The sequence below is a fragment of the Notamacropus eugenii genome, chromosome 4 (assembly GCF_028372415.1).
Source record: "Notamacropus eugenii isolate mMacEug1 chromosome 4, mMacEug1.pri_v2, whole genome shotgun sequence".
Classification (NCBI taxonomy): domain Eukaryota; kingdom Metazoa; phylum Chordata; class Mammalia; order Diprotodontia; family Macropodidae; genus Notamacropus; species Notamacropus eugenii.
The window spans coordinates 16254104-16323578 of record NC_092875.1 but is presented as its reverse complement, the minus strand read 5'-3'; the positions used below and the strand labels follow the sequence as shown (position 1 = coordinate 16323578).

Below are 69475 nucleotides of genomic sequence, written 5' to 3'. Positions count from 1 at the left end.
TAACTGGGTCCATTGGACCCATCAGCCTTCCGCTCCCTGAGTCCAGGGACCAATGTCAGGGAAAGACAGGGGCGGAGACTGGCTGACTTGTTAAGTTTATGGTTTTCGGGATTGGGGGAGGCAGGTGGTCTGGGTTGTCCCCCCATCCCTCCCCTGTACTGTATAAGTGGGCATAGCAGATCTATTTAAATCTAATATATTGAGAGAGTGTGTGTGTATGTGTGTGTGAGAAGAGAGCGAGTGAGCGAGCCCGAGGCCAGGCCCCAGCCCTGCTGAAGACCCCCGCCCCCTCCCCCTGGCCCTGAGAGATTCTGAGCTGAAAAGAGTAAACTAATGTCCATTGCCCTCAGTGTGTTTATTGGGGGGGGGGGGTCACCTGGAGTTCTTCCCCTACCCTGGGAGGGGCTGACTGGGGCTAGGCGGGGGAGGGTCCGAGGCATGCTAGGGATGGCATGCTAGGGCAGCAGCAGCTTCCAGTTGGGGGCCTGCTTTTCAACTGACCAGATCCCCCGGGGGTCCCATGCTGCCCACTTGTCCTTGCCAGGCTCTGTCCAGAAGGAGAGGACCCCCAGGTTGGGCGAGGCCACCTCTAAAGGGTCATATTTTAAGCTAGAAGAAACCTCCTTTGTTTTGCAGCTGAGGAAACTGAGGCTCAGAGAGGGGAACATGGGACATTGTTTGGTTCTCATTGGGAAGGACCGTTGAGGAGGGCCACCAGCAAGGTGAAGTGCCTAGAGTGCATGTCATCTGGAATGGCAGCTAGGTGGCGCCACAGTTGATAGAGCATTGGCCCTGGAGTCAGGAAGACCTGAGTTCAAACACTAACTAGCTGTGTGACCTGGGGCAAGTCACTTAATCCCAACTGCCTCAAAAAAAAAACCAAATTCAAATCCATGAGGGGACTATCTGAAGGAACTGGGCCTGTTTGGTGCTGTGTAGAGGGGGCCGGATGTGAGAGCCGTGGGGAGCAGAACTGGGAATTGCCTTGCAGGAAGAACGTTCTAATAAAGCCATCCCAAAGCTGAACAGACTGCCCAGAAAGGGGCTGGGTCTTTCCCCTGGAGGTCTTCAAGCAAAGGCTGTGTGACTATGGGTTTGGGGATGCCCCACTGCTGCCTCCTTTCTCAGGATTCTCTCAGATATGGCTTGGGTTAGGTGACCCCTAGCTCTGGGACTTGGCCAATGTCATAGAGCGAGAAGTGGCAGGGGAGGGACTGAAGCTTGCGGTCATCCCTCCTGGCCTGAGCCACAGCCCCCAGTCCATCCCCCCCAGAGATGGAGCTGGGCCTTTCTTCTCCTCTTTATTCTGTCAGCTTTGGCCCTGAGCAGGATAGACTAGCCCTTGGGGGACACATGCGGGGTCACCCTCCCGAGCCCTGGCATCAGGGTCCTTGGTGTTGAGCAGGGGCCCTCCTGCCCTAGCGGTGGCCTTGCCTGGCCTGGGGCCTGTCCCTTGGCCCTTGCTGTCCCATCTCAGGAGGGCCTGGAGTCTGGGTTTCTGTTCCCCAGCCTCGCCCTCCTCAACTCCAATAAAGTATGTGGCCTAGAGTGAGTCTCGGATCTCCCAGCAGAAAGTGCATCCAGATGGGGCTTCCAGTACCAGGAAAGTCTTTGGGCACCAGCACGGGGGAGTCCAGCGGCTGGCGTCAGTCACATGAGGCTGCAGCGGTTGGGGTGCAGTGCTCCCTGCAGACGGATGGCAGGGTGGCTGTGCTTGCAGCCCCGAGCAAGGACGCTGCTCAGCAGCTCCTTGAAGAGCAGGACCACGTGCCAGTTGTACTTCGCTGAGCACTCCATATAGCCACACTTCCAGCTTCTCTTCACCAGCACAGCCAGGGCCCTGCGAGGGCTGAAGCGCTGTCGCTGCTGGTCTCGCTTGTTACCCACCACAATGATGGGCGCCTCTGGTGCTCCTGCTGGCCTGCAGCGGGGACAAGATTGGGAGAGAAGGTAGGTGGGAGCCTGTGATGATGTCCTTCCCATCAATGCTTAGAACAGACTGGGGGAGAGAAACCCTGTTTGGGTATCTCCAAGAATCGTAGGATCCCAAACCTAAATCTGGAAAAGACCTGGGCATCTATGTAGCACAGTGCATAGATACCTGGGCCTGGAGTCAGCAAAGATCTGAGTCCAAATCTGGTCCCCAGCACCTAGGAGCTATGTGTCCTTGGGCAAGTCACTTAAACCTGTCTCGGTCTCAATTTTCTCAACTGTAAAATGGGGATAATATAGCACTTACCTTGCAGTGTTGTTATGAGGATCAAATGAGATAATTTTTGTAGAGTCCTCAGCACAGTGCCTGGCACTGTGTAGCCACTATAAAATGCTAGCGATTATTATTATCTCAGAAACCATCTGGTGCAGCCCACTCATTTTCTAGAGGAGGAAAACTGAAATCCAGAGAGATGAATAGATTGTTCAAGATCACAGCTATTTTTATCACAGTAAGGATCTGAACTGCTGGGAAGGAGTGTGGTATGATGGGTCAAGAACTGGCCTCAGACAGGAAGACCAAGGTTTAAATTCCATTGAACATATTCTGGCTGTGTGACCCTGGGAGAATTACCCAAATTCTCAGTGCTCTGGGTTGTAGAGAAGGTCTTCATGTGCATCAGCGGAGGGAGTTTACACACTTGGGAGCCTCCTGGTCCTCACCTCTAGCCTCCCTAAGCTCTTTCCATTAGACTAGGGTTCCCTAGCTCCTGGCCTTGTCACTGTCCTGAGGAGAGGATTGGAATAACTGATTCGCATCTGGAAAGAGTCTTAGAGTCCATCCCCTTAACTTTGCAGGAGAGGAAACTGAGACTCGGGTTCATAAGTACCAAAAATTACAAAGCGGGTGAAGTGGATAGCGTGCTGGGTCTAGAGTGAGGAAGACTCATCTTCCTCAGTTCAAATCTGGTCTCAAACACTGGCTATGTGACTCTGGGCAAGTCTCTTAACCTTGTCTGCCTCAGTTTCCTCATCTATGAAATGAGCTGGAGAAGGAAATGGCAAATCACTCCATTATCTTTGCCAAGAAAACCCCAAATGGAATTACAGAGAGCTGGACTTGACCGAACAGCTGGGATTCTCAGCAGCACCCCCTTGTGACAGTGATCATGAACTGTACCTGGGAGGAAGCACTGACCTTCACGCTCCATCCAAGGGTTCCCACTAGCCTCCACCCAAGCGCCCTTGAATGAGGGTGCACTAAATTGAAATAACCAGCGACATTCTTCCACCATCTATGGTCGATAGGGATTGGTGCTAGAGGGTCTGGAGAGGAGGATAAAATGGTGACAAAGCCACCTGGTATAATGGAAACTAAGCTGTACCTGCCCTCAGTCAGAGGGCCTGAGTTTGAATCTTGGCACTGTCATGTGCTTTCTGTTTGACTTTGGGCAAACAACTTCAATTTTCTGGGCCTCAGTTTCCTCCTCTGAAAAATGAGAAGGTTGGATGGCTGCTCCTTACAGCTTTAAGATTGAACGAGCCAAAGAAGGATCCCAGTGCAAAACTGACTCCCTAGAGACCTCATTGGCCTGTGGAATATTGGAAAGAGACTGAAACTCTGCGGTCAGAAGAGCTAGGTTGAAATCCTGACGCTTTCACTTCTGGAATATTACATTCCAATCTCTCCTCTCCTTTATAGTGATGGTCGTTAGATCTTTTGTGAACCTGTGGTTCCTCAGTAGAATTCCTTCTTTCTAACTGCTATTAGTACATTTTCTTTGATCTGGGAGCTCCAAATTTTGACTATAATATTCCTAGGAGTTTTTATTTTGGGATTTCTTTCAGGAGGTGATCAGTGGATTCTTTCAATTTTCACTTTGCCCTCTAATTCTAAGAGTACCAGGCAGTTTCCTTTTATGATTTCTAGAAACATAATGTCTAGGCTCTTTTTTATTTTTTTGGTCATGGCTTCCAGGTAGTCTGATGATCCTTAAATTATCTCTCCTCAATCTGTTTTCCAGGTCAGTTGTTTTTGCTTTGAGATACCTCACAGTTTCTTTTATTTTTTTTCAGTCTTTTGACTATCTTTTTAATATTTCTGATGTCTCATGGAGTCATTAGCTTCCATTTGGTCAATTCTAATTTTCAGGTAGTTATTCTTTTGGTTAAGATTTTCTATATCTTTGTTCCAAGCTGCTTAATTCTCTTTACATACATTTCTTCCATAGGAAGAAATTTCTTTCCCCATTTTTCCTCTAAATCTCTCATTTGTTTTTTAAAGAAGTCATTTTTTAGCTCTCTTTTTTTAAACTCTTGCTTTGACTTTTCCAGGAATTCTAGTTGAATTTGTGACCAAGCTGTAGTTTTCTTTACAGATGTTTTTGGATTTCTTCTTCTGGATTTGTTTCTTCAGTTTCACTGTTTCCATAATAGCTTTTTATGATGAGATTCTTATTTTGAACTTGAACTTAATGTTGGGCTCTATGCACTTCTGGGGAGGGAAGGGATTTCTGGCCTTAGCTGGTGTTCTCTTATGTTCTTCTGCTTTCATAGCTCAGGTTGGGGGCCTACAAGCTTCCCCCAACATGATCCAAGGTGAGGTATACTTACTGCCCTTCTGACATGAGCTCTGCATGATCCCTTATTAGTTCCCTTGGAGGTTCTACAGGTCAGTGTCAGGCCTGCCAACTCCCCATTGGTCTGAGATTCCTGCTCTGGGCATTCCAGTGCAGTCTGGGTTGGAGGTTAGACTGAGTCTCCTCCATGCTCCGGGGATGAGCCCAGAGTGATGCTTCTGTTGGCTTCTGAACCTTTTCCTTGCTCAGTAAACAACCACCACCTGTAGGTGTAGATGCCCTTTTCCCCCAAACCCAGCTGACTCAGACCTTGGGAGTGGTGATGGAGCTGCGCAATGGCATCCATTCGTCCACCTTGCCCCAGTTCAGGGATCCTCTGGGATCTCTTCCTGTTCCTCTGATTCCTGCCCAGCTGCTGGTCTCAGGTCTCTGTCAGTCCCCAGACTGGAATGTGCAATGCATGGCCCACTCCTGACCAGACCCTGGCCCCAGTGTCTGAAGACCTCTTTGTCTCTCTCAGCCCTGCTGGGCTGGAAAAATGACTTGCTGTGACTTTTCCCCAGACTGGATTCAGTCTGATGCATTTTCTAGATCTTTGTGGAGGAGGCTGGGTGGGAGAGCCAGACTGTCCTTCCCTGTACTTTCTATCTTGACTATGCCCCCACTTGTTTCCTGTGTGACCTTGAGGTGGGGGCATGATGGAGAAAGTGCTGGGTCCAGAACTCGAGGTTCAAACCTGAACTCTGACACTTGTTACCTAGCCCCCTAGGCCTCATTTTCCCCAGCTATAAAATAAAGGGAGTAGATGGCTTCTGAAGTCCCTTCCGACTCTGAATCTATGATTCTAAGTCACTAAACCTCCATTGGCCTCAGTTTTCTCAGCTGTAGAATGACAAGGTCAGAGTAGATGGTCCCTGAAGTCTGTTCAACCAAGGTACCCAGCACATCCCCACTATTCTAGCTCCCAGGAACACACCCAGACCTGGGGAAGAGTAGTAACTGATAATTCTAATAGCTGACCTTTATCTAGATCCTTGAGTTTTGCAAAGTCTCTGGAGTGAGATGGGTAGGCTCTGGGGTGTCAGGTCCAGGCTGGGTGACCTGGCTCATTCTTGACTAGTCCCCTCACTGATCCTCCCCATGCTCTTACCCCACCCCAGCCTCTCACCTGTTCTCTGCAATCTGCTGCCTCAACACCTTGACATAGTCGAAGCTGTCTGGATTGCAGATGTCATAAACCAGGACGAAGGCGTCCATGTCCTGCAGGCTCCAGTCCTTCAGGTCTGGCAGCTCCTGAGAGGAGGAGAGGGAGGGTCAGTCTCACCCTGTGGGAAAGGAAGGGTCCATCTCTGGGCCAGGTGCCCAAGGAGCAGGGAGGGAGTGTCTGTCCCTCAGTGACCACTAGAGGGCACCCACAGCTGGCCTGTTTGGAGACCAGGGAGGCTGCTTCTAGAGTCAGAACTCGTTTCTAGATTTAGGGTCAGTCCTCAGAAGTCATAGCTATCTCCCATATCACAGAAGAGAAACCTGAGATCCTGAAAAGAGGAAATGACTTACCTGAGGTCACACAGCAAGTGGCATTGTAAGATCTGAATTCAGGGCTTTGGACTAATCTAGTTCACTACTAACAAGTTATGAGCAGAGAAAGAATAGCTGGCATCTACTATGATTGACCTGAACCTAGGCAAAGAAGAGTCTGGGACTAGAGGAAGGCCACTGGCCCTGGCACCCCTAAGGAACCGTTCCTCTCCCTGTCTGCAGGGGCTCTGGGAGCTGGAGATCAAGTGAACAAGTCCTTGTTGATTCTACACTCTGATGCTTGGAGCCCCCTCCCCAGCTTCTAAGTGCATTTTGAGAAAGACCATCAGCTGCCCACAGGGAAGACCCAGAGGATGCCTCACTCTGGCATGGGCTGGGCTTTAAGCCCAGTCCCAAAGTGATCCCCAAGGCTGCCCAGAGACTAAACCCTGAACCTGTCCACAGACTGAGCCCTTAGCCATGTCATAGACTGAACTCTGACCTTGTCTATAGACTGACCCCAGGTCTAGTGCCAGGCTGAACTGTGACCCTGGCTTCAAGTTGACCGATGATTCTGTCCATAGACTGAGCCCCACACCCTGGTCCAGACCTACCTCTTAGCTGCACCCAGAACCTGGACTGTCAAGGGCCTCCACTGGTAGGGCCCCAATAGCCCCCAGTGGACACAGGAACGCTCCAGATCACAACACCTCACATTTCTCTGGGCACAGACACAAACATGCACAGACATTCAGTCATGCAGCAAATATTTATTGCCTCGCTACTCTTGGCTGGGTGCCTATAGGGAAGGGGTGGGGAGAAATGGGGGCCAACCAGGACACCCAAAAGGAAACCTAGGCCTGCTCCAGCCATCAGAAAGGCCTGCAAAGAAACAGAGCAGCTCGACTGGTGACTTCCTCTCTGCTGGGAACAGTCCCTAGGCCTGGAGACTGATTTAGCTTTTTCAAAGGGGGCCTGAAGTCGGAGGCCCTGGTCTCAAATCCCAGCTCTGATCCTCATTCTCTGAGTCATTCTATCTGGGCCTCACTTTCCTTCTCTGTAAAATGGGGGTATTGAGTGGGATGAGCTCAGAGTTCCTTTATCAATTTAAATCTATGACCCTATGATGAGTTCAAATTGTTTTCCACATATTTGATCTTGGGGCAAGTCACTTCATGTAACTGGGTCTCAGTTTCTAGGTCTTTGTGTGTAGTCTTTCGACTAAGTCCAAGTTTTACAGAACAAATTCTTTTACTAAGGGGATTTGTTCTATGAAGTTTGAATTCAGTCAAAAGGGTGCACTTGAGGACCTAAAGAGCCACATGTGGCCTGGAGGCCGAAGGTTCCCCATCCTTGCTAAACCCTCCCTACCTCCTATATTCCCTATCACTGTAGAAGGCAACACCATCCTCCCAGTCCCTCAGGTTCCCAATCTAGGGAGTGATTCTGGATTCTTCATTATCTCTCCCACATCCAACACAATGCCAAGGCCCAAGCATTTCACCTCTGTAACATCTCTCATCAGTTTCACCTTTGTGGTATCTCTCATCAATTTCGCTTCTATAACATCTCATCAATTTCACTTCCACAGCATATCTCACCAGTTGCACATCTGCATTATCTCTCATCAATTTCACCTCTTCAGTATCTCTCATCAGTTTCACCTCTGTAGCATCTCTCTCTGTCCAATATGTCCCTGCCCCATGCAGGCCCTCATCACCTCGAGTCTGGACTATTGCAATAACCTGTTGGTGGGTCTGCTGGCCTCAGGTCTCTCCCCACTCCAATCTGTCCTTCATTCAATCGCTAAAGTGATCTTCCTAAAACACAGATGTCAACAAATTTCAGTGGCTCCCTATTTCCTCCAGCATAAAACACAAAACACAAATACAAAAATACAAAATCCTCGGTTTGTCAGCCATCTCCTACCTTTCCAGTCTTCTCACACCTTACTCCTCTACATGCCCTCTTTTCGGAGACCCTGGTCTCTTGGATGTTCCCCAGCAAGGCCCATCTCTTGGCTCTGGGCATTCTTTCTAGCTGTCCCCCATGTCTGGACCTCTCTCCTCCACTCTGACCACCGACCTCCCTGGCTTCTTATAAATCCCTAATAAAGTCCTACTTTTTACAGGAAACCTTCTCCAAACCCTCTTAATTCTGCTCCATTCTGCTAATTATTCCCTATTCATCCTGTATAAAGCTTGTTTGAATGTTTTGTCGCCTTGTCTTCTCCTCTGTTAGGTTTTGAGCTCCTCAAGAATCAGGGACTCTCTTTTGCCTTTTCAGTGCTTACACAGTGCCTGGCACATAGTAGGTACTTAATAAATGCTGACTGACTCTGGGCCCCCAACCAAGAAATGAATAAAACAATAAACAAGCTGTTATTAAGCACCTTCTGTGTACCACCTCCTGAGCTAGGCAATGGGGATACAGAGATGGGGATCAATCAATCAACAGGCATTTATTAAGCATCTATGGTGTAAAAGGCACTATTCTAAGCCCTGAAGATATAAAAATAAAAGTGAAATAGTCCCAGTTTTCAGGTCACTTTCAGTCTGCTGAAAACCAAGAGAAAGGAAGCCAAGGAATCTTTTCTGTTTCTGAAATATCTGCAGAAACCCAACAAGGGCTGATGGAGGAAATTCCGAGAATGTGGCCCTTGCAATTTCCTTGAGTGCAGCAACCTTTTCTTGACTAAATTTCCTATTGCCCTGAGTGCTTGGGACAGGGCTCTGCATATAGCAAGTACTTAATAAGTGAATCTCTAGCTCTGTTCTCCTCTCATTCACTCTACCTACTCAGTGGCCCTCCTTCCTGGTCCTGGCTCCTCCCCCTTTCCCCCCTCCCCAGGGATGGCTCTACAAAGTGAACAGGTGGGATCTTAGGCATGTTGAGGAGTCCTTCCTGTCCCGGAGTATCCCGACTTTCTGTGAGAGTGCCTGAAATCCCACCATTAGGGGTTCATGCCTTTGAGCTTTTCCTGGGGCTGCATGAAAAACCCTGGACCCTGGGGAGCAGAAAGGCAGTTACGAGCAGATAGTGGCCATCTCTTCCAACTTTTCCAATCTGTGTTCTAAGATAGGGACCCCTTGCCTTTGGTGAGTCATGGACCCCTTGGGCAGTCAGTCCTGGTGAAGCCTTTGGGCCCCTTCTCAGACTCACGTTTGCAAATGCATAAAATGCAATACAGCAGATTGCAAAGGAAACCAAATATATTGGAATAAAACTAATTTGTTTTCCAAGTTCACAGATTTTGGGGACTCCAGGTTAAGAAGTCCTATTTTAAGTGTTTTTCCAAGAGCTGACATTCTCTGACAGTCCTTTCAGGCTCCACATTCTCTGTTCTAAATTCTAAGGTCTCTTCCAACTCTGACATTTTGAGGTCCCTCTCACCTCCAGTATTCTCTTTTCCAAGAATTCTCCTCGCTATGTTCTAAACACTACCCTTCACCCCACCCCACATATTCCTCGGGGGAGCAGAGAGTGATGGGAACTTCAGTTAATCCTCTCTCTCCACCCCAAAGCCAGACCTCTGAAATGACCCATAATAACAAAAGTGGAAAAGGCATTCTGTGTTCTATGTAATTGGCAGGTGTGTGTGTGAAAGGGGTGGGGAGGGAAGGTAGGTGAAGGAGATGGAAGTCTGGGCCTGGAGTCAGGAAGACTTCAGTTCAAATCTGGCTTCAGTCCTTAGTCGCTGTGCGGTACTTGTCAAGTTATTTTACTTCTGTCTGCCTCAGTTTTTCCTCACCTATAGATAGGGATTATAACAGCACCTACATCCCAGGACTGTTGTGGGGTCAGATGAGATAATGTTTGTAAGAAGCCCTTTACCCCATTCCTGGCACAAGGAAGGCAATGTACATATCTGCTTATTCTCTCTCTAGGAGCCTGCAACCTGCTGGGTCCAGTCCTCAGAGAGTGCCTTACTGTGATCTGTCCTTCCAGAGAGGAGTGGAGAGAGCTCAGGATGACAGTACAGACACCACAGGCTCTCCAGGACCAAGAGTTCTGGGTTTCCAGACACAAGGTGCCCACAGAGGGCACGCACTCTAACAGACCACACGTTGTCTGGACCCAGAATCATGTGCAGAGGTAGGGTCCAGGCAGCCCGCAGACCGCACAAAGGATGCTGACACACAGGCCACGTGCTCCTACCTGAGACTTAGATAGATATGCCCTCCTAGGGGATAGACAGGGCCTTTCCAAAGCCCCCTGGCACCCCTCCCACCCCAGCCTCGGCTCTCCCGGGAATGGGCTCCGAAGCATCCTCTGCCCGTCCATCCCCCAGCCTGGACACACGCATGCTCCCTGACCCTCATGCCAGACACACAAAGCCCCCCAGCCCCTGCACGCGCGTGCCCAGCCCCCAGCGTGCCCAGTTCTTTCCGCCCCGCTCCTCGCCCCCCAGTCGGGCAGGGCTGGCTCACCTGGAGGCCCGCGTCCCCAGCCGAGGAGGCTGCGCTGGTGGCGGCCGAGGCCGCGGCCGAGGAGGCGGAGGCGCTGCTGCTGCTGGCGGCCGAGGCTGCTGCGGCCGCGGGGGCGGCCGCGGAACCGGCGGCGGGGGCCGGGGCCGGGCCGGGCCCGCCGTCGCTGATGCTCAGGTCGTACACCGCGCCGTTGAGCAGCACGGCCGGCCGATAGAGGCGGCGGGCGGCCGTGGGCCGGTGCCGCTCGGGGAAGTCCCCGTACAGGAACTGCCGGATGATGGCCGTCTTGCCCACGCCGGGGGCTCCCAGCACTGCCACCCGCAGGGTGCCCCCCATACCCCGCCCGCGCCCGGGCCCTGGGCCCCGGCGGCCCCGACCCCGGGGCCCCGCATGGGCCGCTCAGGGCCCCCCCGGGCTGGCCCGCTCCGGCTGCCCGCCCCCGGGCTCATGGCCCCCCCGCCGCCGCATCCGGGGCTCCGGCCGCCGGCCCCCGCCCTCGAGACGGGCAGGCGGACAGACCACCCCTCTGCGCGGATAGATGGTCAGACCCCCTCCCCTCGCACGGACTGATGGACAGATGACCTCCCTTGCGGATAGATGACAGACCCCCCTCTCCCCAACTCCTGCACCCTGACGGACAGGCGGACCTCCCCCCCCACCCCCAAGGATGGATCTCCCTCACCGACAGGTGGACAGATAAGCCCCCTCCACTGACAGATAGGCAGACCCTCCCTCCCTCAGGGACAGGCTGACAGACACCCGCCTCCCGAAAAGGGTGGATTGTCAGACCCTCTCCCCGGCCCCGACAGGCGAGCAGACAACCTCTCCAAAGGCCAGATAGGCAGAGCCTCCCCCCGGCCAGCACGGACAAACGGATAGACACGGAGATGCCTCCACACAGACAGATGACCCCTCCAAGTCACAGACAGGCAGACAGGTCTCCCCCCATCCCCAGAGTGCGTACAGACGCTCCCCCACCGCAACCACCCTTAAGATCCCAGACAGACAGCAGCCCCAACACCCCCACCCAGATGCCAGCGCCCCTTCTGATTACAAGCAGCCCCCCATCCTGAGCACTCCGCAGCCCGGGCAGCGGGCACAGTCAGGCGGAGCCGGCCGGAGCACCCCCACGCCGCCCCCGTAGACCCACCGGAACCCAGACAGATAGACGCGCGGACGGACGGGCGGACAGACTGAACGACCCCCTGGGCGGCGCGGAGGGCTCAGCCCTTGGCGGCTCTGGTTGCCGAGCTCGGGCGGAGTGGAGCCACCACCGCTGGCGGCTGCCACCGCCTCCTCCCTCCCGCCTTCCCTCGGTGGAGCTCCCAGACTCGCGGCCCTTTAGCTGATGAGGTAACTGCAGGCCGCCCCCTCCTCCCCGACAGCCCAGGGGTCACCCAAAGGTGGCTCCTCCTTTGAACCCAGGCACCCGGGTTCCAGCAGTTGTCCCTCTGGTCCCAAACCCGACCGCTTTCTCACTCCGCCCCTCCCATGTCCCCCTCCTCCTCGTGCTCGGGTGGCCCAGCCCCTGGCCCTCCTCAGTTCAGCAGGAGCACCCCAGTCCCGCCTCGCCAGGTGTCCCTCCCATCTCAGTCTCAGGCCCTTCTCATTCCTTTGCTGGCTCTCCCCTTCCCCTCCTCCAGCTGTCAGAACCCCGACCCCTCCCACGTCCCCCTACCCAGCCCCCCAGCTCACAGCCTCCTCCCACTGCCCGAGTGAAAGCTGAGCTCGGAGAATCCTCCTGGTTTCACTGGAAACTCAGGCCTGAGGGAGTTCGTAAGCCAAAGGACCCCCCAGCCTCTCCTCCCCTGCGCCAGTCCCTTGGATGAGTAACTCAAAGGATCTGGCTCTATGGGGCCCTGTGCTGGTCGGCCGAGGAAGGCCTGAGGAAGTCAGGGGGTGCAGGGCAGCTGAGTGAGAGGGAAGCCTTCTCCCATGTCAGTGCTGGTCCCTCTCCCAGTAGGCCCTCCCCAACAAGCTCCCCTTTCCCTTGGCCCCCCCGGTGCTCCTGCGAACCAACCACTGGCACATTCATCCTCTACCTTCCAGCTGTGACTGTTGTGTCTCCTCCCTCTGCCAGCCTGGTCCCCACTCCCTGGTCACAGAACATCAGAGGATGCTAGACTTGTAACTGGAAGTTATCTTAGAAGTCACCTGCACCGACCACCCTCATTTTACAAAGGAGGAAAATGAGACCTAGAGAGTGGGAAATGATTTGTCCAAGGTCACAGGTAAGGATGTAGCCAGGATTCCAACTTGGATCAACGCCTTAAAGCTGGAAGGAACCTCAATTCTCATTTTACATAAAAGGAAATTGAGGTCCAGAGGTAACTCCTGGGATCACACAGCTAGGAAGAGTCAAAGACAGACTGCAAAGGGAGGTCTTCCTAGTCCAAACTGGACTGAAAAATTGGGAGAAACAATTCAGGTATCTGGAGATCCCTCCAGAAGGGACCTTGGAGAGCTCATGCTCCCACTCCCTCATTTTACTGACTAGGAAAGTGAGGCCTGATGAGGAAGGGGGCGTGCCTTCCCCAGGTCACCCCAACAAAGCAGGCTCTTTTTTTCTAAGCCTGGTGACTCCCCACCCCCATCTCGAGGTGGAGGTCTCTTCTCCCTCTGGGATTTTAGGGCCAGGACTTTGCACTCTTGTCTCTGCCATCCTCCCAGGACTCTGGCACTAAGAACAAATTGACTTCTGGGGGAAACTGGAGAAAGTGACGGTCCCTTGAGTCTGCAGGTCTAAACTCTTCTGGAAAGGCAGCCCTCACAATGTCATCTGGACTACCCCATCCCTTCCCCCTAATGTTCCAAAAAGTTTTCGCTTGTGCATCCCAGAAAAGGTCAGGCCTAGGAAGTCGACCCTTTCCTCTTGTTTAACCTAAGGCCTTATGGGGGGGTAGGGGGGGAGAGAGGAGGAAGTTTTGTGAGAACCACTGGGTTCTGGGGACAGGGGGAGTGAGCACCCACTGGATTCCATAATGGGAAATGGAAGGGACCTTTGAGAGAGAAAATGGTAGATTGGTACGAAGCCTGGCATTCAACCATCCTACCTAGCTTCTAGGCACCTCCAGCCAGCCTGCCCCAGCTGCCACCTGCTGCTTCCCTGAACCTGGGCTGCTAGGAAACCAACAAGAATTGCTTGGGCCACGTGTTTTCCTACCAGGCCTGTCTTGGATAGCAGTGGAGCCAGCCTCCCTCCCTGCTTTGGAGACAGACAGACAGACAGACCGGAGCCACCCTCTACTTTCCCATAGAACCAAAGGCTCAGGGGATCTGGAGACCTAAGGGGTCATCCCATTCACACCAGCCCCAATCCTAAGCAAAAAGCCCTGATCCTTCCCTCCCACCGCTCTTGCTTGCAGTTGGGGACTTGGGAATCAGGACTTCCCATTGTGATGGGACATCTCTCAAATAGACCCCAGACTGCTGAGCTGCTTCTACCATTGGTCTTGAGCCAGAATAAGCATCTAGATGAGGGTCAACAAAGAGTAACAAATCCTCCCCCATGCCTAATTTTCCTGCCTTCTTTCTTTGGTGAGGAAGTTAGGGAGCCAAGCCTGGCTCTTGACCCAGTCTCAGTACAGGAAGGCCTAGGGAACATTCTAACTCCACACCACCAATCCGAAGGATCTCAAACGTTACACCATGAATGGGCCAAAAGTCCTATCTTTGGGTCCCAAAATTCAGTGTTGCAGATACAACGTAGGGATCCAGACAATTTGTGTGAAAAGGACCCCGGGAGTCTTAGGGGACTGTATTGGGACTTCCCCATTATTAAACATCTGGGAATGGAGAGAGGTGGCCAGCACCCAGGATGCCTCACCTCTGAGGCCCTTGTTGGCTGGAAGAGATGCATATTTTCTGTCATGGCCAAAGGAAGGGTCCAGTGTTTTGGACTATGCTGTTCCTTACAAGGGAAGGTGTTTATTTTGTTTGTTTGAGAAGACAGAATAATAATGTTGTCCCCAAAGAAAAAAAGAAAAAAAGGGCATTAATGAAATAAAATATCGACAGAAGCTCAGAGGCACAAACAGAACTGAGCTGGAATAAATTTATTGCCTACTTAAAAAAACCTTCGAGTTTTACATAATTGAAATTCATGGTTTCATATGCGCTTCTCTTTCTCACTTCCTCTTTATATATGGAAGTACTCGGGTTTGTTGAAGTCTGTCAAGTTCATTATTTTTAAAAAGGGGAAAAAACCAAACCTTGCTGGGCCCTGGGTAGAAGTCCAAACTTCTGCTTCTCCTGCCTTCTCTGCCAGGGCTGCGGTCAAACCGGTTCTACTGGCTGCTCCTCTGTCCTCTGGGCTCTGTCTCAGCCCAGGCCTTCTGATCCCTCCCCCAGAAGGCCCCTTCCCTCAGCCCTGCTCTTCCAGCTTTCATCCACCCTCTCAAGGCTTCAAGCAGATACCACCCCCTGACAGAGGCCCTAGCCAGGAGCATGCTTTCCCTCCCATGACTTCCAGCTTGCACAGTATCCATTTGATTTTTTTGTTTTCCCCAGCCCTTAGCACAGTGCCAGGCACCTGGGGGGATGATTAATTATTGCTGCATCCTAAAGTTGTGCCGTACCTCCCTAGAAGCTCGAAGGGGGCAGGGACCGTGTTTTAGATGTGTTTGCTTGCATCATGATGTCCCATGGAATAGTCTGAGGGAGGGTGATGCAAAGAGAGTGCAGAACACTAGCTTGGAGCCAGGAAGACCTCAGTTCAAATCTCACCAGTTATTTACCACTTGTGGGACCTTGGGCAAGTCAGAATCAGTAGATAGTTGGAAGGGCCATCCAGTCCAGCCCATTTTCCAAAGGAGTCCCCAGGATATACTTGACAAAAAGACAGTCATTCAGACTCTCCCTCTCTTCCTCCTTTAGTGAGGAAGTTTTCTCTCAACATGGAGCCTCAACTGGCAGAATCTCAGTTTTGCCTCTGTAAAATGGGGATTTGCAAAGGAGCATTTACTTCACAGGGCTATTGGCAAGTCCAAGGGCATGGCTAATTGGCCAACTTGAAAGTTTCACTTAAATGAAATCTGCATCTGCTGTGGCTCTTGGGTCTACCCTCTGAGACCCAACAGGACAAGGCCAGACTTTCCTCCATAGGACAGCCTTGACCTGTTTGAAGACAGCGACCTCAGCATCGGACACCCTCAATTTACAGAGGACAAAAGTGGGTTGAGCTGACTTGCTCAGTTCTTGTGACTTCAGTTGCAGTTAGATCAACAAGCATTTATGAAGTCCCTACTATGTTCCAGGCAGTAAGCTAAGCAGGGGGTGGGGTACTAAAAAAAAGCAGAATTTAGTGTTTTTCTACTGCCCTTTTCCTCCTTCTGCCTGAGCTGGGATTTGGAAAGGCAGGAATGAGTGGTGAGTTGGGGCATTCAAGTTCAAGGAAAGTCCTGGAGGAAGGACCAGGAGGGCAGCCGTTGTGTGGACACTGGGAAAACCAATGAGGCTGAATAGGAGGGTTTGTCTCCATTGGGCAGGCGTGAGACAGGAGGCTGAAGGGGTGAGGCAAGGACACTCTGGGGAGGGCCGCCTGCTAGACCCAGGACTTGGGACTTGATTTGAGGCCAGTGTCCTAGTCTGGCCCAATTAACGTCGGACTAATAACCTTGGCTGTTTCCACTGGGCCAAGAACGTCTCTTTGCTGTCGGGAAGGCCAGGAGGAGGAGGAGAAGGGACACTCAGTCAGCAAGCATTTATTAAGCTCCTACTATGTGGCAGACCTGTGCTAAGCAATGAAAATACGATGGAGGAGACGGTGGAATCAGCACCTCCCAGGGTGCTGTAAGGATCAAAGGAGGTTAACAAAAAGTGCTTTGCAAACCTCAAAGCGCTCCATAAATGTCACTGATCATCGTTATCGGCACCCCAGGGCTGCACCAATCTACTCCCTAACAGCCTCATTCAGCATCTCTGCAACTTTGGGGCCAATGGCGCCTCTCTAGCTACTACTGCCCCTCTGAGTACACGGTCTCCTCTTATTAGAATGGAAACTCCTTGAGGGCAGGAGTTGAATTTGCTTTTGGGTCTATCTGTCCGGACCTTAGCAGGGTGCCTGGCCCCCAGTAAGAACTTAACAACTTATTCATCATCACTAATAAGTACATAATCATTGACATTAAAATTAAGAACACAGTAACTATATTGACAATCAGTCATGGCACGGTTGGAGTAAGGAAGCTCTGTGTTCAAATCCTAACTCAGTCACTTCCTGACTGTGGCCCTGGACAAAGCAGTTAACTTCCCTGGGCCTTGGACTCATCTCCTATGTCTTGAAAGGGTGATCATTTGTATTGGTGGAGGAAGTTCTCACACTGGGAATTTCCCAGACCAAAAACATAATAATAGCTTACATTGATACACCATTTTAACGTTTGCAGAGTGAGCTCATTTGATTATCCCAAAAACTTTGAGAGGGAGCTGATACTCTTATCCTAATTGTACAGAAGTGTGTGGCACAGTGGACAGAGGGGTGGGCCTGTAGTCCAGAAGACCTGAGTTCAAATTTAGCCTCCGACACTTATTAGTTTTGTGACCTTGGGCAAGTCACTTCACCCTCTTTGCCTCAGTTTCCTCATCTGTAAAATGGGTTGGCTAAGGGTGTGGCAAATCACTCCAGTATCTTTGCCAAGAACACCCCAAAATGCAGTTAAGGAGAATCAGACACACCTGAAAAATGACTGAACAGTACAATACCACAGAAGCTGAGACTGAGGTAAGCAGAGGTTAAGCGCTGGCCTAGAGGCACACAGCTAACCAGTGTCTGAGACTAGATTTGAATCCAGGATTTCCTGACTCCAGGTCCAGCACTCAGTGCCATAGGCCACCTGAGAACCCACTGTGTGCAAAGACCTACTGTGGGAGGCATTGTGTCTGTATCTCTGAAGAACTTTTATTTCACTGGGGGTGTCAAGTGTACACAGAAGAGTTTGCTTAAGAATGATAGAACTGACTGTCTGTACTTGCAAGAAAGCCCAGTGACTGTGGGCAGGAGGGGTCTGGGTGCAGCCCAGGCTTCCCAGAGGGTTCAAGCCTGAATTTTGTTTGTAGGAGGGGGATGCCCATGGATTGGCCCAAGGGGAAAGGACTGACCAAGTGGGATGACTAGAAGGTATGAGAGATAGCAATGAGCCAGTCCTGATATGAGATGGCAGGGTGATTAATAGCAGTAGTAGTAGTAGCAGTAGTAGTAGTTGTGGTAGCAACAGCAGCTAGAATTTAAATAGTGCTTCTGAGTTTGAAAAATACTTTACAAATATCAACTCATTTGATTCTCACAACAGCTCTGGGAGGTAGATGCTATCATCCCCTTTTTACAGATTTGGAAACTGAGGCAGGTAGAGGTCAAATGACTGGTCCACAGTTAGGGAATGTCTGAGGCAGGATTTGAGGTGGGGTCTCAATGTTCTATGCACTGTGCACTTGAGTTGCATCTGATTTGGCTGGAGTAGAGTTGGCCGGGACTGGGAGGATGGAGTACACTGAATTCAGTTTAATTCAGAGGCTTACTAGGCACCTAGAGCATACTGCTAGACCCTGGGGATCTAAGGGGAGGCAAAGCCTCCATCTCTCCTTACAGTGAGGTTGCCGGGACATTGGTGGCTTGTTGAAAATCAACAAGTTATCAAAATCGGGAACATCTGAAACAAATTCTCAAAAACTCAAAAAGGGATGGCAGTGACGGGAATGTGAGGAAAGTGGTATTTCGGAAAATTATTTTTCTCACCTCTATATACAAGAGGGATTGGTTTGGGGAGGAACTGGCCTATATAGAGTTAGAAGGGGGGCAGTGACCATCTATCTCCCTGACGCTCAGCAGTGTACCCGACTAGTTCTTATCTAGTCTGTGCATGAAGGCCATCAAGAAGGGGGTGCCTACCTCCTCTAGGGGCAGACCAGTACAACTTAGGATAGCTTTCATTGACATTCCTTCCAACTGACTCCAACTGGAACTTGAACCCATGATTCTACCCTCTGGGGCCCAAGCAGAAAAAGAGGGAATCTGTCTTCCTCATAGAAATACTTGGAGACAGCTATCATGTTCCCCATCTTCCCCTCATTCATCACCACGGAGTGTTCTCATCTTACCTTCCCGATCCCCTTAACTGACCCTTCCATAACATGGGCCCAAGACTCCTCCATCTTGGTTTTCAGCCCCTGGACACTCCAGCTTATTTACCATTGACCTTCCTGAAGTCTAGAGCCCAATCAGGAATCAAAGGGAAGGGATGCAGGTGAAAAATGACACGACATTATGACAGATGATGGAGAAGAGGAAAGAAGAGGTAGAGCACTCTGGTGGAGTCACCAAAGAGAACAGATGAAAACCCCACCCATCCTAGTGCCCTGAGGCAGACCAGGAGCAATCCTGCTGGAAATGGCGCCATTTCTAGACTTTAGGAAGGCCTAAACTGGAGTGTTCAGTAATTTAATATCTCCAATTCATCCTAGTTGTTCCCTCCAATTAGACTGAGCTCCCCGAAAGCAGGGTATGTTCTCCATCTTTAGTGCTCAGAACAGTGTCTAGCACATAGTAGGCACTTAATAAATGCTTATTGATAAACCAGCTTTAAAAAATTTTTAGGTCATTTAGAGCTGGAAAAGATCTTAGGCTTTCCCTCATATTTTGTCCGGTGCTGTCTGCCCACCTAAGTGGAGATTTTCTGCAGGTAAGTTGGAGGTAGGGACCCAGAGAGAGGGAAATAGTGAGAGGTGAATTTGGACACCATCCCTGTGCGGATGGAGATTTCTGCCCATGGTCATCCAGTGATGTCATCAATGGGTCTTCATGGATCTCCTTGGATCAAAATCCACCTACACCAATCCATCCTGGGTGTGGAGCCTCCTACAAATTCTCCACACAGCATCCTTGTGCACCCCACATTCTGGGAGCCTCCTTGTGTTCTGGAGATGGTGAGGTTATTGACGGACCATAATCCTCGCTCTCCCACTCCACTGGACTTTCCTATTACCAGTCACTAAGTTCTTTGAGAAATTTCTTTGCATTTTTTCACCTATAGGATTCTATTTTTTGCAACTCATTGTTGGGGGCTCATCTCCACCACCTTTCCACTTGGCAAACCTTTCTAAATAACTGTCTGGGAAAATAGAGTTTCAACCAGGACTGAGGATGCCTGGAGTCCTTTCAGAGATGGTCATTTCTGTCAAATGAGGTAGGAAGAATAAGGGGTGGGAAAACATGAATTAAATTACTTCATTTTACACTGTTGACCTCTGTATTATGGATCTTTTTTCCTCTGGATTTTCATCCTTCTCTCTCCTGGTTCACCTCCTACCTTTGTGTTTTTCCTTGGAGGCAATTGGGACTAAGTGACTTACCCAGGGTCATACAGCTAGTAAGTGTCTGAGGCCATATTTGAACTCTGGACTCCAGGGCTGGTGCCCTACCCACTGTACCACCTAGCTGCCCCCTGCTTCCTACCTTTGATGACTGCTCCTTCTCTGTCACACAGTCCACAACATGCCCCCTAATTAGGGCTATCCCTCCAAGTTTTGAGCTCAACCGTCTCTTCTCCCTCTAAATGTTCTCTTGCCATGACCTCGGAGCCCATCTCTACCCAGATGACGTTGGGATGCATACACCCAGTCCCAGGCTCTGCATCACCAACTAGATGAGCTGGGGAGCCAGGTGGTCAGAACTAAGCTTTGGGAAAATCCCTTTGGCAGAGGCATGGAGAATGGGCTCAAGACCAATTAGGGGATTATTGTAACTGGTCAGGCTGGAGGGCCTGACCTGGGGTGGTGGTTGTGAGTGGAGACCTTATGGAGATGACAGGATCTGGTGACTGCCTGGCCCCAGGTGTGGAGGGTGGACATGGCAGACCATGTGGGAAGGCAGTAAGGGGAGAGCAGCTCTAAAGCACAGGCAGGCTGTGACCAGTAACAAATGGAGTCCCTTATAATGAAAACCAACAGAAGTCAATGTTAGGTGTTTGCAGAGGCTGGAAGGTCAACCCCCAAGGAGGCTAGCTTTGGTCCTCCACTGGAGAGAGGACCTCATAAACACAAGAAGTCCCTGACTTGTCTGTCTTCCTTACAGGCCATCCCTTCTTCCCACCAAATCCTACTGCCAAAGGCTAAGTCTCAAAGCCAGACTGGCAGGATGAGTTGCCATGAAGGCCCCGGGCAGCTCATGCCCACAAGTCTAGGGGCACCCCCAAAAGTGCCAACTGGTACAGCAGGGTTTGGACATGTAGCAAAGCTCTTGCTTCCCTGGAGGCTCCCAGGGCATTCCAAAGTCTGGATCCAGTTAAGGCTGGGTTTGGACAGAGGGGGCTTTGCAGGAAACCGATGCAGCATTCCCTTCTAGGGTGGAGACACGAGGTTGGCCTTCTTGATCTCACCAACCTCTGGGGTGGCCATGGCAGAAAGGAGCCCAATGGATGAAGGTGGTGGGATGCAGCCAGGAAAGGTGGAAGGGCTGGCTTCTGGGGTGCTGGGGCCATGTCCTCAAGTTAGAGAACAAGAGGACCCCAAGGCCAAACTACCCACTACTCCACCAAGCCCTGGAGAACCCCAGGGGCCTTCTGCCACCCACGGCAGCGCCAGAGAATTCCAGACCAAATTCCACGTGGGGTGCGCTGGGTGTGAGCAGGACAACCCCAGGGACTGACAGACTTCTACAGACACTCTGGTGATGGAAGATGTCACTTTTATTGTTTCTCTCTGAAAACATGAGTAAACATACAATATATATGCCTCTTATTTATATATATTAGATATATTTACCGTGAGGGCTAGAGACACCAACCCTTCTGGTAGATTGTATTTGAACTGTCTTTATTGGGGGGAGGGGGATAGGGGAGAAAAAAATTAGTGTCACTGGTTACCCAAAGCGATAATTCTTTATTAACAAACAGCTGGAAAAACACCCCAGCTCCGGCAGGAGCCACTGCCCAAGCCTCAACCCCAGGGGACGGTGGCAGCAGACACCCCAACCTCCCTCCAGACCTACACAAGCTTGACCCCAGGCTCGGCAGGTGGAGCAGGAGCCCTGCAGGCCCGGCTGGTCTAGGAGCCAGGTGTTCCAGGTGAAGAGCCTGGCTCACCTCCTGAGGCTGAAGCTTCCTGGGGCCTGGCTAGGGGCTCCTCCTACAGAGAGAGGCCCCCGAGGAGAGGAGGGCTCATGGGACAGTTGCTGCAGCTTCCTGGGGGGGATGGGGTGGATTTCCAATCCCATGAGCGCCTGTGGTGGGATTTGAGAAAGGCAGGGGAGGAAGAGGGTGGGACAAGGGCTCCCAGGGCCCCATGGGACCGTGGAAGCTCAGTCCAATGAACTGTGGGAGGTTTCACTTAAAGCAAACAGGGAAGGAAGAAGCGCTGTGGGACTGCCATCTTGGATTGTCTCCACCTCTTCACTCCCCACAGGGAGGCAGGTGCCTGGGGGCTGGAGAAGTGCCTTCCTGACAACAGAACAGCCATCTAGCTTGGGCTACCACCACCATGAGGGAAGATGGGCCTGGACACTGGTTCTCTGATAGATATAGTCAAGAAAACGCCCAAGAGACAAAGGGTGTTCCCAGGGTCTGTTTGGGGCCTGACCTAGGGAGAACAATGACAGGCTCCTGCCTGAGAGGGGAGGGCGAGAGGCTGGCCCCAACGCTTCCTGACCTCAGCCCCCCCCCCCCCATTTCTGTTCCCCCACTAAACTTCTGCAGCAGCAGGAGGGCACAATCCCAGGTCACAGATGGGCTCCCCACTGTGTGTCCTCCTTCCCTGGGAAGCCTGAGGTCTAAACAGACCCAGCAACCCTGGGTCCCCTGTGGCTGGAGAGACAACAGGGAGATGAGAAGGGACTCCATCACCTCGCCCTAGGGGAGGAGGGGTGGAAGGGGCAGGGGGAGGGGAGGACAGCATCAGTTCTTGAGGATGGTTTCGTAGGCCTGGTAGACATGCTGAGATACCTCTGGGGCTCGGCACTTTAGGGACAGCTAGAGGGGGGCAATGAAAAAAGGACTGTTAGCACAGGACCCCAGAGGGATCACCTGGCCCTCTAGCCCCACCCCAGGCCAAGGGTGGGGGGGTACCAAGTCCCGGATGTTGCAGATGAGCCATGCACGAAGCTGGGGGCGGGCACCACAGCCTCCTCTGCCACGTTGGGCTAGGGACCCAAATATACCTCCAGCCCACACACCTGCTGCCAATGAGCTCCCAGACGCCCGCTCCCCATCCCCACCAGCAAAAGCAGGGATGAATCAGCAGCAGGTTGTCAGGAAGCCCATCCCAGGGGGCTGAAGGAAGCTGGGGAGCTGAGAAGAGCTGCAGGCGGGGGACAGGAGCAGGCAGCCCGCTCTGGGTCTGGCAGCATTACTGAGCCCAGGAGACAGAACCATCAACCTCCTCTCACCACTGCCCCTGTCAGAAAGGAGCATGTGGGAAGGAAAACAGAAGCTGCCTGGTCACCCTCTGGCCTACTCTCTGGGCAGCATGGCCTGGTGGGCAGGGAGCCAAACCTGGTGTGTGTCTTGCCTCCTACACTGACTAACATTACTTAGAGCAGATCTGTTATCCTCTCACAACCTGTTTCCTCATCTGTAAAATGGGGATATTATTCAAATGAGAAAACAGCGGCAAGGCACTGCTGGTGTCACCACCATCACACATCCAGAAAGGGCCTCCCTAACTCCCCAGTACAAAAATGAGGAAACTGAGGCCCAAAGGAGGTGGTGACCTGTCTGGGGGAGAGTCAAGCTGGTACCATCGCCCCCTCCTCCGCACCCCAAAGTCAGCCATGCAAGTCAGGGTCTTTGGGGAGTGAGCAGGAGGCAGAGGCAGGAGGGAAGACAGAGGGACTTGACCTCAGGGGCCCTGCAGGGAGGCAGGCATGAAGCTGTCAAACATATGGGGAGAAGGGAGGTAGCAATAAACATGCCAGTGTAGGCACCAACCACAGTGCCAATGTGGCTGGACAGGGGGTGGGGGGCTGGGAGATGTGGAGGTGGTGGCAGGTGTGGGGGTAGGGCCCTTCAGAAGGAAAGGGAGACTTGGAAGAAAGGAGTCCCTCATGCTGGTTTGGCAGCCGCTCTCCGTGGAGAACAAACTCCATTTCAGTTCAAATCTAGTGAGAGTGTGGTTGCTTTGGGCAGGGATGGAGAGAAGATGGGTGAGGGCAGGGGCATGTGTGTGATCTCGCTGCCATGACCAGCCATGACCAGCCATGACCAGCAGAGGAGATTGCAGGCAAGGCCATCCCATCGAGAGAAAGAGAGAAAGAGAGAGAGAGAGAGAGACAGAGAGAGAGAGAGACAGAGAGACAGACAGAGAGAGAGAGAGAGACAGAGAGAGACAGAGAGAGTGTGCAGGATTCGCACGGGGCACCAGGATCCTCACCGTGAAGCTGGGGTTGCCAGGCTGGATGCGAAGCTCGGCCAGGACCCAGATGCCGTTGCTCAGCTTCAGGGACTGGTACAGCATGTCCTGACCCTCCACGTTCCTCTTGGCAATGGTAAAGATGTTGCTGGCCTGCAGTCTGCTGCTCACGGCCTCTGAGAGAAGGCAACCAAAGGGAGGTGAAGCCCAGGCCCGGCCCCTTCCACCTCCCGCCACACCTCCCCAGCTCCCAGCCTCAAATGGAGATTCAGGAGGGGCTGCAGCCTCCTGCGCCGTGTCTCCCTCACCTGCATTGAGGGAGCAGTCTTTGATCTGGAACTGGGCCTCATTCTCATTGGGAATGTCCTTCCATGTGGCCAGGAACATCTGCCGCTCTGAGGGGAGAAGCTGGGCTGAGTCTACCTGCTTCCACTGGGGCCTTGAGGGCTGGGCTCAGCCCCCCGTCTCCATCTGGGCTCCCAAACCCTGCCTTTGCTGCTCTGTAAGTGGGGGGAGCTCCCACCCCCATCCCACCCGCTGGTGTAAGAGCAATGGGGGATGAGATGATGGACTATGGCTTCCTTCAAGGCCCACTGGGGCCCCACCTGCTGCCCTCTGCTGGCCCTTCCCATCTGCCCCAAATCTTCTCCTAGCAGGGTGTTCCCCACATCCCTTTCGGAGCCTGAAGGCCCTTTAAATCAGAGCTCACTTTCCTCAGCACTTACTCACTGTCCCAGGCCACAAGCAGGGCTGGGGACCACACCCCTGCCTACAGGCCCTCAGTCATGACCATTGCCCTATCCAGCCATCCCCCAGAGCGAGGGACACGTCAACCTTCGTCCTGAGCTTGACCGAGGGTCCCAGGCTGCCCAGTTGTGCGCACGTGCAGCTAGGGGAGGGGAAGAAGGCTGGAGGGCCCCCAGCTCACCCATCTTTCCGTCTTCCACAAAGAGGATGTGCAGTGGGTACAAGGTGCTGAAGTAGAACACATCAATGTTGTTTTTCACGGCCACCTGGGGTGTGACAGGGGTGTGAAGGGGGTGAGGTGCCTGCCAGGCCTTTTCTGACCCAGCACCAAGGCCAACTCTGCTGCCCTTGGCCTCCAGCCCTCTCTAAGTCATCATGAGAAGGAGGCATCCTCTGGGCCCTGGTTATCAGACTCAAATAGAGTGACTTAGAAAACCGCATGTTAACATCATCTAGGTTGTCCTGTATTTTGATTTGTTTTGTTAAACAGTGACATTTCAAGCTGGTTCCCGCTGTCCTTGGAGTGCTCTGTGCCTGACTACCACCGACTCCTCCAGCCCTGACTCCCACCACAAGCCCAGGCTCACTGAAGGGGCTCAACCCGAGAACAGAAGGAAGGCAGATGGATTGAGAGCCCCCAGATCGATCAGTGGACCACCCACTGCCTTCCCTTGTCCAAGAAGCTCAACACTGGCCTTCTGTGGACGTAGGCCAATGCACTGGCTACCCGAGGGCCTGGTACCTGGAGATTGTTCAAAGGATCCATCTTCATGACTGAGCCCACGGTGTTCAGGGGGAGGGAGATCTCCACTGTCTGGTTAGGACTGAGAGGGGCATGGACCTGGAGGGGAGCTGCAGGGGCCAGGCCAAAGCTGTGGAGGTGGGAGCAGAGCTGAGCCAGATGCCAGAGCCACAGCCCCCTGCTGTACACCCACCAGACCCTCTTTCCCACTTGTCTGGAAAAAAGCTCTGGCCCTGGCTCTACCCAGCTCACAGCCCTTCTCAGAGGAGTCAATCCAACCTCTGATCCTTCCCAAGGGAAGATGGATCCCATGGGTTGGACTAGATAGCCAATGAGGCCTCTCACTTTGAGATTCTGTCTTAGGGTGCCCCCACCACTACTAAGGCCTGCCCCAGCCCAGAGGGCTCCCCAGGCAAGTCCTTGACTAGCCCAGGGCTGCGGCTGGCACTGACCCCTTTGTTTCAGAGTGGGTGCCAGCCTCTGCCTGTTGGCTAACAGGAGCACCTTCAGTCACCTTCCCAGACACCGCAGTGCAGGCATCACCATACCGTTCAGGGAGAAAATAGTTATCAGAAGAGGCTGCTTTAGGCCAAGTGGATAGTCCTGGCTATTGGCTCTGCCCAGCAATGTGCACCAGCCGCCATCCCCCCAGGCTATGTCACTCCCTCTACTGTTCTGGGATCATGCCCATCCCACCTGCCAGCTGAGGCTGCTCTCAGGGTGCATTCATTAAGAGCATTTCTTCCTCCCTAGGCCTATAGTCCAAAAAGCTTGTGAGTGACCAGCCAGAGCCACCAGCGCAGTGCTTTACCTGTTGCGGTTGAACTGGATGGCAAAATCAGACATGACCTGCAGGGCCTTGTTGGTCAACAAGAGGTCCATGGAGATGGAGCCCACCTGGCGGGTGAAGGTCCCTGAGATCTCTAGGCCTTTGGCTTTCATAGCAGGGAGCCAGACCTATGAGATATGGTCGATACATGGAAGGGGTCAGCAGTGTGGCATGGCGGCTAGAGCTCTGGGTCCAAATCCTACCTTGGACACTTACTAGCTGTGTGACCCAGGTCAATGCCCTCCCTGGGGGCAGTTTCCTCCTCTATAACATCAGAGAGTTGGCCTTGATCTGTGTTCCTGAGATCCCTTTCTTGGTCTTTTGGGGACAAAAGGCACCTGGGCGCACTCCAGGGAAAGTTCTGGCTGCCCTCTTCAGGGGCTGCTTCCCAGGCCCCTCCAAGGAGGCCCCCAAGGCCAGTGGGGAGTGGGTCAGGGTGTATGTGTGTGGGGAGGGGGAGTGTGGTGCTCAGGTGGTCATACTTCCTGACCAGATCTTGCCTGGAAGGGCCATTGAGGCCAAAGCCCTCATTCACAGGAGGCCCAGAGGCCTACAAGCCTTGCCCCAATTGACCAGCATTAGTAGTGTCTCTGGTTCCAAGGCCCCTTCCACCACACTGCCCTGCCTCATTGGAAAGCAACAGCTCTGCCAGCCTAGGTTAGCAGAAGGTTAGGACTGGCATCCTTGGCATCTCCTCAAAGGCAGGGACTGCTTTTGCCTTTCTCTGTATTACCAAGTACCAGACATAGTGCCTGGCACATGGTTGGTTGGTTGTCATCCTTCGTCCTCTAAGAGGACCAGAATGACATCACGGCATTGGAATCAAGGTCCAGTGTGTCCGACTGGGGCACAGGTTGGGCACAAATGGCCCAGATGGACATCTGGGGGGCAGATATCTCTAACTCTGAGCTGCTGCAATTCTGCTTGTCCTGTAGGGCACGGTGGGCACACTGTGCTGGGTGTCCTGTGCCAGTGTCTGCCATGGCTCGCAGTGACTTTGTGTTGCTCTTCTGACTTTCATTAGGGTGCCCACCCTGTGTAAGTTCTCTGAAAAACATCGCTTAATCAATGCCTAATGCCCAATGACTTTGTGCCTTGGAGTGAGGCTGGGGGGGGCAGAGGCACAGCTGGGCTTGGGATCCAAGCCCAACAAGACGGGGGGGGCAGAGGCACAGCTGGGCTTGGGATCTGAGCCCAACAAGACCCAACCCTTGCCAGTGCGCGATGGACTTGGAGGCCATCATACTCGTCTCTCCCCAGAGCCAAAGGTGACCCCAGTGACACTAGAAGTGCCAGGAAAGGGAGGTCCGAGCGGCTGCCACCGTCCCAGGACTTGGCATCATGAGCACAACCCCCCAGCGAGGCTGGCAGGGCCAATGGATGATGGCTGTGCTTTCCATTTCAGCCACAGAAAAGCTGTCCAGGGTAAACAGATTGTCCCAGCCCTGGACTTGGGGGTTCTGGGCATGTTTTGGGTGGGGGAACCTAGTGTTCACTTCTCAGTGCCTCAGTTTCCTCATGTTGGCTTGCTGAGTCTCTTTTTCTCTCTCTCTAGAGCTTTTTACAAGGGGATCACTCCTTTGAAGATCAAGGAAGGCCAGGGCACAAGTGGCCCCTGACATTCTGGGGTATGCCATCCTAGGGGGGATGCCATCCCTGGGGGTATGCCTCAGTCTCTGGGGATTGGGCTCTGGGTTCCATGATCTTTTCATGCCTCTTCCAGCCATCAGAATGCATGCTTCTATGGTGCTCAGCCAGTACGGAGAGCCCTCGAGGGGTGCCTCGGTCTAAGGTCAGCCCTGCTTTAGAGAAGATGGTGAGGCTGAGTCTTGGGACCAGGGGTGGAGGACAAGTGTCTGAAGCGCAGTCTTGAGGAAGAGGGATAAGATTGTTCTGCTAGGCTTAGGGGGCAGAATCAGTGGTAGCGAGTGGCTAAGAAGCAGACTGAGGCCAAATGTCAGACAATGCTTCCTCACAGTGGGAGCTTTCCCAAAGTGGAATGAATCGCCCAGAGGTCAATGGCTTGCTGCGGATGCTGAAGAGGGCCAGGGTTCAGATCCAATGAAGGCCACACTCTCCTGGCTTTCTTCCACCAGGAAGGGGCAGGGAGGGGAACTCTCCCAGTTAGCCACCGCAGGACCACCAGCTAAACACTGATCACCAAAGTACTGGACAGCTCTTGACAGATCCTCTGATGAGAGGGAAGAGCAAATCACCCATAGCAGGTGTTCAGTGAGTTACTGCTCTGATGAAACAGGACCTGTACCCACCTCTCCAAGCTGGCCAGGCTAGAGCAGGATATTAGGGAGACAGGATGGACCCCCGTGATACTAAAATCTATACACAATTAGCCAATGCAATACTTTAATGCCAGGGCACACACACACATACTCTCCCCAAGGGACTGCAAGCCATGTTCTCAGCTGCCCTATACCCAGTCACCAGTGATGCTGGCTCATGGGACACAAATGTGCTTCATACCACATGGTCAGTAAGTGTGTTTTGTTCAATCAATGCTGGCAGAAGTGTCCTGAGCAGCTACATCCGTGGTGAGGCCCCTCCCCTTGGCAGGACGGGCTGAGACTGTGGCAGGCAAGGCCACTCTGTGTGCTTGGCAACTAACAGGAAACCAATGGCCTTTGCACTTAGTAGGGTTCCCTAAATGTCTGTGGCTCCTGGGATGAAAAGAGGCAAAACCTACCATGGCAAACTGGCACACCCTGGTCAGACTGGCCTGAGGCATGGTGTTGGCACAGAAAGCCCTCCTCTTTCTGGAAACTAAGCTCCCTCTTAGAAGAAGCGTCAGAGCGGGCACATGACTTACTGCTTTTGGGGCCACATAGGAGCCTGACAGTGATCCTACTCCGCTGGTCAGGTCAAAGAGGTCACCCAAGCCACCGCCAATCGGGGCCCCCAAGTTGGCCGGCAATGTTCCCGTGGGAGGGGCAGCAAAATTGGTGCCACCCATCTGGAAAGAGACAGAGAGTGAGGTGGTGAGGGGGGCAGCAGAGGGGGCACTAATCACAGGCCAGGAAAGAGAGGCAGGGTACTTACTGCAGGGCTGCCACTCACATCACCTCTAGGCTGCAGAGACAAGAAAGAGCCCATGACTGCAGTGCCAGGAGAGAAGCTTCCCACTGCCCCTGGGGAAGGCAACAAGATGCCCTCCTGGCTGAGGGCAATGCCCGGCCAGCACCCAACATATATCCACTAAGGGGATTTAGATCCAGCTCAGAAAAGGAGTTGAAGGGAAGGAGGCAGAGTGACTCCCTCCAGGGCTGGGACTGCAGAGAGAACCCCTAGGCAGAGAGGGGGCTGCTGAGAAGCAGGCCAGCCCAGGGACCACCCCCAGCGTGGCAGGAATGCCGGGAGGACACATGAGCCCGGGGTCTGTGGCCAGCAGCAGGATCCCAGCACAGCCCTCAGTAGGGAGCTCCCGCCTCTTCCCTAAGGGCTGCTGTGGGCCAGTCAAACAGGAGAGTGGGGAGGGAAGATCTAGTCTGGGCATCTGGGGGGATTGGGAAGGGCCGAGAAGCCTGCTCCCTACCCCTTCAGTCTCATCACCCATCTCCAAGCAGATGCAGCCGGGGTGAAGAGGACAGCCAGCCGCATGCAGAGAGAGAAAGGGGGAGAGAGAGACATGGACAGACATAGACAAGGAAGAGAAAGAAAGGAAAGGAGAGAAAAAAGATCAGTTACGAGACATTTCTACTCTAAACAAAAGCTATGCCCTTAGGCTGGTACCTGATTCCTTGGAGGACTCCTGGAAAGGCCCTCCTTACAGACTCACCTAGACAGTCTCTCCCTCTGTCCTAGAGTGGCCCCTAGCTAGCTCCCTGCTGGGCCTGGCCCTCAGAGGTGTAGTCTCAGCAACAGTTATCCTGGGTCATGCCAGGGGCCCTTGCAGGGGCTCACCAAGAGCTTCCCCCTCTGCTCTGTATCAGTCCATGCCACCCTCTAGGCTGCCACGCTCTACCCTCTCCATGGACCTATAACCAGCCCCAGTTTCTGAAGGTGTATCCATAACCATGAAGGCCAAAAGTGGAACATAGAGCCTAGGCCTGATCCCTGTGGGTCAGGTCAGTTGGTTTGGAAATGCCCACCCACTAAAATGAGGGAAAGCCCTCAACATACCAGGCTGTCCAGGCCTCCCCCCAGCAGGTCCACAGCCCCCATCTGGACAGGGGCTGTGGTCAGTGGGGGCCCGCTGACAGGGGGGCCCAGGTCCAGGTTGAGCAGGTCCCCGAGGAGGTCGCCTTGGGCAGGAATGACAGCTGGCTGCTCCCCGGAAGGTGCACTGGTTGGGGCAGCCTCAGGGCTCTCAGCACTCTCACTCCTGCCACAGAAGACGTGGGAAAAAGAAATGGTGAGCTAGGCATGGCAGCAAGCATCCCTTTTCTGTGTGACCAAGTCAGGAGAAGTCCAGGGCATCTTGGTCCTAGGGGGAGGGGAGCATGGCTGGGCACAACATCCAGTTTGAAGGGGAGAGGGCAATCTCTAGCCTCCTACTCAGAGGCCTCTGAGAGGCTGAAGCCATCCCCTTTTCCCACTAGGGACATGTATACAGCAGACACTCAGTCACTAAACTGAGCTGACTCAGCTGAGGAGAGAAAGACCCCAAATCACCCTGAAACATCAAATGCCAAGACCCTGCAGAGTGGGAAGCAATGATGCCCACTACACTGCAGGGAAATCACTGACTGTCCAGCTAAGGGGGAAGCCCTGCTAAGCCATGCACAGACACCAGTTCCTTGGATCCCAGGGGGAGGTGACTCTCAGAGGCAGTTGAGCCATTTTTCTGAGCTGACTGGCCTGGCTGGACACCCAGGGCCTAACCAGCTTCCCCCCTGCAGGGCCTGGTACTCACGAGCCTGTGCGTGGAGGCAGGCTCTTATGCACCACTCCCCGACTGCCCTCCACAAAGGCACTGGGGGGCTTGTGGTAGACTGAGGCTAGTGTGCCAATATAACAGATGAGTTCATCGAGGAGCGTGGGTTCAATGAGGTCGGTCTCCTCTGAGATCAGTGGCTTCTCAGCCAGGACCACCTCCTTCGCCGCCACGGGGTCTGTGGAGAGCAGGCGCCAATAGATGTAGCCTCGGTCCCGTAGATCAGGGTTATCAGAGTCCTTCATAGGAGGAGGTGGGAGTGGCATGGTGTGGCATGGAGACAGAAAAGAGAGGCCTAGAGGTCAAAGCAGGGCAGCAGCTGATGGCCTGAAGTCAGATCTCACCACGCAGGGCCTGAGGAGGGTGGGCAATGGAGCGCCATCTTCAGCTAACCTTACCCTGCCTACACACACACACATCCAAGCAGGGGATGGGGGAATGGTGATGGGCAAAGGGCTCTTGAGGCAGCAGGGTCACTAGGGTCATAGGCTCTCTACCTTGGCCTTGGCTCTTTCCTCTCCAGTTACACACTGAGTCCAGGGGCCCCTTACCAATCCACGCCTGCCCTCTGTGGCTTGCTGGACATGCTTTCGAGCCACAAGGGCAGGTCTGTAGCCAACAGAAGCTCAGTGAGGGCAGGGGCCAGGCTTTCCCTCAGCGCTGAGCCTGTCCAGCACGCTGGTAGCAGAGATGCTGAGGCCTAACCCCAGGCTCCACCTCCCTCACCTCCCCTCCCCCGGAGAGTTGGCCAGAGGCCTCGGGCCCCACCTGGGTAGCCAGGCTGAGGACTTGCTGCACCAGTTCCTGGGTCTCGGTTGGCTTTTTCAGGAAGAGCTTCACAATGGCCGTCAGCAGCTGGAGCTGGACCTGAGGGGCGAAGCGGGGACAGAGGTTTGAGAGCTGGCGGGGGGGAGGGCAGGCAGGGTGTCTATACCCAGCACCGGAGCAGGAGGAGCAGGCAGAAGAGAGCCCACCGTGGCAGGTGAGGGGTTAGGTAGGTATCCTGCTGGGCAGGGTGAAGCCCTGGGCACAGCTGGCACTGGGAACTCGGCTCCTCCTCGCACAGGCTCAGGTCATGCCAGGAGGCCCACAAGCAGCCCACATTCCACATCTCGAGGGCGCCTGAAGGCTCCTCAGGTACTCTGTTTAGAACAACCCTGAGATGCCAGGGTTACAAAGGCAACCCGAGTTCTATAGCTGAAGAGACGGAGCTTCCAGGGCAAGAACCAACTAGAATGGAGCTGATCCGGGATTGAGCAGAGCCTGGCTCTCTCCTCCTCCCTGCAGACTGTGGGTGGAGCCCAGAGCATATGTGACAGGGGTGAGGACAGCCCATAGGCCTGGAGGCCAAGACCTGGGGCTCTACCACTTCCTCCCTCTGTAGCCTCTGCTGGTCCTTTATAACATGGGGGTGACAGGCCCTGCTGACTCTCACCTCCATGAGGACAGCCAGCCTTCTCCAAGAAACACTCATAGGGCACCTGCATGTCCCCCACAGCAGCAGGTATGATGAGGTGGCCCTCTGTGCCCCACAGCAAATGGCATTTATACAAATCCCATGGGACGAGGCAGGCTACTGGGGGGCTTCCCCCCAAAACAGCCCCTCGCTAAGGCTGGAGACACTGAGGCAGCAGCTGCAGGACTGATTATGCCTAGGGCTAACAGCTGTTCAATGATCCCAGCCCACATGGCAGGCTAATGGGGGTGCGGAGGTGGGTCATATGGTGGATTCAAGGGCCTCTTAAGAGACAGCTGGGGAGCAAACTTGCCTCTATGACCATTCCACAAGACAACTACATGTCCCATCTGCCGGCCTCACAGGGCTGTGAAAGGGACTACCACCATGAAGGGGGCAAACGGCCTGGTTCCAGACAAGTATCTTAGCTCCCCAAGAGCAGAAACAGTTTCCATCTTTTGTCCTTGCCTCCTCAATATCCTGCACGTAGTAGGTGCTCAATAAAGCTTGCTGACTGATCTCAAAGGTGGCCGTGGTGGTGGCCAGGGCTGCCTCTGTGTTACCTACTGTGGGGAAGCAGAGGACTAGCTTCCCCTCAGAACAACTCCCCACCGTCCAAGGCCTGTATCAGCTCCCCAGCCTTCCATGGGCTAGAGTGCCCAGCCTCCAATGGCCCTCCTCTCCCTCCATGAGACCGTGGCTGCCCAGTGACGCCAGTTTGGGCTGGGACCCTAGGGTTCTGCTGTGACCCACTCCTGCCCTAAACCAACCACTAAATTCTACTTGGGCAATGTCTGGGCAGCCCAGGGCAATTAGAAGGAGCAGCCAGGGCTGCTGCCATCAGAGCCTCCTAGCTGCCTCCTGCTTCAAGACCTGTTGCCCCTGATTCTTTTTGCAAGAGTGTGTGTGTGTGTGTGTGTGTGTGTGTGTGTGTGTGTGTGTGTGTGTGAATATGTGATTCTGCGTGTGTGTGTAGGGGGAGGAGGAGCTGCCATGTACCCCACGTTGGCCAGGCCCAGGCCCAGGCCCAGCTAAGGCTGCTCCCTTTGGTCCATGTCCCTCTCCCCTCCCTCCAGGGCCCTCCCCTTACCTGGGTGCTCTCATCATGAAAGCCTTCCAGGAAGCTCTCCAGCAGCTCATCGGCATTGTCGATGCGCTCTGCGTACTCGCCCACAATCCAGATCATGGCTGCCCGCGCCTCTGGCTCATCCAAGGAGTCCAGATTCTCACACAGAGTGGCAATTACACTCTCATACCTGTGGGCCACAGGAGAGCGGGTGATAAGGATGAACAAGGCTGTCAGAACCCAGGAGTGGCTGCCCGCTCTCAGTGATGCATCAACATTGGTTACGGCCCTCAAGGGCAACCAAGGCTCCTCTACAACAGGATGTACAAGTGCAGAAATGGAGAAGAGGGGAGACCAAGAGCTGCTGCCACCTGAATCATGCACCCCCCCTTACCCCTAGACCATCTCTACTGAACCAAAGGCATCACTCACTGAGTCATGAAGCTGGAGACAGTGTAAAAGTTTAGACATGACTGTGGGGCACTTTGGCACCAGGCATCGAGGGGCAAGGGAACAGGGAATGGGGGAAGCCCGTTGGGGGCCTGCCCTGTGGTGGGAGCTGGGTCTCTGATGGGTACCTACTTGTTGGGGTACTTGCGGAAGATGTCCTTGATCACCACAATGGCTTCCTGCACCACATAGTTGACCTTGGTCTGGATCAGGTCCAGCAGTGTGCTCACACAGCGCTCTGCAGATTGCTGCGAGGCAGAGCAGGGGTCAGAGGTCAGAATAGCACTGGATGGGGTCTCAGAACCCGCTGCCTGCCTCTCCAAGCCCTCACTCTGTCAGTACAAGCAAGGCAGGGCTTTGGGGAGCTCCTCCCCCAGTAACAGAAAATGGGCAGGGAATAAATCATGTAAAGTCACCTGGGGAGGTGAAGACAGATGCTGGATCACAGCCCATGGTCTGACCTCTGTACCTTTCTTGCTAAAAACTGGCCCCTGGGGCACTGAAACAAAGGCCATCCTTGAATAGGGAGAGCACCACACTTTAGAAGGGAGGGAGGAAGGGCTACTGAAGGGTCCCTTGACCTCCCAGGATACTGGGGTTTGTTGACATAGGGATCATCTCTGCAGGTTATGTGTCGAGGAGGGGATCTGGCACAAGGACAGCGCACTAACTCTGCAATCAGTTATATCGCAGTGTGGACTCCTTTCTCCAGCCCTCAGTTTCCTCAACTATCAAAGAGAACATTAAGCTAGAAGGCCAACCTGTAAGGTCTCTTCCTGATCTGAATTAGGACAAGGAGGCCAAAGAGGGAAGGCGGGGCCCGAAGAGGGTGACAGCATCTAGAGATGCCAGCCTGGTGCCGACGTCCCTTGTAAGTGTACGGTGTGCGTGTTCCTGCTGACAACCTTCTACAGAGGAAGTCTGCAACGCAGAAGCCTCCTCATCAGATGAGTCAGCCACACAGTCTTTCTGGCTGTCCAGGTTCTCCTGGCCTGAGCTCCTGCAGTGTAGCTCCTAAGTGCTAGTGATCTACACAGCATCACAAGTGACCTCAAACCCAGTGACCCTGAGTGCCCAAAGGACAGGGACAGAGCTGAGAGTTGCAGCAAGGAAGCTCCCCCAACTCTGGTCTCCTGTTGGAGTTTGGGGCTTGGGTTCCCAAGTTTCAACTATCTGGATGGGCCTAGACCTTGTCCAAGACAATGATGGGTGCAGCTTCCTGGAGCTAGCTCTGGGAATGCTCACCTCCACCTTGATGGCACAGCGGCCAATGGCGCGGACGGCCTTGCGCACAAAGTCCACGTCCACTTCTGTGGCATACTCCTTCAGTTCCGCCAGCACCTGCCATGGGAACATGCAGTGAAACACAGTCAGTGGAACAGGATCAGCTCTCTGCTGGGGAGGAGCTGGGCTCCTCCTCAGAGGGCAGACTGACTGCTTCGAAAAGATGGAGGCCATGGTGGATGGGGTCATCTGGGAGCAAGGAATCAGGATTCCGCTGGGGCTGTGGAGGGGTGGGGGCTGGAGAACCAGGGTTCTTTGGGGGCGGAGCCCGAGGCTACCCAGGAGGCAGGCCCAAGGTACCCCAGCACCAAGGCTGGCTGACCTGGGCAATGTTGGCTTGGGAGGCCAGGCGAATCATGATGTCCAATTTTTCTAGCTTTACATAGATGGGATCATTGTACTTGACGAAAAAGACCTTCATCTCATGTTTCAGAATCTCAGGCCTAGAAGGGGAGAAAAACTGCTCACACCTAAGGCAATTCTAAGAAAGGATCAAAAAAGCTTGTGGGTGTGTCTTGTCCTACACAAACAACTGACATAGGGTCCCTACATTCAGATAATCTAATAATGAGTTAATTCCCCAAAGCACCAAACTCAGCAGGTGTTGTGTGTGAGAGACAGCCCACACCCACAGGGCAGCTGGACACAAGGCCTGAGGCACAGGAAAGGGAGCAGGAAGAAGAAAACAAGGGAAAAGAGGTCTGCATAGCAACAAGGGTCACTGCCTGCTCTGACCCCTTCCATGGCCAGGAGGCTCAGAGATGACCCCTGGCCCTGCCTTCATGGTCCCCAAATCCAAGCAAGTACCAGAAGGCAACCCAGCCCAGAGCCAACCCCAAGCCTAGCCTCTACCCTGGCAGCCCCTTAGTGAGAAGGGCAGAGATGGTGCCAGAGGGGTACGGAGGTCCCTCAGCCTTTGATTAGCCTGCCAGCCTGCCAGCGGTGAATGGGAGCTCTCCTCCCTTCAAGGGATCAGAGGGCTCCTTGGTGGTCACCTTTTCTGCACGATGAGGTTGATGTTGCGCAGGGCCACGTACTGCAGCTCCGGTTCCGCTGACAGCAGGGTGACCAGGGGAGGCGCCAGCTTCTTAAGGAGTGTGCCATAGTAGTCCAGGTCCTTTGAGAGCATCTCCATAAATTTCATCAGCACCTTCACCGCTGACAGTACCACGGCTGAGTTGGCATGAGAGAGCCGGGGGGTCACACGCTCGCAGATGCTGAAACAGGGGACAGAGGACAGGGCTGGGATCCACCACAGAATTCCCAGGGTGCCAGGTAAGGGAGCTGGCACAGCCCCATCCTGCCCCACATCACTCCTCACTGAGGGTCTGGACCCTCAGTAGCAGTTAGTGGAGGGGGCAGAGGGAACTGGGGTTTCTCCAAATACTTATGTGCAGAGGAAGGAAGAAAGCCAGGGATCCACATAGCCATTAGAAGGCTCAAGTCCTTAGAATGGGAACCTACCAGATCAAGTGTCCCATGACCCCCATCCCAATGTGACTCACCTCTGGGCTTCTCGGTCATCTTTGGGCATGTAGTTAGCCAGGCAGTCCAAGATAAAGATCTGCCCCCACTCTGTGCACTCATTCAAGGCTGTCAACAGCTTGTTGATCGATTGTGGGTTGAGGTCCAAGAGGTTACTGCTTGGGTGAGACTCGGCTATCTCTGAGAGGGCAGCCACAGCATTGGCCACGACCTGCCAGAGAGAATCCAAAAGGTCCAGGGCAGAAGAACACAGGGCACACAACAAGACCAGTGGGTGCTACCTGCTACACTCGCTCATTGCTATCACACACACACACACACACACACACACACAACTTATTACCTATTTCCCTGTTAGCTCTTGCACAGTGGGACTGCTCTATTGTTTCTGATCCCAGCACAGAGTAGGTGCTTAACAAACACTTGCTGTCTGCTGACTGACACAGGGCTCAATCTAGTGGGCAGTGTTTGTAATCTTAGAGCACTTGGATTATCTCTTCCATCTGTAAAAATGGATCCAAGAATCTCTCTGTGTCAGACGAGAACAGGAGGTGCTTCCCTCCCTCTCTTATGTGTAAACAGAGAAGCAAAGGCTCGTTTTAGGGAGAGGTGCCTGGGGACAAGAACCCCACTCTGCCTCGTCCACCATTCCCGAGGCTGACGCAGAGGGCTTCTTAGCGTTCCTGTCTCTAGAGCATCAGGAAGCATGGGGGGAGGACGCCAACGAGGCCAGGTTGGCCAGGACCCAGGAGAACCTTGGACACCATGCCTGGGCCTCGATATCTGGCAGAGAGCCTGTGGAAGGTCACAATCTCCTTCCTGCTCCCCGTCCTGGAGCCACAGGCTGTCACCCAGGACAAGGCACCCTGAGAGCAGGCAGCTGGGTAGAGATGCCTGGGGGGCACATGTTCTGGTGTAGAGAGAAGCTGAGGACCTCTTGGATACTGATGGCAGGAAAGGGGGCCCAGAACCAAGAAAAGCTGGCTGCCAAGAGAACCCAGGACGGTGAATGAAGGGCACCCAGAGGTGGAATTAAGAGCTGTCCTCCAGTCCTGGCTTGGCTATAAGCTGAGCAGCCCCCTTGGAGCCTCAGCTTCCTCATCAAGCACCATCCTGCCTATCTCCTGGGGTGGCTGTGATGAAGGAGCTTGTGATGCACAAGCTAGTGGGAGTTACCTTGTGTCTTATACACTCCAGAGCTCACATGTGCACACACACGCACATAAACACACACTCACACACTCCTAACAGCCCTCTAATGGACAGAAAGCAGGGACCATCGCCTCTTCAGGGAGCGGTCCCAACTCTCCTGATTAGTGAAGGACAGACAGAGCTGGGAAGGAAAACTCAGCATCCTAATCCCTATTCCAGTGAGGCAGCACCTCCATCCAGGGCCAGCCTTGGAGGCCACCAAGTCGTGCCCCTCCCCTTGCCTATCTCTCTCTGGTTGTGTGTCTTTGGGCAAGTGATTTCATCTAGTGGGCCCAAGCATCCCCTCTTTCCAAGCCAGCTGCTACTGACTTGGGCTAAGATGCTTCACTGCTGCAAGGAAGGGCTCTGCACCAGGATGTCCCTGGCATACCAACAGAATCCAGGTTTGGACACAAATAGGTACCACTGCACCAAATGGTATCAGAGGGGATTCCCACAAATGCTGGTGGGAGCAGTGGCTGGGAAAGGAGCAGCCTGTATGCCACTAACAGGGAGGTGATGCTTTATCAGGACTGGCCCACCCAGGAAGCACTGGGCTCAACAAGGGCATGGGATCAGCCAGGGAGGGCTGCGGAGCCCGGGCCAAGGGAGCAGGGCTGCAGATCCTGTGCCCAGGTGGGAGGGCGCTGGCTCACCATGGGGTTGGAGTCTGAGATGAGATCCTTGAGGGTGTCCAGGAAGCCTTGGTCCTCCACCAGCTGGGCGTTGATGTCATGCAGCTTGGCCACACACACAGCAGCAGTCTTGCGCACGTAGGGGTCCTCGTCCTTCAGGCACTTGCGGAGAGGCTCACACAGGTATTCAGTAATCTTATCCACTCGAATGCAGCCCATGGTGCGCACAGCCAGGGCCCGGATCAGGGGGTTGGGATCTTCACAATCCTAACAGGGTTACACACAGGGGTTTGTCTCATTTCCTAAATTCCCTACAGAGGGTCCCAAGACCATCCATTGGGAGTCCAAGAGAACACCACTGAGTTAACTAGCCTCAGATTTAACTGCCAAAAGTAAGCAAGTCAACTGGCTTAACACAAATCTTCCTTGGCTGCTCCAAAAATGATCCTAAGGGGTCCTAGTGTCTGTAGGATATCACCAGGAAGGGAAAAAAGCATGTACACATGTGCAGGATGAGAGAGAGAGACAGAGAAAGAGAGAGAAGGAGGGAGGGGGAGAGAGAGGAGAGAGAGAGAGAGGGAGGGAGGGGGAGAGAGAGAGGGAGGGGGAGAGGGAGGGAAGGGGAGAGAGGGGGGGGAGGGAGGGAGAGACAGAGAGAGACAGAGAGAGCAAGGGAGAGAGAGAGAGAGGAGAGAGAGAGAGGGAGGGAGGGGGAGAAAGAGAGAAGAGAGAGAGGGGGAGAGAGGGGGGGAGGGAGGGAGAAACAGAGAGAGACAGAGAGAGAGAGGGAGAGAGAGAGGAGAGAGAGGGAGGGAGGGGGAGAGAGAGGGGAGAGAGAGAGAGGAGAGAAGAGAGAGAGAGGGAGAGAGAGGGAGGGAGAGGGAGAGAGAGAGGGAGGGGGAGAAAGAGAGAGGAGAGAGGAGGGAGAGAGAGAGAGAGGAGAGAAGAGAGAGAGAGAAAGGAGAGAGAGGAGGGAGAGGAGAGAGGGAGAGAGAGAGAGGAGAGAAGAGAGAGAGAGAGACAGAGGGAGGAAGGTGAAGGGAGAGAGAGAGGGAGAGAAGGAGCCCTAGAGATTACTGCTGAAACATGCTAGGATCATCATTGTGCATAAGGGGAAGGACAGCCTTCCCCTCTGCTGAGGCCTGGGCCCCACCCACCTTCACAAAAGTGTTGACAGCCATGATGGCCATGTCTGGCTGGCTTTTGGCATAATTCATCAGGTACAGGTACACCAGCTTCTTCAGCTCAAGGTTGTCGGTCTGCATACAGTTGACCACATCAGGGAAGAGGGCGCTGGGGAGCCAAAACAAACCAATCAGCACCAGGTCTGACCTTGTGGGGGGCTACCTAGGCTTGGGCAAGAAGTAGGAGGAGTGAGAGCCCACATGAGAGAGATTGAGAGCGTGGCTGGGGAAGGAGAGACAGCCAGATTTCCACTGAAAGGGAAGGCCTTGGCGTCCTTGGCTACCATGACTTCTAAGCAGCCTGGGGGTCCAAAGGTCCTTCTAAGGTGGCTCTTTTCGTTCTGTGAACACATCTCCTCTGTTCTGGATGGAACCTGAGAAAAAGCAGGGAGTCATGCGGACACCTGCTGATTTCCTGAGGGGAAGAGCTCTCTCCACGTAGCCCTTAGTGAAGGATGCTGCCTTGGGTCTCGGGCCTGCTTTTAAACTGGTCCGCAGGGAAGCTCAGTGTTCTCCAGTGGGTGGGCAGCTTGAGCCCCACTTTCACTTCCCTCACATTCTTAAGGCAAATACAGAGAAGGGGCAGTGGGCTAGGGCTGAAGCAGACAGATCACCCTGAAGCTGCCACATCAAGGGATAAAAACAGGGGCTGGAGGCGGGAGGAAATGCTCATGAGCCTGACTTAAGCAAAACAGGATCATCTGAAACAGAACATCAAACTCATTTCCTCCACAAAGAGGTGACTCGGGCATTCTGTTCTGTTCATTTGAGGAAAGTGATGCTGCTTCAGAGGCTTCTAATTTGGAGAGTGTCGCAGAGGAGCCAGGCCAGGCCCCAGAGCAGGTAAAGCCAATGTCTTGGCTGACAAGTGGGCAGAGGGCTTGGGGACAATCTCTGCTCCTCCTAACAGGTTATCAGAGGTCTGTGGAGTGACGGGCTTTGCTGGCTCCAAGGACACATATGGTCAAGCCACCAGTGCCCCAAGGAAAAGGAAAGGCATGTGCGCATGTGTATGGGCACTGGCCTGTGTTACTGAATCAGAGACTATCTGTCATGAGACTGTTCCCACAAGGCAGGAATTCTTAGTCAGGGGTCATGAATTTGCTTTTAAAAAATATTTTGATAGCCATATTGTAACATAATGGGTTTCTTTTGTAATCTTCACCCATTAAAAACCTGATTCTGGAAAGGAGTCCCTAGGCGTCCCTGGCCAGAGGGGTCCAGGACACAGGAAGGTCCAGGATACAAGAAGCCCCGCCTGCTCTAAGAGAATTCTCAGCATAAAATAAAGTTGCTGTCCTCAAGGATCTTATGGTTTGGCTGCAAAGACAGAGTGTACACGCACAATGCAAGACCAGAGTAAATGAGGGGCAGAGAGGAGGATGAGAACAGGTGGGCCCAGAGTCACGACAGGCCTGGCAGAGGCAGGAGAAGGGCAGAGGGGGGGAACGCCATGAGCCTAGCTGTGTCCCGGGCTTCGGGAAGGACAGAGCCTCGTTCCTGGGGCTTTGAGGCCTCTCCCACCTGACGTCTTTGCCCACAGTCATGGATGCGATCACTTTCTTCACAGCCTCCTTCTTCTTTTCCTTCTTGTCACTATTGAGCTCTGCCTTCAGCTCAAAGATCTCCCCTGGAAAAGAGGGGGTGATGGTGAAGCCAGGCCTATGTGGCATGACCAGGTTCAGGGCCTCTCCAGGGACAGCCAGGAACACAGGAGACCGGAGAGCTGATCTCCAGAGGGAAGGGAGGATTCGGGAGGCTGAGGACCAGGGAGAGGACAAAGGCAAAAAACTGGGTGTGGGAAGGTTCTAGCTCAGTGGGATGGCTGAAGGACGACTGAAGCCTTGAGGAGAGACCCTCAGCACCGGGCCACATGCAGAGCTGCGACAACGGGGCCTGGGTCAAGCAGACGTTGAGCAATTTGTGCAGTGGAGCCTTTCCTAGAACAACTACTTAAAATGCCTGGTCAGGGTTTCACTTCCTGCTCTATGCCGAACCCCAGAGGAATGGGAAGGCAGGGCTATTCATGCTGACCAATGTGGTGATGAGGACTCCTGGAGTCTCCTCTGAGCACACCCACACTGTGGCTGCTGTACCTCAGCTCCTAACGGGGGTACTATGATAGTGAGAGACTGTCTCGGGGAGGGGCCGCAGGCCCCACAAAGGTCCTGTCACACTGGCTTAGGAGAGAGTGGGCAGCCAGACAGTACCTCAGGGCCAGGCTGACCTTGGGGAAGTGGGAGGGATCTGGAGATTGAAACAAACAAATGGGGTTAACAAAAACACAAGGACACACAGAGTGCGGGCTAGCTGCTCGGCCAGGAAGAATGAGCTGGACGGGCCACATGAGCCCAGCCTGGCCAGGGCTGGCCCTTCCATAGCGAGGCCTCCACTCCCTTCACCCTGGCCTTGTCTTCCTTTCCCGTAAGCTCTGTCAGCCCTAGAGGGTGCCGAGGCAGGACGCAAAGGCTACTCCACTGGGGTCACGTTGGGCCACCTAAATCCCAGAGCAGCTGAAGGGGTGAAAGGGGGATTGGCTAGATGGTCACATGACCAGAAGGGAGGCTCTGAGGCCCAATGCCTGGCTACTTTGACCAGAACCTTCTATTCTCATGCTTGGCACAGGCCTTGGCACACCTAACTGGGCAGGAGGAAGGAAGGAACAGACACCTCAGGCTGCCACTTTCCGCAGGTGGCCGGTTTCCATGAGGAGATCACTCTTCCTGCCTACTCTCCAAAAGGAATAGTCAGTCCCCTCCACCATTCATGAGATGTGACTGCCCAAGGTTGGCCAAACCCTTCCAGCTGTCAGCACACTCACCTGCGATGGGGGGACTCCCTTTTCCCCACCCCCTACTACCCTAGGGAGTAAGTGGGCAGGCCAGCCAGGCTAAGATTTGGCCCCAGGGCCCTTCCAGGGTAGTACCTTTCTTGGTAGTGGTGAAATACTTGGAGTCAGTCATTTTGGTCCCTTGGTTAGTGGCAGAGCTCTGCAAAGAGAAGAAACAAGAACGAGAGGTTTTAACCCCAAGAACTTTCCACTAAAGCCAAAAGAAAATTCTCAGAAAGCCATTCAAGGGCTGAGGTGCCCGGGGGAGATAGTGAGATGGTACCATGGAGAGGCCACAGTGATTCTCCACTGCTGCCCCTCGAGGCACACGTGACTCCTTTGTCCTTTCCTCAGTGGCTTCTCAGAGGCAGGCCTGACATGAGGAGTTCCAGTGAAGAATGACACCACAGTCTTACTGCCTGTCTGGAGGCGGGACAGTGGAAAGGGCACTAGCTTTGTTCAGACACTTCCTCACTAAGTGATCCTGGATAAATCCCTTAACCTTTCTGAGTTTCAATCTCATCTGTAAAATGGGCGGGGGAGCTGGATTCGTTGACCTCTAAAGATCCCTCCAGCTCAGCTCTAAGTCTATGAGCCTATGATCCTAATTAGACAGACGAAAATAGAGTTAGCAGCAAAATATGGCCAATTGGGAGGAAGTGCTATTAAAGTGGCATGGACTCGGCCACCCAAGGCTCTGTGTTCATTCTCCATAAGTCTTCAGGGAAGAGACTCAGCACTGCTGTGGACCCATCCCCATCTTCCTTCAATGGTTACTTTCTGATGGGGAGGTCAGGGTTTGAGAATGACAGATAGGAGATATCACACCACAAACCTTAAGAAGGGGAGCATTCTCCTACCCTCTGGTGGAAGCAGCTTTCCTCCAGATTGATGGGAAACGGAACGGCTCTGAGGCCTTCTCCTGGCTAACAATAGCCACACTGTGTACAGCTCAAGAGCTATTAGTCATTATTACTGCTGGGAAGGGGGAAAAGCACCTGTCTGGTTCATGATATAGAGAAGAAAAAAAGACTTCTCTTTTATTTTGCAAAACTAAAAAGGGACGTGGCATTTCCCTAGTGGAAGTGTAGAGAAACGCAGCATGGGAGAGAAGTCACCAGAAGAGGCCACAGCTTTGGAGACCAAATGTCAGTTGGCACAGTGGGCCCTTTGGGTTCCCTGCGGGATCTCCACGATGATCGCCATGAGGCCTATGAAGGCAAGCAAGGCTCTTGACCAACATGCCTTGTCACTAACCTGGGGTCTGGAGGACTCTGGGTGGTTATGCAGGCAAACCTGTACTTTAAGTGGACAAACTGCCTCTCATCCAGTCTGCTTGGAGACTTCCGGTGAGAGAAGATGGCAGCTCGCTGCTAGTTCTGCCGTTAGGAAGGATTTCCTTTTCTTTTACTGAGTACAAATCTGCTCCTCTTTGTTGTGACCCCCTCGTGTCTGACAGGATTCAAACACCTGAAGGCAGCCATCATCCAGCCCTCACGGGTCTCCCTCTCCATCCCTTACTGCCTGGTTGTTTGCTTTTGATATGAACTATTTTGAATAAAAATCAGGCAGTGCTTCAGGAAGACTCACTCATCTTCCTGAGCTCAAATCTGGCCTCAGGCACTTTCTAGTTGTGTGACCCTGGACATGTCCCATCACCATTTGCCTCAGTTTCCTCTTCACATGGCTGGGAGAACCACAGAACCTTAGAGGTACAAAGGAGCGCTACCTTCCCCACTGGAGGCCTTTCCTGATTCTTCAACTACCAGTGCTCCCCCACTCTATTAACTTGTATTTGTTTCCTAAATAAAATAATGGAATTAGACAACACGTTCAGCTTTGCTGAGAACTTTACAAAGATTATCTTACTTATCCTCACCTTAACCCTAGGAAGTAGGTGCTATCATTCCCATTTTACAGATAAAGAAACTGAGGCTGAGGGAAGTTAAGTGATATACCCAGGGTCACATAGCTAGGGAATATCAAAGCCTGATTTGAACTGGGGGCTTCCTGCCTCCAGGCCCAGGGCTCTGTGCACTATGGCATCACCTAGTTGCCTCACTGGTATCTCCTTGTTGTCTCCCCCAATGAAAAGACCACAAACTCTTTGAGGCCAGGTCCTATCTCACCTCTATCTTTGCATCTCCAGACTGACCACACAAGCACAAATCACCTCCATACCATCTGACAAGGCCATCCAGGCTCCACATGGAAAGAGAGGGCCAGCCACTGCAGAGACATGGATATGCCTACCGAGGGTGCTCAGGAGTCCGGGGTAAGGGGGCCAATGAGTCTGACCGTGTGTAGGGGAACTGGGAGACACATCGATGGAAAGGTGGGTTTCCTGGAGCCCAGTGACAGGAAGCTCCCTTGATATCTCCCAATCGAAGCCCCTCTTCCTTTCCAATCTGGGTCCTCCTTTATACCAAGCTGAAATTGGCTGCTTGGGATCCTCGAGCGGACTGCTAGAGTATCTATCCCAGGCCTCCAAGAGTGTTGTACCCACCCAACCATGAGAAAGGAAAGAGAGGCTTCACTTTGGGGAACATGAGGAGTGATGCAAAAGGGGCATGTTACTCAGCCACTGAAGTCTCTGACATTTCTATGGTATTAAGCTCTGGAGCACAGACTCTTTCTTACAGCTGCTGAGCAGCCTGTTCCAGAATCAACCTGAGGCCGCCTGCTTGCCATTCTGCAGCCACTTTCCACCCATCACTGCTGCAGAGATCCCAAAGGGAGACGCTGCTGAAGTCTTATCCCTTTGAAGTCATTTTTAAAGAGAGAAACCTGTCATGCTCCAGGGACACAGCCAACCTTGAGACTTAACCACCAAACCAGAGAATTATTAACCTTTTGTGTGCTTTCTGTGAGAGATCCCATCATAGAAAGAGCCCAGACTTGGTGCAGAAGGACTTGGGGTACTTTGCTGCTCTGTAACCTCTAGCAAACCCTTACCCTGGGTCTCAGTTTCCTCACTGTGGCATAGCTAAGACCAAAAGAGAGAATTTAGGGAAAGGTAAGCTAGTACTACAGGAGATCTGGCCCAGCCTCCTGAATCAAAGGAGGAAGCTCTCCCTTTTCCTCCCCAGGGAAGAGGAAACCTAGAAAGTTAATGTCTGGAGAAGGAGAGCTGGTGATGCCAAAGGAAGCTCAGCTACTTTGCTGGCATGACTAGAGTCTGACAGATTTCACCTCTACCCTGCAGAGCTCAGAGGAATCATGGCCTTGCTCCAACATTGCCCGTTTTTGTATAGGGGCCACATCACCTGCCATAGGAAGGGCACAAAAGTCAGAGACCTCAAGATGGAGGATGCCCAGAGGCTGGAGTCCTGCCTATTAGAGCTGTGTGCCCATGTGTATAGGTGAGTGACCATGTGGGTATATGTGTGTGCCCGTGTATTTCTGTGTGTGTGCCTGTGTGCACAGGTCTGATCAGGCACATTACTGCTGAAGGCACAGGATGGCCACAGCTGTTCTCAGAACCCCTCCTGCTCCCATTCCCACTCCCAATTACTTCTGCTAAAGCTAGGTTCAACCTGAGTCTTGGTAAATGGGTGCTGGGACCACCCTAAGGGAAAGGTGCATGTAAACTGTCCCAAAAGGAGAAAGCCCCTGCTGCTGCCCCCAAGGCAGGAGCCACCTCAGGTCCTTCACTCCTCCAGCTCATACAGAAGGCCTGGTAGTCTCCTGGCCTCTGGTGGCCAAATCCCTAGACTAGGCATTGTCTGACTGAAAAGGCAGCCCCTTCCCCAGCTGGGCAGGAAAGCCAGGCATGGTATCATTTCCACTGGTTATTTCTCAGGCTTACTTGAAAGAAGCCTTCAGGAGGGTCAGTGAGCGGTCTGTGGGGGACCAAGGAGCACAGTGTGGTGGAAACAGTAACACCCGAAGGGCCAGAAAGGGGCCAAGCAGTGGGAAAACATCTTCCCTCCTAACTCCAGAACTGAAGGAAGGGAAGGGAAAGGCTTCTGGGAAACTGGGACAGAAAGTTTTTTCTCTCTCACTTTTTTCCACTTCCCTCTCTGATCCAAAGCCCCAGAAATGGCAAGTTTGATGAGCAAGTCAATGGTGTGATTTTTAATGTTCCCTAAACATTAGCTCTAGAGAGCCCAGCCAGGTTTGGGCACAGAAGGCCTGAGTCTGAATCCTAACTTTATTATTTACTATATACACAACTTTGGGCAAATTGCTTAAGACTCAGGTTTCTCAGCTAAAGCTAAACCTCAATTCTAAAAGGATCATCCAAAGGGCACCACACATGCTCAAAACAAGAAAGAAAGCCTGGCATACTGGGAGCCTAGTTTCCAGAAAGTTTTAGCAAAGAGCTGCAAGGGGCACTGCCCCACCCCGTGGGCACCATGCCTCAGCTTCAGGAAGGGGGCCTTCTACCTGTCCTCTGTACAGAGCACTCTCTGACCTCAAACCTCTGGACAAGCGAGCAGTGGCTGAGATGACCTGGCTTCTAGCTCTTCAGGGGAGGGTGCCCCACAGCGGGCCAGAAGGCCTGAATGGTTCTGCTACCCAGCTGCTCATGGAAAAGCACCTAGCAAACACTCACTGTGTGCCAAGGATGGGGCCTAGGCAGTAAGAACCCACCACCCACGGCACCCCCTAGCGGCCAGTGACTGGATGGTGGCTGCAGCTTGTTTGTATATGGGCGCTGGCTGCTGGCAGCTACTGGAGCACTCTGGACCTGCCAAAGGGGTGCAGGACCCCCAGAGGGTGAGGAGCCCTGCTCTGAGGCCCACCACACACTCCATTTTTGCATTGCGGCACATGAATGTGACTGTTACATTTCATACACCCCTTCCTAACAGGGCCCTGTGGTAGGCATCAGGGCTGCAGGATTTTCCCTTTCTTAGACCTGAGGAAACTGAGGCTAAGAATTGAAATGCCATATGCACAGTGAGAAGGGACTTTACCTAGGGGTTTCAAACAACAGGAAACAGAGCCAAGGGGCCCTCTAAGCCTTTAGAGAAATGACAGAAAGGCCACTCCTGATGTAGCCAATGACAATGGGCGCTACTGCAGCTCTCTGCTGGGGAGAAAACATCAGGAACAGGGCAGTGCCTGAGGGGTGAACAGTGCAGGGGGCAGTTCCCCAAACAGCAGTGGGGAGGGTGTATCATCTCAGGGAAGTTATTTATGTCACAACATCCAGGAAAATTCAGTCAGATGACAAACGCCAATCTGGCAGCTACTAAGGCAGAAACACACAGCAGGCACCCAGGAAACCCACTGAACCAGTGACAAGAGACTCTGCCAAGATGACAAGTGTGAGGGGAGCCGAGCAGGCGGGATTCTGGGCATTTCAGCCCAAGGGTTGGCTCCAACATCCTGGGCCTCTTGGGGGCTGCCATCCTGCTCTAGGATAGGTATGGGAGGCATGTGGAGTGCCTGGCAAACAATTAAGGATGGGCTAAGGAAGTTAACCACAAAAACTTCAGTCTCTCTGATGTGGCCTTGTTCAAGAGGTGTCCTGACACGGAGGACAAGATTGCAGGGGTGCAATCAAAGCCCTGAGCAAAGTTCCACCTCCTCCACCTTGCATGTAACTCTTGGGCAAGTTATAACCTGAGCCTCAATTTTCTCATCTGTAAAATAGGGGTATAATTATTCTTGCACTACCAATCACATCCTAGCAAATGAGATCATGTCCATGAATGCTTTGGAACCCTAAAAACACTAGGCTTAAATTTTTAATTTGGGGAAATTTGTGCCAAAGGTCAATCCTCATCTCTGAGGAAGTAACTAAAGCTAAAGTCTTCCCTGGAATAGAAAGCCCAAATCCTCCTTCTAGACTTCTCTTGGTCCTGGTCAGCTGGATCCAAGGCTCGTATACTATCCCTCCCCACATGCCAATGATGTCCAACAGCTGGCCTGCATGGAACCTTGGACATGTAAACCCCAACATGCTTCCCCCCATCCAAAGCAGGAGGGATCTCCTTCACTAGCGAGCGGCTGGTCAGCCAAGAGGTGAAAGTCTATATCAGGGTCCTGCCTTATGTGCTGTCCCCCAAACAAGGATCTTTTCTTTAACCTTGTTACTGATTATGTTTTCAGCAGCCTCATTCCCAAATACATCCTCCTCACTCCTAAGCCCCAGAGCCCTGTAACAAAAAATGGGAGAAAGGGAAAGGAAAAATGGCAACTCTTTCAAGGAAACTCAATAGAAGGGGATGGCATCAGCCTTGGCAATGAACCTTGTCCAGCCGGGGCTGACACGGCGGTCTGGTGACGAGGCTGTTGTTGATGCTGCAGCCTCTTTATCAAGCTAGGGAGGCCCTGTGCACAGAGTGCAGCCCGGAATGGAGCCTCTAGCTCTCTTCTCCTTGTTAAAAGGCTCTTGATATCCTCAAGAGCCCTTCTGGGATTGAATTACAGGATATTTCAGTGCCAGACCATCCAGTCTGAACAAAGTGAAATCCAAATTTAGTAACACACCTGGCAAATGGTAGGTCTGGGCCAGTTTATCAAGTTATTGGTCCCACCTGGGAGTGGATAAAAACTGATTACTCCCAAAAGCAATCTCTTGAGGCACACGAGCAGCTAAAGGCTTCGAAATTAAAAGGAAAAAAATCAAAGGCAGAATAATCCTGACACTATATAGACTTGGTTTTGTTTCTGCCCTGCGGTTCTAGAGCAGAACTACTCCAATTCAGGACTGGAGGGGGCGGGGTTCAACACCAGCCTGCAGGCTATGGTACCTCTAAGGTCCCTTCCCGTGTATCATCTGTTAAAAGCAAAAAAGAGAAGGAGAAACATTATAGGATGACAACAATCTCTCACATTTCCATTGCACGCTGGGGCTCCCCACTGCTCAAGCCATGAGAGTAAGGAGAAAGGGTCAACAAGGCTGGGAGCTGAAGTGGCCCCTCTGGCCTAGTCAGTGAACAACTTCTCAGTGTCCTATAAACAAAGCAAGCAGCCAGCTGCAATTCCTACAGGTCCCGTGTGCCCAGCCCGGAGTCAGCATACCAGCCCCAGGCTGCAAGGCGAGCTCTGATACTTACTAGTTATACAACCTGGGGTAAATCACCTGACCACTGCACCTCAGTTACCTCATCTGGAAAACGAGGAGGCCAGACTGGAAGACCTCTCAAGTCTTATCCAACTCTAGATCTAGGATCCTAGGATTTCCTGTCCTATTTCCTATTTTCTTTTGCCCTCTCTCAGAACATTCCAGAAGGCTCTAGGTACCCAAAGGAAGCCCCAAGAAACGCTGCCATCCCAGGCAGCTCCCAGACTTCTCAACCATCAGTTGGGGATATTTCTGTGGGGCTAAGTTCTGTGATCCACAAGTACTGAGCATCTACTCTATACACTGCCATCTGCTTGGCACAGAGGGGGGACACAAAAGAAAGAGAAGACAGTCCTCATCCTCCAAGATAGTTTTTTTTCTTTTTTGGAGGGGGAAGACAAGGTAACTGGGGTTAAGTGACTTGCCCAAGGTCACACAGCTAGTAAATGTCAAGTGTGTGAGGCCAGATTTGAACTCAGGTTCTCCTGAATCCAGGGCTGGTGCTCTATTTACTGCACTACCTCGCTGCCCTATCCTCTAAGATCTGACACCCTGCTTGAGGTGACTCGAGTCTCTCTGTCTCTCGCACATATGCGCGCAACATCAAACTCCTTCCACAAGGAATATACAATTGCCCAGATGAATAACGGAGGTCGTAAGTATTAGCAAAGTTCAGACATGGTACACATCACTGTGCCCGCATGGAGAGAACATTTAACTAAACCAACACTTCTAACACTCCTACTGCATGCTAGGCCCTGGCTTTGGGGCTACTGAAACAAAGATGAAATAGGATACAGCTGCGCTATACACAGATAATTACGACCAGAGTGAGTTCAGAGAAGGAGGTCAGAGTGCCATGAGAAATTGGAGGAGTAAGGGATCACTTTCCACTGTAGGAGACAAGGATAAATTTCATGGAGGCTGCAGGACCTGGAGGCAAAAGAGCTCTTTTCACAGAAGGAGCCAGACAACCCAGGACGGGGCTGGTGAGGACATGAGCCAAGGCAGAGTCGGATTAAAATGGGGAATAGTGTAAAATAAGCCTGGAAAGCTAGGCTGGAGGCGGCTGGAAGGCCATGGCTTCAGGTGGATACTTCCTGTTGGAGGGTTTGAGACAGAGGAGGGAGGAGTGCGAAGGATGTGGAGGAGGCAAATGGGGGCAGAAAGAGCAATTAGAAGCCTAGGAAATGAATGCAAACAAAAAGAGCCAAGGGCCTGAGTCCATAAAGGTGATGCAGGGCTGACAGTGATGATGGTGATGCCAGAAACTGAGATGGAATTAGGCCAGACCTCAAAGGCTGGGTAGACTCTGGTCACAGGGAGGGCATCCCAGGCAGGGGGGAGAGCAAGAGCAAAAACGTGGCATGGAAACGTGCATGCTTGCCTTCATGGAAAAGTGAGGCAACCCAGCACTGCAAAGAAAGCATCGGGAGAGAAGGAGAGCCTCATGAGTGATGACCTGGAACGCCAAGCTGAGAAATCTGGATTTTTATCTTGGAGGCAATCTTCTGGAGAAGGGCACTTCTGCTGGATCCCAGAGATAAAGCCTGGCCTCTAAAGGAAACGTCAGTATTTGGGAGCTAACTTCAGAGGGATGGCAATTACCCAGACTTTGCATGCCTAGACTCAAGAAAAGGAACAGAAATGACTCTGCTGGCTCAGATACGTCTGCTTTGACTGGCAACTAGTTTTTATGTCACTGGAACTGAATATATCGGTCCCCAAGCAAGTTTTTCGACAGATAGCAGCTAAGTAAATAAATAATAAAAGGGGAAAGACAAAAAGGTGGACAGGCCAGAAAGTCAGGCGGCATACTCCCCTCCCTTGCTGCCACAAAGAAAACAGAAGTGGAGCAGCCATGACTTCCTCGAACAGGCCCGGGAGCTCACAGGCTGGGAGCCTAGCCTTGATGCCTCTCCTTCTCAACATTCAAACAGTTTCTCCTCTTTTAAAGTGTCAAGACACCCAATTTAGCCAAATCTAAGAGGTCAACAACCTACTATAGCTAAATCCTGCTTAGACTGTCCCAGGTATATTTAAGTCTTCCAAGCAAAAGTACTTAATCTCACTTGCCAAAGCCAATTGGGCTGAGCTGCTGAAGTGTTTAGAAATTCATGTGAGATTTTGGAAATGACTGAGATCTGACTTACAAGCCAACATCACATCTGCCTTTGCCATCTCCTGAGCCTGGCATGAGCTCCCCCTCTGCCTCAGTGTCCCTCCCTCATTTGGGTGGTACAGTGGATAGAGCACCAGGCCTACAGTCAAGACTTCAGTTCAAATCCAGTCCCCAATCCTTCCTAGCTGTTCGAATCCTGGGCAAGCCACCAACCATCTGCCTCAGTTTCCTCATCTGAAAATGGGGATAATAAGAGCAACTATTTTCCAGGACTGTTGTGAGAGTAAAATGAGATTTCCAAACCTTAAAGCACCATAAATGCCATTATCTGCTGCACGAACTCTCTGAGTTCTGCCACCTGCTAGTGTCTCATCTCGTCACAGCTCTTTGTCCTCACCCACTGTGTATGTGTGTATGTACTTGCTTTATACTTATGTGGCATCTATCTGGACAGGCATGTGTCTCCCTCTTTCTTGTACTGGCCCCTACCCAGTGCCCAGCACATGGTAGTGGCTTCATAAGTACCTGCAGATGAACGATGCCAGCATTTCTATGAAATGTTAACTCATCTTACCCCACACAGCCCTGAGAGGTAGATGCTCAGGCAGCCAGGTGGCATAGTGGATAGACTTCTGGGTCTGAAGTCAGAAAGTTGTTTCAGTCAGGTCTGACTCTCTGTGACCCCATTTGGGGTTTTCTTGGCAAAGATACTGAAGTGGTTTGCCATTTCCTCCTCCAACTCATTTTACAGGTGAGGAAACTGAGGCAGACGGGATTAAGTGACTTGTTCAGGGTCTCACAGTTTGTAAATGTCTGAGGCCAGATTTGAACTCAGGAAGCTGAGTCTTCCTGACTCTAGGTGCAGTGTTCTAGCCACTGTACCACCCAGAGAGATTCTTTAGAGAAGTTGCCTCATCTTGCAGAAGATACTGAAGAGTGGAGAGGGCAGTAAGCTCCCCAAGGCAGCATTATCTCTGACCTAAGAGCCACAAATATGAGTCTGGGATCTGTTATTACAGAAAGGCCAGGAGATGGACTCTGGCCGGGACCACACAGCCATCAGTCAGCTGAGAGAACCCCCCTCCCCCCACCCCCTAACTCTCTGATTCCAGGAAGGTGCTGGTGCAGAGTACAGGCCTGGCGCCCCAGTGGAAGCCAGCAGGGAGCAGATGCAAAGAAAAATCAGGAGACCAGCAACTACAGCGACTTGGGGCCCTCCCCTGGCCAGGTTGGGAAGCCTCTAACTCATATAGTTTCTTTTTGTTCCATGATAGCACAGGAGTCCAGGCCCAGGACTTAGATGAGAAGAGCCTGGTCAGTGGACAGGTCATGGGGCTTGGGCACCTCAGACCCTGCCCCCTGTACCAGCCCTTGGCATCAGAAGGTACCATTTGCCACCACAGTCACACCTCTCCTCACCTCCTCCTGACCTTCTGGGGCCTGGGCACACTATGGCACAAGAAGCAAAGCAACTGAAGGCTTTAAAGACAGAACATCCCACTGACACCTGGAATGGCACCAGGATGGAAGACAGAGATGATAGAATATTCATAAACTGTTTTAAACTCCCTGAGAGACAGGACCTGTGATCAATTCAATCACTCAGCAAAATTTATTAAATGCCTATGTTTAGGTGGCATTTCTTTATTTACTTGCATGGTCAGTTCTCCATGGACAATTTGCTCTTTTGTTAAGAAGGAGGTGATAGGAAGGACGCTGGGAACTGATAATTAAAAAGATCATGTCAACATCCTCCACTCCCAATTATATCTATCAGTGACCCAGAGTATTGTTCGGGCAATGAAATATCCCATGGATAGTTGGCTTTCAAGGAAACCAGATGCTCACTCAGCTTTTACAAGAAGAGCAAAGAAGAGGAATTGTGCCTAAGCACTGGCCACACCTCAAGCATTTCCTAATGAATTTGGTGCTTTCCTAGGAAGCCAACAGCCAAACTGTTTCAGGGAGAATGTCTGCAGAAATAAAATCTTCTAGACCAGGGCTGGGGAACCTGTGGCCTTGAGGCCTTTAGATCCTGCGCCTGGCTAGTAAGAAAGAGCAGGGTGGGTTTCCTATCTTTTGAACACCCTTAAGAAGCAAATTAAATAGGGCCTGGAAAGCCCCAGAATAAAGTTTTCTGAAAAGGGAAGGAAGACTGAACACAGCAATGCCTGAGTGAACTTCCCTCAAGTGTTAACTGGGCCAAGGAATGAAGCAAAAAGCTGCATTCCTCTGCACAGGAAGCTTTTCTAGTCAGCACATGTGTAGCCCTGTAAGCAATACCTCTGGGGCCACTGGGGGTACCAGTCAATGGGTCTAAGATCAGGCCAGAGGTGCCCAGTGGATGACTCACCAGCACAAAAGACAGAAGCTCCAAGTTTTGGCTGGCTTCTGCCGCCCATGGCCAAGTCACTCTACCTTAAACACTCTCTTGGTAAATGGGGATACAGGAATGATTAGCAAGTTTCTGTTAACTGGATGTAACTAGGAATAAAGATCCCTAGGAAAAAAAAGGCACTATGGTAATATTTTTATCACAGCTTTCTTAACAAGCTTGTGGAAACACTCGTATGCTCACTAATGCTCACAACATCCAGAAGGGGGGAGCTGGCAGCAGATCTTTTTTCCCCATGTTACCAACTGAGAAACTGAGTCAGGCTTGGAGAAAGTGAGAATGTCAACAACAGCATAAAGGCTAAAATGAAGGCGGGACTGGGAGCATGATTCCTCAGACAAAAAGTAAGACCCTCTCCCATCTTCAAAAGGCCACACTGACTCTTCTGCAGGGCAGCCATCAAAGGATGCAGTCACAGAAGGCATTCCAGAGGTCACCACCCCAGAGAGAGGAGCGAGAGCGATGCCTTGGCCTCCTCCAGCCCTGGAACCGGTATTGGAGGCCATCTGCCTCTAGTGCCTGGTCTGTAAAGTGAACAGGCAGCCAGACCCGGCAGGAGAAATGCTCAGTTAGGAGTGGAAGAGCTAGGCTCCAAGCTTGCCTCTGACACTAGTTGTAGAACCAAGGGCAGGCAAATAACAACCTGTCTACCTCAATGTCTTCATCTGCAAATGGGCATAAATAATACCTGTGTGGTACCATGGGGTTGTTATGAAGCTCAAAGAACATGGTATATGTAGAACATTTTGCAAACCCATAGAAATGTTGAGTCATCATTAAATCTGGCATTCTATAATCTGCCTTTTTACAGATGAGGAAACTGAGGCCAGAGGGTAAAATAACTGACCCAGGGTCACAAAGCTGGTTTGCGGGAAAATCGGATCAAGAACTCAGACCTGCTGACTCCCCATCAGGCGTCCCTTTCCCTGACATCACCCTCACTTTCTATTCTTAAAAATACCTTCCCTGACACTCTCTTCCAAGCTTCACAACATGTTTCCTTACTTTTCACTCTTATCAAGGAGGCCAAATAACTCATTCAGAAAGAGTGGAACTGGGAGCCAAAGCATAATCCTCTGATTTATATTCATCTCAAGGGGCAGATGACAACAGACCTCCCTCGGCCTCAGGAGCGCTCCAGGGCAAAGCAGATAAAGGAAGACACCAGCAGTCAAGTCTTCCCAGATAAGTGACATAAACAAACCACTTAATCTCGGGAGTCCCAGTTTCTGAATCTGTAAAATGAGGATAATACTGATACCAGGAGGCAGCAAGGTGGTTCAGTGGCTAGAGCGCTGGGCCTGAGGTCAAATCTAGCCTCAGACACTCACCAGCCGTGTGATCCTGACCAAGTCACTTAACCTGTTTGCCTTAAACCACTGGAGAAGGAAATGACAAACCTCTCCAGTATCTTTGCACAGAAAACCCCATGGACAATCTGGTCCACCGGGTCACAAAGAGTCAGATCTGGCTGAATAACTGAACAGCCACAAACCTCCTCTCAGACTGGAGAAAAGGAAAGTTCTCTGCACACACTAAAGCAATACAGAAACCTGAATTATTATAGCACAGGTCCAAGGAGATGCATGAATAGTGATCACTTGCACCTCCCCCCAAATTCCTAACTTAGTCCCTAATCTCTTTATTTTAAGTAAGCCAGAATCTCCAAAGAGCAAACTCCCTTCTCCAGAGACAGCCAAGCACCCACAGAGAGCCACGGTCAGGAGCAGAAACCCCAGGGGGGACAGGCAGCAAACCAAGCAGGGTTTGGACCGGCCCTGATGGCTCCTTCCCGCTCCAAGAGTTCTGATCCTCTGCCAGGCTTTGGACAGCAAAGTCCTATTTCTCCGGCATTTTGAGGTTGACAAAGCACTTTCTGGTGTCTAATTATCCTAATCTTACAAATGAGGAAAGAGAGTCCCAAGGAAAGGAAGCTACTCGCCCAAGGTCACAGACAGCGGGGGGCCTCTGGGTTTCCTGATCCAAGTTCAGTCCCTCCTCACAACTCAATTCAATAAACACTGATGGAGTGACTTTGTGCCAGGCTTGTGCTGACCACTGGGGGTACAAAGACCAAAATGGAAGGAGTTCCTGCCCCCTTGGAGCTTCAAGCATGGGGTGAAGTTCAGCAAAAGCCCATCTCCCCATCCCATGGGATCAGAACCGGAAGGGGCAGTAGGGGTCACCTCGTCCTCCCCCTCATTTTACAGATGAGGAAACTCTGAGACCAGTAATTTGCTCAAGGTCACATAAGGAGAAAGGGTCAGAGGTCAGGGACAAATCCAGGGCACAGGAAAAGCAGCAGAAGAGGGGGTGTTGTGGACACCTAGCCCCCGGCGGAGGATCCTGATGTGGCCGCCTGCCTGATTGTGGGCAATCTTCCCTCTCTCTGGGCCTGTTTCCCCATCGGTAAAAGGGGGGTTCTGATGCCAGCCCTAACCCTTAGCTGTGTAACCCTGGGGATTCATTTTCTCCCCCTGGGCCTCAGTTTCCTCCTCTGTAAAAACTTAAAGGGCCGGGAGCCCTGTGCGGTCCTTCCCAGCTCGGACATTCATGAGTCTGGGCCGGGCGGCCTAGGGGAATGAATGAATGAATGAACGAATGAATGTCTGGGGGGAGGGGGGCGGGCCGTCTCTGCCCCCCCCATTCTCCTCTCCTTTTTGCCCGTCCCGCACTGGGGGTGAGGGGAGCGGGGGGGAGGCCGGGGGGCTGCGCTCCGCTCCCCTCGCCCTGCCCCCAGCGGCCTCCAGCCCGCCGCGACCTCTGATCCCTCGGGCCTCGGCCCGCAGCCCCTCCCGGGCAGAGGCGGCCGTTGATCCCCGCCCCCCCGGGCCCTGGCCCCGGCCCCCTGACCCTCGGGGTTCCGGGGGTTCCCCCTTCGGCTCGCCTCGGCTAGGATGCACGACGTCCGCGCTCTCGGCCCCGCGCCTGCTCCGCTGGCCGCTCAGTCAGTCCGTCCGTCCGTCTGCCCGCTCCGACGCCGGCCGCTCTCCCAGAACCACGGCTGTCACCTGCCGGGCGGAAGTGAGCCTGCGCGGGGGCACTTCCGCTGGACGCTCGGCGCGGGGCGGGGCGTGAGGAGAGGGCGGAGCCAAAAGGGAAGCGGCGTTGGAGCGGCAGGAGGAGCTTCGGGCACAGGGGGCGGAGCCAAAGAGGAGAGGACGAAGACGTGAAGGGCGGGGCTATCGTAGAGGGGGCGGGGAAAAAATGGAGAGGAGGTGGTGGAGGCGGAAGGGGCGGGGCGCGCGGAGAGGGCGCAGCCTCTGGGAGAGAAGGCAGCGAGGCGGGGGCGGAGCCAAGGGGAGAGGTGGCAGCGGCGAGAGGGGCGTGCGCTCTGACGTTAGCCCTTCCGGTGCCGCCTCCCCACCCCCGGACAAAAAACCGCAACTCTTCTTGCCGTCCCGGAGCTTGTACTCTACCAGATCCCAGGGGCTTGGATCTAGACCTGGAGGAGATCTTCAGCCAGCCGAACGAGAGCCCCTGCCCTCGGGGCCTCCCGGTCCAGTGCCAGCTGCCAAGAGCTGGGCACGGAGGAGATGCGGGACCGATTCTCCTACGGAAGGGCGGGGCTGGGGAAGACCTCAGTTCAAATTCTGCCTCCGATTCTGGCTAGGGGAACGTAGCTCTCTGAACCTCAGTCTCCCCATCTGTAAAATGGGGAATGTGAATTAGAGGGCCAGCTCGGGAGTCCGGGGGACCGGAGTTCAACCTCCCAATGCCCCAGGCAGCTGTTAAATAGTAAAGAGTTACAGAAGGAAGGCGCTGATCTAACCAGACGCAGGCTTTCTCTCCAGGAGTTCCTTACACCAAAGATTTCACAGGGTGGCACCTTACTCCCCCTCTCACCCCGCCCTTCCCACCTAAAATGAAATGCTGCATATAGTTTCCCTGGACTGGATAGTTAAAACCCGCCCCACCCCCGCCCCAGTTTTATTTTCCATTCCAAAATCTCTCTCTCCATCTTCCCTCTCATCCACTGAGAATACAAGAAAAATAAAGCCTATACAAAGATATTTATGTACATATCTAGTTATGCGAAACAAATTCCGGTATTAACTTGTTCCCCCCCCCCAAAAAAAAAAACAACCAGAAAGATGAAAGGAAGAGAAAATATACCTCAATTTGCCCTCTGAGTCCATTAGCTCCCTATGTGGAGATGAGTCCTTTGGAATTGTCTTGGATCGTTACGTTGCTGAGAAAAGCAAAGTCATTCGCAGTTGATCTTGATACAATGTTGCTGCTACTGTATACAATGTTACCTGGTTCTGCTCACTTCATTTTACATCAGTTCATGTAAGTCTTCCCAGGTTTTTCTGAAACTATTCTGCTCATCATTCCTTATAGCACAATAGCATTCCATCACAATCCTATACCACAACTTGTTCAGCCATTTCCCAATTGATGGGTATCCACTTAATTTCCAATTCTTTGCCACCACAAAAAGAACTGCTAGAAATATTTTTTACACGTGGATTTTTTTCTTTCTTTAAGTTTGGATCTCTTTGGGGTATAGATATAGTAGCAGTATTGCTGGATTAAAGGGTATGCACAGTTTCATAGCTTGGGGAGCATGGTTCCAAATTGCTTTCCAGAATGATGGGACCTATTCATAGCTCAACCTGTCTTCCTACACCCCCTCTAGGATTTTTCATTTGTCTTTTTTGTCATCTTAGCTAACTGGATGGGTGTAAGGCAGAAATTCAAAGTAGTTTTCATTTATATTTACTTCTTAGTGACATCAGTGCTGGTATATGTAAAGCACCTTTAACAGGTAAACTTTAACATACTATCCACATGTCATCAATGTCATGATCAGTCATCATTGGTATTCACAATAACAGTGGAAGGCTGGAATCAAGTCTCTGTTTTACAGCTGAGGAAACCAAAGTCCAAAGAGGAATATATAACCCAAGGACATAGAAGAAGTCAGGGGGAAAAGTGAGCGCTGCCCTGTCAGTCTCTCCCCCATCTCATTGTTTTCAGATCCCTTCTTGATCTGACCCTCCTTTTGTCCTTATAAGCTCCACAGAGCAAGAGATCTAAAAATAAGGAGATAATAAGAGGGAACTGGTGCTAATCCCATCAGCTGCTAATTAGAGCTTGCAAAGGAGAGGTTTCTGTCTCTTTTCTCCCCCAACTGCATTCCTTCTCCCAGCCCAACACCCCAGAACTCAGATCATAATAACAGCCTCCAACATCTCCCTACCTTAAATACTCATCCCATCCCAAACTCTTGACAACATTGGGCAGCTGCTGCCCAAGCCACCTCTAGGGATGATCATGAACTTGACCTAACCTTGTCTTCCAGGAAGCACGCATATGATGACAGGCATTAAGCCTTTACTTAAAGGATAAACCCAAAGGAGTTCAGAAAATTCTAATGACAATTGAAAATAATAATAATAAATAGCATTATATAACGCTTCAAGGTTTGCAAAGTGCTTTATAAGTGCTAGTTTTATTCTTATGACAGTGAGATTAAATATGGGTGCACTCATTCATTCATTCAACAACCATTCACCAAGGGTCTTCCTATATACAAAGGACTATATCAGGCATTGGGGAAGATACAGCAAAAGGTAACAGATAACCCATACTCACTCTGTCCTGAGTCTTCTGCTGTTTCCTCTCCTCTCCTCTCCTCTCCTCTCCTCTCCTCTCCTCTCCTCTCCTCTCCTCTCCTCTCCTCTCCTCTCTCTCTCCTCTCTCTCTCTCTCTCTCTCTCTCTCTCTCTCTCTCTCTCTCTCTATCTCTATCTCTTTCTCTCAGGGCTCATCAGCTCAATTGGTCAATCAATGAGCATTTTTTAAAAGGTGCCTACTGTGGTCCAGGTATCGTACTTGCTATTGGGTATGCAAAGTAAAAATGAGACAATCCTCCAGCGTTCATCTCTTAGCAGTAGATTCCTAGACTTAAATACCCAGAGGTTACCTCTCTCCAGAGTTCCAGTTCCCCATCAACAGTGGCCTGGGTCATTACTCTCTGCTTGTTAGAAATCTCAGTTGGATGTCCCATAGGTATCTCAAACTCAGTGTGGCTAAAACAGGACTCAGCATCTTTTTCCCTCTCCTGAAATTCTCTTTTTCCATTAAAGGCATTGTCATCCTTCCAGTAACCCCATTTCTTAATCTTAGAGTCAGTCTCAGCTCTTTCCTCTTCTCCAAGGCCACTCCCCCATCTAATTGGTCACCGAGTCTTATCAATTCCGTCTCTACAGTATATGACATCTGTCCTTTTCTTTCCACTCACTCCACTACCACCTACCACCCTAGTTCAGACCCCCATCCCTTTTCATCTATACTATTGCAATAACCTCTTAATGTGTCTCCCTGCCTCCATTTTCTCCCCCTTTCCAGTCCACTATTCTCATACAACCAGCGCTTTAGAGATAGAAAGTATCTTAGAGGTCACATAGTCCAACTCTGTCATTTTACACATAAGGAAACTGAAGCCAGAGAAGATAAATGATTTGCCCAAAGCAACCCAGCTAGTATTATTCTCTTTTTAAATTACGAATTTGACAAACAGTAGCAAACATGAACATTTCAAACATACAGAGAACATAAAAAGAGGATTATATATGAAACTGTGAATTTCTATCATACCCAGATTATTTTTTTTAAAGTGTGTATTCACTCTTTCCTTCCTTCTTTCTCTATTTGTTTTTCTTTCTCTTTCCTTCTGAAATTTCTTCCTTTTTCCTTTCCTATTTCTTTTCTTCCTCCCCCTTCCTCCCTTCTTCCTTCCTTCCTTCCTTCTTTTCTCCCTTCTTCCTTCCTTCCTTCTTTCTTTCCTTCCTCCCTCCCTTCTTCCTTCCTTCTTTTCTCCCTTCTTCCTTCCTTCTTTCTTTCCTTCCTTCTTTCTCTTTCTCTATCCCTCTTTTAAAACATCCCTATCACTATAGTCATGTTCTTAAAGCACAGGTCTGACGATGTCTCTTCTCAGGAATAGCCCCTGCTTCCCAGAGTTGTTGGGAAGAACACATAGCATCATATTTAAAGTACTTTGGAAACCGTTTAGCTCTGTATAAATGCTAGTTATTATCATTATCCCATTCAACACATTGGTTTTTTGCAAATTCTTTTATCCCTCCTGAGACAGCCTATGACTCTCAACTTTATCAACTGAGAAAGATTGAGGCCATTCACTGAGAACTCCTTCTCCTTAGAGGCAGCTGGTAGCCCAGTGGATAGAACACCAGACCTAAAGTCAAAGTTCAAATCTGACCTCAAATAGCTATGTGACCTTGGGTAAATAGGTTTGACTCAGTTTCCTTATCTGTAAATAGTAGCACTTGCCTTGCAGAGTTGTTGTGAGGAACGAAAGAGATAACATTTACAAAAACCCCTAGCAAAATGCCTAGCGCATAGTAGGCTCCATATAAATACTTATTCCCTTCTCCCTTCCTTCTCATCTCACATCATCCACATGCTAGTTTCTCCTTCTCCTCTGATGCATATCATGAGGTGGCCGTTCTCCTTGCCAAGACGAATCCCTCTACCTACATAAGGAATCCCATTCCAAGGGTAACTCCTCTACCTGCACAGGAATTCCATTTTATCTCATCTTCTCTAGTACATTGATTTCTCTCCCATCCCCATGCTCTCATTTACTTTCAGTCTTTCCCTGTCTCTGGGCTGCTTTCCTCCTAGCTACAAACATGTCCATTTCTGCTCCATGCACAGAAACCCTCATTTGTTCCATCTGTCCATCCCTGATAGCTGTCATCCAATATTTCTCCTCCCTTTTGTGGTTAAACTTCTTGAGAAAATAGATGTCTCCAATTCCTTTACAATCTGACTTCTGATCTCATCATTCAGCTGAAATGGTGCTTTCCAAGGTTACAGATGATATCCCAACTCTCAGATCCAATGACCTTTTCTCCATTCTCATTCTTCTCTGTCTTTCTGCAGCCTTTAACACTGTTTATCACCTCCTTGCTGATACTTTCTTTTCTCTAGGTTTTCATGACACGCTTCTTTCCTGGTCCTCCTACTTGTCTGGCTGCTTTTCTTTGTCTCCTTTGGTGAATCCATACCATGCCTTCTAACAGTGGGAGTCCCTCAGTGCTCTATCTTGGACTCTCTCTTCTTCACCATCTACACTATTTCATCTGATCTCATCAGCTCCCATGGTTCCAATAATCATCACTATGCAGATGACTCTAAGATCTACTTGAGTTTTTCTTTTTCAGAACCATCAGATGCTTTATTACTGAGGGTAGAACTACAATGAAAATGATGACAAAGACTGAGTTAATCGTGGTTATTCAGCCATGTCAGATTCTTCATGACCTCATTTGGGATTTTCTTGGCAAAGATGTTGGAGTGGTTTGCCATTTCTTTCTCCAGCTCATTTTACAGATGAGGAACTGAGGAAACCAAGTTAAGTGACAATAATATAATTTTTAATAATAGAATTTAGTTTTTATTTTATTTTCATCTCTGAATTTTCTTCCTCCTATTTCCCTCTTCCTCATACCCACCTTCTATGTTGAAAAAGCAAGGAAAACAAAACCCATTACAAACATGTATAGATAAGCAAAACAAATACTTACATTAGCCATGTCGTTCTGCACTCTGAATCCATTTCTTCTCTATCTGGAGGTGGGCAGCATGTTACATCGTGAGTCCTCTGGAATTATGGCTAGTCATTGTGTTAATCAGAACTCCTAAGACCTTCAAAGTTATTTGTCTTTACAATATTGCTGTTGTTATGTAAATTATTTTCCTGGTCCTTCTCATTTCATTTTGCATCAGTTTTTACAAGTCATCCCGGGTTTCTCTGAAACCATCCCCTTCACCATATTAAATTACATTCATATATCACAATTTTTTCAGCCATTTCTTGAATGATGGGCATCTCGCTCTCAGTTTCCAAGTCTTTACCACCATAAAAAGAATTGTTATAAATATTTTTGTAAATATGGGTTCCTCCTTTCTTTCTTTGACCTCCTTGGAGTATAGATTTAATAGTGACAATATTGGGTCAAAGGGCATTCACTGTTTAATAGCTTTTTGGACATACTTCCAAATTGTTCTCCAGAAAGGCTAGACCAGTTCACACCTCCACCAGCAGTGCATTAGTGTATCTGTTTTCCTATATCCCCTCCAGGATTTCTCATTTTCCTTTTTTTGTCATTTTGGTCAATCTGTTGGGTATCAGGTGGAAAATCAAAGTTATTTTAATTTGTGTTTTCCCAATTATTAGTGATTTAGAGCAATTTTTCATATTGCTATTTGTTGCTTAGATTTCTTCCTCTGAAATCTGCCTGTTCATATCTTTTATCGATTTATCAACTGGGGAATGGCTCTTTCTCTTGTAAATTTGACTTATTCTCTATATGTCTTAGAAATGAGACCTTTATCAGAAAAACTTGCTGCAAAGATTTTTTCCCTAGTTTCCTGCTTTTCTTCTAATTTTAGCTCTATGGGTTTCATTTGTGCAAATGAAATGAGTAATGAGTGATGTCACTCATTAAGTCTAAATCATGCACCCATTGGGAGCTTATTTTGGAATATATTGTGAGATGTTGGTCTGTACCTAGTTTCCTTTCCAAGCTTCTTACGTATCAGTCCCTTCTACAGACTCTATATTCAAGCCATGCTAGGCTACTTGCATTCTATTTCTTATCTCCCAGCCTTTGCACTGCATGTCTTCTATGCCTGGAAGTCTTCCCTCCCCTCCCCTCTCCCCCATCACTTCTGTCTCTTTACTTCCTTGGCTTCCTTCAAGACCCAGCTCAAATCCCACCTGCTGAAGGCCTTGCCTGGTCCTCTTGCTCCCAGACATGCACAGAGAGATGTACAATGGTGAAATGACAGGCCTTGGCACCAATTGGATTTGGGGGAAAAGAGATAGTGAGGAGTCCAGGATGGCTCACAGGTTGTAAGTCTGAGGGATAGGAGGATGGTGGTACCCTTGACAGTAACAGGGAAGGTGAGGGGGAAGGGTTTAGGAGGAAAAATAATGAATTTCTGTTTTGAGTTTAAGATGTCTATTGGATATCCAATGTGAGATGTCTGAAAGGCACTTGGAGATGACAACTGGAAGTCAGCAGAGGGGTTGGGATAGGATATGTACATCTGAGAAGCATCTGCATAGAAATGGAAATTAAATCGGTGCAGCTGATGCGATCCCCAAGAGAAGTAATATAGAAGGAGAAGAGAAGAGGGCCCAGGACTGAGCCCTGTGGGACACCTCCAGTCAGAGGTCATGGTAATCAAATTTCCTTTTTGTCTATGTTTATTCCTCCAATTGCTTGCTCTAGTATCATTGCTTTCGCTAGTGTTTCTAGTGCTACATTGAACAGTAATGGTGATAATGGACATCCTTGCTTCATCCTTGATCTTATCAGAAACGCTTCTAGCTTATCCCTATTACAGATAATGCTGGCTCTTGGTTTTAGACAGAGAATTATCATTTTAAGGAAAGCTCCATTTATACTTTCTATTTTTTAAAGCAGGAATGGACATCGTATCTTGTCAAAAGCACTTTTTCATCTATTGATAGGATCATAGAGTGTTAATTTCCTTGTCATTATTAACATGGTCAGTTATGTTTATCATTTTCCTGACACTGAACCAACCCTGCCTGTATGTCTAGTTTAAGTCCAACTTGGTCATCATGTATAATCTTTATGCTGTGCTGCTATAATCTTCTTTTATTTACTTTTTTGGCATCAATATTCATCAGGGATATTAGTTAATAGTTTTCTTCTTCTGTTTTGACTTTCCCTGGTTTAGGTATCAAGGTCATATTTGCGTTGTAGAAAAATTTTGGTAGGAAGCCTCTTCTTCCTATTTTTTCAAACAAATTACATATTAGAATTAATTGTTCTTCGAATGTTTCGTACAATTTACTTATAAATCCATTTGGTCCTGAGAAGTTTTTAAAAAAAATTTGGGAGTTCTTTTATGGTTTCTTCAATTTCTTTTTCTAGGATAGGGTTACTTAAACACTTTATTACTTATCCTGTTAACTTAAGCAACTTAAGTTTTTGCAGTGTTCATAACATTTTATTTAGATTGCCAATTTTATTGGTATGTAACTGGGTGAAATAGTTCCTCATAATTTATTTTACTTCTTCTTTGTTTGCAAATTCATTTTTTTCATTTTTTGATACTGGTAATTTGGTTTTTTCTTTCATTTAAAAACATAAGTTAGCTAATAGCTTGTCTATTTTATTATTTGTTGAAAAAATTCAGATTTTTAAAAAAATCTATACTTAGATTATCAGAATTTCTATTTTGGTGCTTTACTGGAGATTTAAAATTTGTTGTTTTTGTATTTGCATGCCCAATTCCTTGATCTGTTCATTCTGTTTTTTATTGATAAAAGTGTTTAGAAACATAAATTTTCCCCTATGTGCTGATATGACTACATCCCCCAAATTTTGGTATATTGATTTGTCCTTATCTTTAGTGAAATTACTGACTATTTCTTTTTTTTCTTTGACCCACTCATTCTTTGCTTGTTTGTTTGTTTTGGAGGTGAAGAGCAAGGCAATTGGGTTTGGGTGACTTGCCCAAGGTCACACAGCTGGTAAGTGTCAAGTGTCTGAGGTGACGTTTGAACTCAGGTCAGCCTGACTCCAGGGCTGGTGCTCTATTCACTGTGCCATCTAGCACTGCCCCCCTCCCCCTCATTCTTTAGGATTAAGTTATCTAGCCTACATTTAATTTTTCATCTTTGCTTCAAAGGAGTTTTTATTGTATTATGACTAGTAAAATATGAATCTAATACTTCTGCTTTTCTGTATTTTGGGGGTCATTAAAACATTTTTTAACATTCATTTTTAAAATTTTGAGTTCCAAATTCTCTCTCTCCCTTCAGTTCCTCCTCCATCCATTGAGAAAGTAACCAATATGATACCATTGTAATGCAAAGTCACACAGAACATATTTTCATATTAGTCATATTTTCTGCTTTGTTTGTGAGGTTGGTATGGTCAGTTTTTGAGAAGATGCCACAGAGAGCTGAGAATTAGATGTTTATTGTTTGATCAGTCAGTCCTGCCTGACTCTTGGTGACCCCATGGAACATTATATTCTCCTCTGTCTCTCAAAGTCTGTCCACGTTCATGTTAATTGCCATTTCATTCTCTGCTGTTCTCCTTTCCTTTTGTCTTCAACCTTTCTCAGCATCAGGGTCATTTACAATGAATCCCATCTTCTCATTATCTCATTATGTGGTCAAAGTATTTAAGCTTCAGCTAGATCATTTGATCTTCAAGTGAATAGCATGAATTAATTTCTTTAAATATTGACTGATCTGATCTCCTTGATCTCCAAGGGACTCTCAAAACTCTTCTCCATCACCACAATTTGAAAGTATCGTTTCTACCATGCTCAGTTTTCCCTATAGTCCAACTCTCACAGCCATACATCACTACTAGAAAAACCATAGCTTAGATTGTACAGACCTTTGTTGGCAAGGTGATGTCTCGGCTTTTTAGTCTATCGTCCAGACTCATCATAGCTTTCCTTCCAAGGGGCAAGTGACTTTTAATGTCATAGCTGTAGTCACCACCTGCAGTGATCTTTGAGCCCCAAATATAAAATCTGAACCTGCTTTCATTTCTTCTCACTCTATTTGCCAGGAAATGATGGGACCAGCTGCCAAGATTTCAGTTGTTGTTTTTTTTTTTTTATGGTAAACTTCAAGTTAGCTTTCTCATACTCTCTTCTTTCACCCTCATCTTAATTCTTCTTCACTTCTGCCATCAGAGTGGTATCATCTGTATATCTAAGATTGTTAATATTTCTCCCATCCACCTTCATTGTGGCTTTTGATTCATCCAGTCTGGCATTTCGCATGATATATTCTCCATATAAGTTAAATAAATAGACAATATATAGTCTTGTCTTATTCCTCTCCTCATCTTAAACCAATCAGTTGTTCCATGTTTGGTTCTAACTGTTGCTTCTTGACCTGTGTACAGGTTCCTCAGGAGACAAGTCAGATGATCAGGTCCTCCCATCTCTTTGAGGACTTGCCTCTTCCAAAAATCAGTCTGTCTTCTGGAAATTCTCAGAGGCAGAGGAACTAGAGACCAAATTGGCAACATTCACTGGATTATGGAGAAAGCATGGGAGTTCTAGAAACACATCTACCTGTTTCATTGACTACACTAAAGCCTTGACTATGGATCACAACAAAGCTGTACTTTGTCACCTTATTTATTTTTTTCACTTTTTTATTTTTAATAATATTTTTCCCAATTACATGTAGAAAGTTTTTGACATTTATTGGGTTTTAAGTTTTGAGTTCCAAATCCTATCCCTCCCTCCTGCTCTGAGATGGTAAGAAATCTGATATATCACCTTAGTTATTTAACTTATATGCAGATTGCATCATGCAAAATGCCAGGCTAGATGAATCCAAAGCCCGAATTAAGGCTGCCAGGAGAAATATCAACAGTCTTAGATGTGTCGGCGATGATACTCTGCTGGCAGAAAGTGAGGAGGAATTGAGAAACCTTTTGATGAGGGTGAAAGAGGAGGGTAAAAGCTGACTTGAAGCTTAACATAAAAAAAAAAAACAAAAACAAAAAACCCCCGAAGTTCATGGCATCTGGTCCCATCATTCTTATTGCAGTTCAGTCTTTTTTTTTAGTTGTGTCCGACTCTTTGTGACTCCGTTGAGAGTTTTCTTGGCAAAGATACTGCAGAGATTTGTCATTGCCTTCTCCAGCTCATTTTACAGATAAGGAACTGAGACAAGAGGGGATAAATGACTTGCCCAGGGTCACACAGCTAGTAAATATCGGAGGCCAGATTTGAATTTATGAGTCTTCCTCACTCCAGGCCCAGCATTTTATCTCTTGAGCCTGCTAATAGAGGGGGAAGAAAGGGAAGCAGCATTAGATCTTATATTCTTGGGCTCAAAGATCACTGCTGACAGCACCTTCAGCCAGGAAATTAAAAGATGCTCCCAGGAAAATCTGAACAGCAGACTAAAAAGCTGAGATATCACCTTGCCAACAAAGGGCCATGCTGTCAGAGCTCTGGTTTTTCCAATAAGAAGTCAATTACAGGTCTACTCCAAATTCTGTCTTGTGAGAAAACTTGGATAAAGTAGGAATTGGGAGAAAACTTTTTTGCATTGTTTGAATCTGCCCTTCATGGCTGGGAAACTGGGCCAGTTCTACTTATTGCTTAGAGATCCCAAATTAAGGACCTGGGTTATGCTGGCCAGAAGGCCAGATCTAAAGATTGATACATGGCGTTTTTTCACAGTTGTACATCTCAAGAAATCCATGAGTCTTCCCTGAAAACTGGCCCCATACTGATCAATCCATATTTCTTTGATTGTTTACAGGCCTTCGAGGGGAGTAGGGCACCTCTTTCTCTGACTTCAGGGGGCTGTAGCTGTTTACTTTCTCCTTCCCAACTTGGAAAGTCCCTAATTTTTCCGCTAATTAGAAATCAGATTAGCTAATGTTGCATTGTCTCCTTTTTGGATGTCTAAAAGGCTGCCTCCCCCCATCTTCAGGGTCCAGAGCTAAGCTGAGGAAGTCTGGTTCTGATTTGTTGGGCAACTGGCATGCATTGTTTAATAAATCAGTATGCCCAGAAGATCAAAACTTTATTTCCTCAATTATTTTACCTTTCACTTGCTACATGAGGAAAGTGTGTTCAGGCCTAAAGACCCCATGTAGCAAAGGAGTAATTCCCAACCAATGACGTGGTTGGAGGGAAGTGCTTTGGTCCTCCATGTAGGCCTAATGACATTCTCTTTGGGTGCAGCTCTCTGTTGGGTTCCAAAGGTCAGGGCCCTTGTAGAGTCTTGAAATTGCCTCTCCTTAGGGTGTATACTTGGTCCTGGGTTCTAGAGATGGAGATGCTGCCATCAACCATGGCTGTTCCAGCCACACTGTTACCAACAGTGATAGGGGGACTCAAATCTGTGACCTTTTCTGAGCTCACAAGGTTGTCTTCTGGTCACAAGGAGAAACACACTCTCTCCTCCTCCTTCCCAATGATTTCCTCCCAGGGGCTTGGCCAGAAGCTGGTTTGTGGTTGTAATACTGCATTCTAAACTAGCTTATTGTTTTATCCAAGCCCCACAGGGGATGATAGATTCTCTTCCACGAACTGCAAGACATTTCTTGTACAAAGTCTTTATCTGATTTTATCTAATGTCTCAAAATTACTTCATAATTCCCAAATTAGGGACTTCTTTTCACTTAGTTTATACCTGTGATTGATTCAATAAGAGTGTCTAGAACATATCTAGTTTACACTTCTAATGGATCAGTCTAACACAGTCAAAGAGGTTTTCTCACCTGATAGAGGCCTCAGGGTATAGAGCATCCTTTTAGTTAGTTAGGTGCTGAGGTTGGGGTGAGGGCA

General features: G+C 50.6%; 3 protein-coding genes across 11 annotated transcripts in view; 1 reads left to right on the top strand and 2 right to left on the bottom strand.

Moving 5' to 3' along the window:
* Positions 1 to 344, top strand: part of GAS2L1 (growth arrest specific 2 like 1) — a 9441-nt gene extending 9097 nt beyond the window's left edge. For all 7 annotated transcript variants that reach the window (XM_072600045.1, XM_072600042.1, XM_072600040.1 and 4 more), the window contains exon 6: positions 1 to 344. This exon is cut by the window's left edge and continues 1398 nt beyond it. The gene's annotated coding sequence lies outside the window, so the exon portion shown is untranslated.
* Positions 345 to 1287: 943 nt separating this feature from the next.
* RASL10A (RAS like family 10 member A) lies at positions 1288 to 11097 on the bottom strand. The gene is made up of 3 exons (XM_072600046.1): positions 10460 to 11097; positions 5680 to 5804; positions 1288 to 1921 (listed from the first exon to the last, which is right to left on the bottom strand). The coding sequence occupies exons 1-3, from the start codon at positions 10793 to 10795 to the stop codon at positions 1651 to 1653; spliced, it is 732 nt and encodes a 243-aa protein (XP_072456147.1). The 5' UTR covers positions 10796 to 11097; the 3' UTR covers positions 1288 to 1650.
* A 10023-nt stretch (positions 11098 to 21120) lies between these two features.
* AP1B1 (adaptor related protein complex 1 subunit beta 1) lies at positions 21121 to 57198 on the bottom strand. 3 transcript variants are annotated; one of them, XM_072600035.1, is made up of 23 exons: positions 57007 to 57198; positions 42678 to 42741; positions 41276 to 41381; positions 39725 to 39860; positions 38589 to 38834; positions 36762 to 36952; positions 36252 to 36473; positions 35579 to 35699; positions 35218 to 35313; positions 34105 to 34220; positions 33547 to 33712; positions 31769 to 31867; positions 30980 to 31239; positions 30247 to 30448; positions 29660 to 29680; positions 29167 to 29196; positions 28937 to 29080; positions 26095 to 26240; positions 25284 to 25413; positions 24723 to 24807; positions 24103 to 24189; positions 23816 to 23970; positions 21121 to 22416 (listed from the first exon to the last, which is right to left on the bottom strand). In XM_072600035.1, exons 2-23 carry the CDS (start codon positions 42712 to 42714, stop codon positions 22342 to 22344), a joined length of 2871 nt encoding a protein of 956 aa, XP_072456136.1. In that variant the 5' UTR covers positions 42715 to 42741; positions 57007 to 57198; the 3' UTR covers positions 21121 to 22341. The 3 variants fall into 3 exon arrangements, with proteins under 3 accessions (XP_072456136.1, XP_072456137.1, XP_072456138.1); XM_072600036.1 differs by lacking the exon at positions 29660 to 29680; XM_072600037.1 differs by lacking the exons at positions 29167 to 29196; positions 29660 to 29680.
* Between the last annotated feature and the right edge of the window lie 12277 nt (positions 57199 to 69475).

Coding starts and splice junctions, on each gene's coding strand:
- RASL10A (XM_072600046.1), bottom strand. CDS start 10,795: ATGGGGGGCACCCTGCGGGTGGCAGTGCTGGGAGCCCCCGGCGTGGGC. Junction 5,805..10,459: donor CTGGGGACGCGGGCCTCCAG/GTGAGCCAGCCC, acceptor TCCTCCTCTCAG/GAGCTGCCAGACCTGAAGGA. Junction 1,922..5,679: donor CAGCAGATTGCAGAGAACAG/GTGAGAGGCTGG, acceptor TCCCCGCTGCAG/GCCAGCAGGAGCACCAGAGG.
- AP1B1 (XM_072600035.1), bottom strand. CDS start 42,714: ATGACTGACTCCAAGTATTTCACCACTACCAAGAAAG. Junction 38,835..39,724: donor CTGTCAACACTTTTGTGAAG/GTGGGTGGGGCC, acceptor TAACCCTGTTAG/GATTGTGAAGATCCCAACCC. Junction 30,449..30,979: donor CTGCCTCCACGCACAGGCTC/GTGAGTACCAGG, acceptor CTTCTGTGGCAG/GAGTGAGAGTGCTGAGAGCC.